We start from the raw sequence: 72089 nt of genomic DNA, 5'->3' as shown, positions 1-72089 counted from the left end.
TGCGCGCACGTGCTTGCAAGAGCGCGCACGTGCAACACGTTAAATGGCCAGTATAATCTATATTGCCTTAACTTTTCAATTTTTTGATGAAATGCTTTGAAACTGATAATATAAGGATAGATCCTAGTAGTATAGACAGGATGACATGGTCAAAATAGCAAGATCTCACGCGCATGCACGTGCGCTTTGCTCTGATTGGCTGAAACAAACTCGAGCAACCCTTTTTTCTCGCTTTTTGAGGAAATCCTTTGAAATTTTGAACATAGCCATGCATTAAGATATCCTACAATAAGATGTATAGCAATTATCATAAAAACACGTGCATGCACGTGTGCTGCAATCTGATTGGCTGAAACTTTAAATAGCTGTAACTCCCTTGATTTTCAACCAAACAGGATGGGATTTGGAACATAGATATATATAATGGACTTCTACAAAGAAGCTATGGTCACCATGCACATGCATGAACGTGCGCTGCAATCTGATTGGCTGAAACTTTAAACAGCTATAACTCCCTTGGTTTTCAACCAAACGGGGTGGGATTTAGAACATAGATAGATGTAATGGACTTCTACAAGAAGATATGGTCATCATGCTCATGTATGCACGTGCGTGCACGTGAAATGAGTTAAATCAAAAATAAACTTGAATGAACGTATTTTTTAATACTTTTGGATTAAATACTTTAATATTTAGTATATTAAAGTATATAGATTGTGTAGACAAGATGATATGGTCATTACACACATGCATTCACATGCGCACGCGTGCATTGCTTGAATTTGAATGAACTTGTTAAAGTCTCAAATGCATAGATTTTGTCCTATTTAATGAAGCTTACAGGGAATATGGCACCAAAAGGGAGTTGGGGAGCGTTTGGGGAACATCTGTAAAGGTCCCCGTTACAATTAGCACTAGTTTATGTATTAGCTTTAAACCATGATCATTTGGAAAATGATTGGTTTGTTTTGTGTATGTGTAAAATGGTTTCAAAATTTGCATTTTCATGTGGATGGCAAAAAGGGGCAGGAAAAAATGGCCCCTGCCTACAGTGCTGCTATCCCACAAGTTGACATGGGATGGGATTGGATAGGATTCAGGATTGAGGATTCACGATAGAAACATATAGAAGTTAATCCAATCCTATCCTATCCTATCCTATCCTATGTATCCTACAGCCAATCAGATTCGAGGAAAGGTTTATTCATATTTCAGAATAAATTACAAAAACGAAATACAATATAAAATGTTTACAAAAGAAATGTTCAAAAAATTCAATAGAGAATAAAACATTCTCTTTTCTAAAAACAGATTATTATAACTTCGAGTAATACGGCGTACGATCTAACCGTGAACGAGAACCGGAAGAATTTGAAAATGTAAACAACGAAGAGACAGGCATCGAAAGACCGTATTTCTTCAGCTTGTTTGGATGATTTAACCGATTCTAACTTGTGTAAAAGTGTAGTAGCATGTTTTTCTGTTAAATATGCTCTGTTTAATTGGATAATTCCACAGGAACCGTCGACCGCAGACTTGAATATATAATGTGCGAGAACGTGTAAGTATACTGTGCATTTTTACACATATTTCGCCCTGTAAACAATGTTCTAATGACTTAAATTATTAACATTTTATTCTGTATTATGTTAACAAAAATCGGGTGCAGAAAAATAGGAAGAAGTGGTGTAGATAGAAGGGGATGGGGGTAAATATTTACAAATACTGTGTCACATGATTCAATCAGCTAGATATGGCAAGAAATTGGTACTGCGTTTTTAGGTGATACTTTTGTACCCTAGGGTACACCCTCTATTAAATGTATGGAGAAAAGGTTACAAAAAGGGTACACTATTTATTCCTACTGAAAACGAAAGATGCTTCCAAGTGGTAGGAAGACTGTAACATCTATATAAGTTAAAATTAAAATATTGTAGCCGATGCTCAGGGTACAGTGAGTACAAAGGGTACACATGGGTACAGCAGGTTACAACACTGTAAGAAATAGATACAAGGGTTTAGAAGGCTGAAATTTTTTAAGTTAAAATTTAAAATAATGGAGCCGATGCTCAGGGTACAGTGGGTACAAAGGGTAAACATGGGTACAGCAGGTTACAACACTATAAGAAATGGATACAAGGGTTTAAAAGGCTGAAATTCTCTAAGGGGGCATAACTCAAACAAGTTATTTTCAAAAATAACTCAAATGAGTTATTTTACATTATTTCACACACACATTTTCTTTTTGAAAAATAACTTAAATAAGTTATTTTTATATCCTACTTGGACATTGATTTCTTGGAAATTTCGTGTTTCCTGCCAATTTGCATTGCATTTTGGGATTCCATTATGTAACACTAGATGGAGTTCACCAACTCCAATGTAGAATTGGTGAGGAGGTGGAGATAAACAGCATTTTACTCCTTATTTTGTCGTTTTATCCACATGGTGTATATGTCCAATTTTAATCATTAAATAAAAAAAATTCCCCACTTTTCCCAAGACTTTGGACACTTTTTCTGCATTGAGCAAGGTTTATACTTATAGTCAAACATTTGTTTTCGTCTTGGTGCACGAGCAAAATCCTTTGGTGCACAGGGTGTGAAGTTAGGGAAGAATGACACAAAATAACTTAAATAAGTTATTTATTTATTGAAGCTATTTTGGAAAAATAACGTGTTTGAGTTATTAAGGCTAGGAAAAAGTAGGTCATAGCAAAGAGAAGTAACTCATTGAGACAAAAAAATAACTCATTTGAGTTATTTTTGAAAATAACTTGTTTAAGTTATGCCCCTGATGGAATTTTCTTAATATATTTACTTTAATTTATATGCAGAATGTACATAGCTATGATAAGCTCTGGAATGTTCCCACAAAACAACTTCTGTCTTACTGTTTGGCTTAATAACAAACTTTCATAAGTCCATTTTTATATTTAATGACAAAATTCCTTAATCTAAGCATCAATATTACAAAATCGTATAGCAATACGATATTTTTTGTCATTGTATTGCAATATATTGAAATAATTTAATTTTAGTTGTAACACGTCATTTGATTGGTTAAGCGGTTTTATACATTTTGTATAACATAACTTGCCTACGTCACAATGAGTTGCATCAAAAACGTATTACTCCGCTTGACATTAACTTTATAATATGCGATATTTGAAGCCTTTTCCCGAAGGAAATTAATGGAAAAATTGTCTCATTGTCTACAATGAAATTAAATTATAAGGAATGAAGCTTATTTCAACTTTTGTTATACGAAATAACATAACTTGGGGCATTTTATGCTTTTTTATAAACCGCAAATATAAACTGATTCGCGGTTTATAAAGCGTAAACTGCCCCAAGTTATTTTATATCGTATAACATAAGTTGAAATAAGCTTCATTCCTTAAATATCAATATTATTGCCCAGCCCTTTTGGTCACATCATCCAGTGATGGGGTATACTATGAGAAACCCATGTCATTAGGTGAATCGATGGGGGTCATCGGTAGAAAATACTGGTAAGTTGTAGTTAAAAATCAGCAATGTCTCCACCAATAACCCACATATCTCCTCTTCGGCAATCCATCATTAACACATCTTAAATGCCAAGATTGGCTGATGTATGGCCGATCAAGTGTCCGTTGAATCTGATGTCAATGGGGGTTGAGTGGTGGGCAACAGACCTCAGCCGATCATTGGTCCATGTTCAAACAAACATTGGCCCATAGATGACAGACTAACCAATGTATGAGCAGTGTAATATACATTGACAGGTTACCCTAAAGCATCATTTTAAGATTAGCAATTCAACGCTGTGCTTTTGTAAGTCCAGCCGGCAACCACACCATTTTTATCAAAAAACGCATCGGTTGCCCATAGTATACCCCATCGCTGGATAATGTGACTGATACTTTAAGGTCTAATAGGCCGATGTGGACCCATATCTTGGGGCATCGCTCACACTACAGATTACCTCCAATTACCACTACATCTACGGCCACTGGCAGGGAAATGTGAATATGATTTTGGAAACCCGTGTCAAAAAAGTCGTGCCGTATACCATATAAGGCGTCACGGGATCTGCATTTGTTTAGATCTAGGTCATGGCCTATAGAAAATCCCCAGATGTAACTGTGGATGCCAAAATGGTGACTGAAACCAAACTAACCTCACATTGCTTTACATTAATGCTTAGTTTTAGAATTTTGAAAGTTAAAAATCTTACATGAATTATGTCCATTTACTTTCTATTAAAGATTAACTTTATCAGTTAAAATTCATGCTATTTTTTAATTAAGATTTTAATGATAATGTACAATATTCAATTGTGATTTAATCTAGTAGCTAAGTTTGCACAATTGACAAAGAATTTAGTTAAAATAAAACTTTGACTAACACAGTGATGTCACAAAATATAAACTATAAAGGATTAGTGAAAGTAATTAACATGAACCTAAACTCTTTCATCATGTTCATTGTCAACACTGCAATAAAGGAAGATCATGAAAAAACTGACTTACACTTACTGCATTTAGAAAAAAGTGATGAAATTGTCCATACTGACATAAATACAATTCCAACTGACATCTATTAGTTTAATATCCTTTAACTAGAGTAAAAAAGACACATTCTTAGTTCATGATCATGAATCCCTCCAATTTCATATTCAAATAAAGGAAGTTATGATTGAGCATGCTCAGTAAAAAGCTGTGAGATATATAAAGAAATAGTTTTAAGCAAAACTCGTCTTAGTTAAAAAACCCCTCCCTGGGACACGGATTCTGTCCTCCACATACGTTTCTGTGAGTAAGGATTCCTCACTTTCAGACACAGAAGCTGTGTCCGTGTCTTGGACATGCAGAACCCGTGACTGTCTTTTTAAAATCCCGTGCGGATTCTGTGTCTTAGCCAAGCCCAAGCCGTGCCTTTTCCGCCTTTTCGTACAGAAAGTTTTGAAGAGGCTGGTTTTGCCATTTTAGCTCAGCTGAGCTGAAAGCCATTAAAAAATCATATTCTCAAGAACCAATGGGTGAAAAGCTGAAATATATGTGGAAGCATCCTGGGATAGTGTACTTAAAAATTGTTCAAACCTAGACCCCTTAGGGTAGGGCGGGTCGGGTATTGCGAAGATAGGTGGGGCCATAGCGAGTAATTGTATAACATTACATTGCAAAAACCTAAAAGCTTCTTGGGATATGAAATTACTTCAGTATAATGAAAATTAACTGATCAGAAATTTATACCCACATAATGTATAAATATGATTATTTTGACCTTTCAATTGATGTTTTCAGCCAAAATGAAGAGGAAGGCTCCTTATCTAGGCCAAAAGAGTTATGGATAAAATTTTATTAAAAAATTCAAAAGCTTCTCAAGATATTGTGTTACAGACAGACAGAGAATACAGATGTTCTGGGTGGGTGCTAACGAGTACCAGAAAGACCAAAATTATTATCCCCTCTTTCTAAAAGCAGGGACAATTAAGTGAAATATCCTCCCCACTTTGGATTTGTAAAAGATTTGAATCTACCCCGTGTTAACTTGAAAAGGATGTGAATCTTTTCGCCTAGCTCCCATTTTGACTCGATCCATGTTACTTTTTTTCATATTTGATATAGAATGTCCTACATCCTGTTTGTACATTTTTTGGTTTAAGCAAAATAGCTAGCCATATGTGTTCTATATTACATGCATAATTGTTTCCCACTAACATTGATGCTTTGGCATACTATACTAACTGTGACAGCTGTGCATGATTCCTTAACTGTAGACACTCACAGTGCATGAAAGTACTCATTCATTCATACACCATGTTCAATATGTGTCTGAAGAAGTATATCCTCCTTATTGAATATGTGCACCTGGGGCCTGTTTCACAAACATTTCCTAGATATGCCTATAACTTAGGAAGTTCCTAAGATTTGTCACAGCTGTTTCACAAAACAATCTTATCTTAAATTTTTCCTAATTAAGTCATTTCTTTAGTTATGCCTTTATAAGGATTAAATGAAATAACTTCTCTATCTACAACTCTCAGTATGTTAGTATAGGTTATATTTTTATACCCCCCGCAAACGAAGTTTAGGGGGGGTATATTGGAATCACCATGTCCGTCTGTCCGTCTGTCTGTCCGTCCGTCTGCCTGTCTGTCTGTCTGTAGACGAGATTTTGTCCGGACCATTACTCAGAAACTATTGGAAGGATTTGTCCGAAAATTTGTACAAATATTATTCACCATATGAAGTTGTGCGCCTGCTATGTTCATCTTGATTCGATTATTATTTTGAATTTTACTGGTGTTTCTCCATTTTTATTTTGTGGTTTTGTCTGGACCGTTTCTCAGAAACTATTGCAAGGATTAATCTGAAAATTTGTACACTTATTATTCACCATATGAAGGTGTGCAACTGGAATTTTCATCTCTTGTTAATTTTTTTGCATTTTACAGGTTTTTTTTTTATTTTAATTGACTTGTTCATTTTGGGCTCATGTATAAGGTTTGAGACATAGAATCTAGAACATCTTTACAAAAATACTACTGTACAGCTTAAAACTACTCATATAAACTTAAAAAAAAGAAACATCATCAAGTGTTAAAAACAGTTTTTACATTGCACAGAAGAAAATGTAATTTTATTTATCTCTTGAGAATAATGACTGGACATGCATCCAGTTAAAGATAAATTAATGAGTTTGGTGTGGGAAGTTGAACATTAAGATTATGATTTAAGAATAGAAAGGGGAAGGTATAGTAATATCGAAAGAAAAAGATAGAAAATGTGAAATATGTATGTCAGGTGAGATAGAGGACGAATTTCATTTTGTATTAAAATGCCCTCGATATGAAGAACTTAGAAATAAATATATTAAGTGTTATTATTTTAAATAAATTAGTACAGCTATTGAGTTCTACAAATACTAAAGAACTATGTAACCTGGGCAAATTCTTGTATTTTTTTTATCAATTAAGAAATGATGTTCTAAATAATAATTAAATGATATTGTTATGCAATTATTACATGTATATTGTATAGCCTGTACAAATCTTATGTATGAATATTGTATACCTATGAGATGTAATGTCTCCGGTTCAAATAAAATACAAAAATTAAGGCATCTCATTATCAACCATGTGTAATCTCCTGGGAATCAGGCACAGGATCGAATTAAAGATCTCCCTTCTCTTATTCTCTTAATTGTAATTTATTGTCTGTCAAAGCACTTTCTTATTGGATGACCAGCTCTTTATTTTCAAATGAATTTTGAATTTTGAAATATATTTTTTTTTATGCAGAAATAAACAATTTAAATAAAAAAAATAATGTTACAATGGATTTACAATGTATTAGTGTTGATGTTTCATTTGGTTGCACCTTTGTTTCATTCATTAAGAAACATGATGAGCAATTATATTTCACAGACTGCAAATTCTTGTAAGTAAATTGTGAACACCTCTAGATCCATAAAGTATTTTTGAATTGGCACCTTCTCTGAAAAACCCAGCGTGGGGTATTTGTCCCTATTGGACAGTTCTAGTTAGTTTCAAAAAGGGATCGGGTGATTATCCCCACTTTCAAAGGACTTGGACAGAAGTATGTTTTAACTTTGCAAAGTTTGCTGCTAGAAATAAGCATTCACAGACACACCCTTTCAAACCTTCTTCCCTTCCGGACACATGAGATTTGTATTTTTAAAACATTGTTCCACCTTTATACGTTTACTTTATTTTGCACAGTATATGTTATCGATCCCAGTTATTGTTTTTGTACTATACTTTTCTACTTGTCGATTATTGAATGAAATTTAAAAAATGATTCCTTCATATCGAACACATGTGATGGCAATTAAAAAATGCTTTGCCAAGGACTGCTCCACGTTAGTTGTTCGTGCTGTGTAAAAAGCTTTCTCACATATATGAAATAAGAATGTCATGCCAGAAAAAATCCCAAATTTGCGACTACAGATATGAAAATGCTAAAAGAAGAAGTTAAAAAAGGAAATTTATTGAAATCTCATGCACAGCTATACATTGTTTTAAGCGGAGAGCATAACTGGTTGTAATCTTATGACCGTGGAGGAGCATTGGGGAGGGGGCTTAATAATAATGTTATGTTTGTGTCCCTTAAATAATAACGTCCTAGAGGAAATTAGATGCAACCACGCATCTACATAAATAACACTAACAAGTGTTTCCATTTATCTATAATATATCATTTTTCAAACTCTATTTTAAAGGTACTTATATAGTCACAGATTTGAAGTTATTATTTTCTCTATAATATTACGACATATATTTTAATAGCATTTCACACAAAAATTAATTAAAAATCTTATTTCATTTAAAAGATATTAATATTTCAAATTTTATTGCGGGTTTGATTGACACATCCTTACTAGTAGTTCATTGAATTTTCTCTCCCCAAACATAATTTCTGACATAAGAAATTTTGGATATGCAGTCGCAATATTTAGTTTCTCCTACGTCATCAATTTACCTTTCCTAAAGTTACAACATATCTTAAGAATATCCTAAGATAAGACGAGGTTAGTTAAACAGATAAGTAATGAACTTAGGAAAAAGTTCCTTCCTAAGATATAATTTAGTCCTAAGTAGGCTTTGTGAAACTGGCCCCTGGCATTTTCATCCATACATGCCAACTTTCCCGATTTAGGCGGGATTCTCCCGATTTTACCCTTTCATCCCGCCTTCCCGATCGGGAAAGAAAAATTGCCCCAATTTCCCGATTTGAAAAAAATTCAGATTTTCAGTTTCCCTACCGCCGAATTTTGTCAATCGGGATAAGAATATCAGAGTTGTTTATTCAATGCACACAGACAAGTCTCATTGTTTGTAACATAGCATGCAGAGTTAATTAGCCACAGGAAATCACTTCTCGCTTGAACGCACAGGCTGCTGTCCAGGTACAGGTAGCTTATAGCCTGGAGCAGTTAGGGGACTAATCTTGTTCAGTTTGAAGGGGTATGCGAAGTGAAACACATAGATTAAGGGCTTAATTAGTAGTCATTTTATTAAAAACGAAAATTAAAGTCAATAAAATGATTATCAAACAATAAAATTGGAATCCAAAAAGATCGTTTTTTTGAAAACGAAAGTAGAAAATTTCAAAGCATATATAGCTGCTGATTTTAACTGCTAATATTAAAAATATTGTATAATTTGTCAATTTAAAAAAATATTGAAAATAATTTAGATTAAATAATACTCTCATGTTAGGTACACTGAATTTCTCCCCACCCCCATCCCCTTTCTCCCATAGATCATACTCATATTTTACATTGTATTTCTTTGTTACATATATGTCAAGGAAATACCAGAGACCCATATGGCATTACCAAGACTGCAAAAGTTCATCATGTTCATGATGTAGTCTTTACAATTTTAATTTTCTTTGGGATGGGTGGGGGGTGTGGCTTGTGTTAAAAAAATCATGATTTAATTAGGCCTATTTCTCCAAATTGTTTTGTGTGTGAGATAAAATTAATCATATGCACTGTCTATATACTTACTTTTAGGGAATAAAGTGACACTTGATTTTAAGGGTACATACCAAAAACAAAATGTAAATTGATAGAACAGAGTGACAACTATTAAGCAAAGATATTTAAATTTGGAAAAATAAAACTTTAATTATACCCTACGCAACTAGTTGCGGGAGGTATAATGTTTTTGACTGGTCCGTCAGTCAGTCAGTCAGTCCGTCAGTCAGTCCGTCAGTCAGTCCTCTTTTTTTGTCAGCGCAACTCCTCATAAACCGCTGCACAGAATTTCGTCAAACTTTGCAGGTATTTAGAACACAATGTGTAGATGTGCATATTACTAGGAAATTCCGATTCCATTATTTTTTCCGGGAATTTCCGCACTTTTTAACTTAGGCATTTGGCCATACCTTGAATATAGAGATGAACAGTTTGTCAGCACAACTCCTCATAAACCGCTGCACAGAATTTCATCAAACTTTGCAGGTATTTAGGACACAATATGTAGATGTGCATATTACCAGGAAATTCCGATTCCATTATTTTTCCGGGAATTTCCGTACTTTTAACTTAGGCATTTGGCCATACCTTGAATATAGAGATGAACAGTTTGTCAGCGCAACTCCTCATAAACCGCTGCACAGAATTTCGTCAAACTTTGCAGATATTTAGGACACAATGTGTAGATGTGCATATTACCAGGAAATTCCGATTCCATTATTTTTCCGGGAATTTCCGCACTCTTAACTTAGGCATTTGGCCATACCTTGAATATAGAGATGAACAGTTTGTCAGCGCAACTCCTCATTAACCGCTGCACAGAATTTCGTCAAACTTTGCAGGTATTTAGGACACAATATGTAGATGTGCATATTACCAGGAAATTCCGACTCCTTCATTTTTCCGGGAATTTCCACACTTTTCAACTTAGACTTTTTTTGCCATATTTTGAATAAAGAGATGAACAGTTTGTTAGCACCACTCCTCTTAAACTGTTGTACATAGTTTCGTCAACCTATGCTGATATTTAGGACATATTCCATTATTTTATCCCAAAGAGTTTTGTCTATTATTCAAGAAAATTTCTCACCTCCCCACTTCAAATTAATGTGTGGATTTGTATATTGTCAAGAAATTTTGATTCCATAATTTATCTAGAAACTTCATTCCACATTTAAATGTCCTCATATGCAAGACATTTTGATGTGAAGATTTTTTGCAATTATTGCCCTTTTTGATCTATACTATGTATTTAAAGTGCACTGTGCCTTTCATTAAATGTGTTTCACCGTCAAGTTATGTGGGAGCGTGGGGTATGTGAGCTAGCTCACTTTTTCTTTCATTTGTATTGTTTTATTTGTGCTGAATTAATAAGTGCTATCAATATTATAATTTTTAAAAAAAGTATTTCATAATCATTTATTTTCACGACAAAATGTCGCAAATTTAAAGCTTTGAAAATTGTCGTCACTCGCAAAATCCCCCATGAGAATTTTCAAAAGTTGGCATGTATGTTCATCATGATTTCAAAAGCATGCACACAGTGCCTGAACAATTATAGTAGAAATACAGTGGGGCTTGTAAATTTAGGTTTGCACCAATCCAATATGGGGATTATGTTTATTATACCCCCTGCTTCAAAAGCGGGAGGGTATATAGTAATCCAATCTAATTAAAATTAGATGTTCCGAATCCGCTATCGCTTCTCAAACGTTTGAGAAGCGATAGCGGATTCGGAACATTTAATTTCAATTAGATTGATAGTAATCGGTATTTCTGTCTGTCCGTCTACGTCCGTCCGTCTGTTACGCTTTGGGGTACCCATCTCTTATCCGCAACTCCTCTCATACCACTGAAGGAAATTCAATGAAACTTTCACAGAATCATATTGCCATTGTGCACCTCTTATTTTACTTTTTGATCTGACATATATTTTGGATTTTCCAGAGCAAAACATGGACATGCACAGCCATTTTATTCATATGGGAGGCGGGGGGTATCATTTAGGGAGCTCATTGCTCAAAGTAACTCTAGTTTTTTAGCAGGTTTTATTCATTTCTTTCTCAGTATTTTGAAACCTAGCTAAAACATTTCCTAAAACATAATCTTATCTGAGCTTGATTGAATATCTTAATAAAAAAAAAATAATTTTCCTCTCTTTCTCTCTATGTTTTGTTTGGCTATATTTGTAAGTTCTTGTTTCCTGTCGCAAAGAAAAAAGTGGAGAAGGAGACATGGAGTCACTGATATAAATATCTAATATCATGAATATTGTATAAAGTTCTAACAATATAAACCCATCAAATCCCCCCAAGATTTAATTTAGTTTTTATAGTCTTAAAAAAAATTATGATAGGGAGGAAGAAGTACCAGGGTATTTTGCAATATTTTCGTTCTGGTGCAGACAGAAATTATTTTTACTTTGATGTTTCCCCCCAAAATTTAATTTTTAGGGTTCTAAAGCCTGTAATTTTCTGAAACCTAATACTTTATGGAATTGAACAAAGATAACAGAGTTCATGCGAAAATTCTACATTTGTCAATTTTCCCCTTTGTGCGTCACTGTGCCACTTTAAACTTTCTTAATTTTCATAAAAATATCCCAGTTACTTTGTATAATACAAAGTGGATTTTTTTTATTTATGAAAAGATAGGTTTAAAACATCAAATGCCAGTGTTACATGCTGTAGTAAGGAAGGGGGTCACTTACTTTATAAATTTAACAAATGAATCTTTTAACAAAATTTTTTTTTTTTAATTTGTTATTCAAAACCTTTATTCCAAGGGGGGACATTGTGAAAAATATGTACATGCAATGTAGACAAAAATCTGGTTCAAATTTATTGTGAACCCTTAATCTCCTCCAAACATTTGTTTATTACCTCATTGCAAATTGAAAGACCCCTTCTAATTTTCACACCTTTCCTGGACATGACAAAAGAACTGTATATTTCTTGTATATTCTATGCGAGTTGGAAGGTTTTACAGTTTGACACCTGGCCAGGTGAACAATAAACAGGTGACTTCATAGGTATGTGTATACCAGGTGGATAATCACCTGATCTTCTCTGATTCCATAGATCTGATTTATACAGTACACATACAACAGCATTTCAATTGACCCCCACCCCTCCACAACATATTTCATTAATTTTCTTTTTTGCACAACTGCCTCTATATGTCATAATTTGCTGTAAATATAAAATTAGCTCATATCCTAAAGTAATCCCCAAAGAGTAGATGAACTTTATTTATAAAAGTAATCTGATTTGTTAACTTTAATTTTTTCTTTTTAAATTAATATTTATTGTCAAAATTTCTTTGTGTTCATTACCAAAAAATTATGCAGTATTTATTATGATCTAAGACTACTTGTACCGTGTATAATTATTTACCCAGGTATTAATCATCTTTTAGATGAAACAAACATTAATATAGTGTTTCAATTTCTTCGGGGGGAGGGGGGGATTTAACTAACTTTTTACTATGAGATAGATTCTTTCTATTTAATGTTTTTAAACTTGAATTTGCACACTTATTCACTTTATTTCTGTAAAAATTATTGACAATCAGAGGCCAGAGGCATATGCTTTTAAATTCAAAATACTTGTAATTGTTACCTTAAAACTTGCATTAATTGAAAATTGTTTACACTAGGGCTGTATCAATATATCGATATATCGATACGTATCGATATTCAAGAAAAATATCGTATCGAAAAGTAACTTCCAATACGTATCGGACAGACATTATTTTCTTCAAATTCTGTTTAAAAGATGGAAATTTCAATTACCAAAGATTATATAATACTTTTTTGAATTAAAACCTTCAATAATTACATAATTTCTAAGGAAAAAACACAGTTGTATAATTATTACAAAACACAAAGAGAAATTTTTTTTTGAACATGTTGATTTTACTGTCATCTAAAGTTTTAATTGAAGTGTTATTTTTAAAGACAATGAGACTAGAACTCTAAAATGGGTAATAAAACACTTCATTGTAAAGAAAAGTATGCATTAAAATGATTTAGAAGCCTTTTCTGATGGACTTGTTTCAGAATCCAATATATCGCATATCGCTTTTAAAAATATTGTATCGTACTGTATCGAAATTTTTGGCTCAATACACAGCCCTAGTTTACACCAATGTCAAAAGTTTTGCACATGCTGCTGCATATATGTACCTGTAACTGTATGCATTCTAAAATGTTTCAAGTTTTCAATATCTTTTATTCCATAATTAATATATTTTATATAATATATTACTTACTAGATTTTTAAATGCAGATCATGAATTTCGTACATACTATATGTATATACATATGCATATATAATCAAAATTTTAAAAATCCCAACCAGGACCATTCTAAAGCCTTTTTTTTTTAATTTAGTAAATTTTAGTTTTAATTTATTAAACATCTATGTTTGAAAGAATTTTTTTTTCTTTTTTTTGCAATTTGGGTGAAAATTAATTTCTCTTCTTTCCATCTATTTCTACTTAATAATTATATTCTCTTCTTTTTATGATACCTATGACCTATGTAAATTGGCAGAAGAATAAAATGCATGCTATATATAAAAACTAACTAAGTTCACCGTCTCGTTACATATAGCTGCAAGACTGCAGCTCTGATCAGAAAAATTGGGATGGAAAACCTATAGAGCTACAGTGCCATGCATCCATTGAAAAAAAACTTTTAAAAGTCTGTTATTTTCTCTATTTCTTTCTCCGTTTACATGAATTTAAACTAGCTGCCACCTAAAAATTTCACTGGCTTTTCCTAGCATGCTTGATTTTGCAACTTAATTCCACTGTAAAACATTTCTCATACCCAATGTTTGAGAACAAACAAAGAACAAACATTAATTAAAAAGATAAATACAAGCGGAAAAAAGAAAAAAATCACACAAACCAAAGTATTTATATACTTGTTAGCAAGTCAACAAGATAAAATGAATTATAATGTACTTGTAAGTAAATTATGTAAAATAAGATTTAAAAAAAAAAATTATATGACTGAGGTTTCAGTATAAGATTTTATTTTCCATTATTTCTTAATGAATTACTTTTGGGAGAGAAAAAGGTGAAATAAAGCCAATTTTACATGAAAAGTGAAAGATAATCACAATCAAAAACAGTTTAAATGTGTTACAGTAATATGACAAAATTTACAATCTACATGCCTATAATTTTTTTTTTCAGGACAACCCTGCTCATTTCAACTGTACAGATTGCAGTTCATCTCATATGCTGTTAGACTAAATGATGAAAGATGTTCAAACCAGTGTCAAAGAGTCTTAAGTCTGAAATCATGGTGCTTTTGTTAAGGAGATCAGTGCATTTTTCTGTGGATTGTTGACATTTGTGGAACTGTTCAGTTTGTGACCATCTCTCTGACAATAACTCTGACATTTGAAATTCAGTTTGAGCGACGGATAAGGAAGTCAAATCATATGCATGTAAAACATTGTACAACTGTAATAAAAACATTGATAAACTTAAATTTGAACGAAGTACTTGTACATATATCTGTGATCTTGGCATTGAAACTCATGAATTCTCAACAAGGATACTTTTAATGAATTTATCTCATGGTAATGGAATATTCAATTGTTAAACATTGTTGAGGAATCACCTGAATAAAAATATCGTGAAGTTGATCAAGTATTTTTCCTCATTTAAACACTGAAAAATATAAGATCAAATGTCAAGGTCAAATACAAGGTTAACTCAAGAATGTGTTATAAATGCTGTAAATACTGTGAATTCTTATGCATTTTTTGTATGATCTAAGGAACATGTATGGAGCATTTTAATATCCCTCAATCAGACACTGATTAACTTTAAAGATCAAATGTCAAGGTCAAAACAAACTTGGCTTACTAAAGAATGAGTTATTGATACCGTAAATACTGTTAATTCTTAACTTCTTATGCATGTTTTATAAGATCTAAGGATCATGTGTGAGCTCACTACAATATTTATTGTTGTCAATCTGTCTGGGTCTGACAATGACAATTTAGGAAATATTTTCTATTAAAGTAAACATAAATTATTAAATTTTTACACAAAAAAACAGAACTGGAAATTGAAATATATTTGTACGGCACTAAACTGAGAAGAAAATGAAGTTAAATAAGACATTTTAACATTTCGAATATCATGAATTTTATTCAGCTACTATATATTTTGCATGTTTGAAAAATCTTCACATAAGAAAAAATTATGAATTTAAATTTAAAAAATCATACATTTAAAATATTATATAATAAGACAATTCCACATTCAAAATGTTAATATGTGAAAGTCAAGATATATTGGTTTATGGCCCGTGTAATCATATCTTCTTTTTTAGAACCGCATACAGAAAAACATGTTATACAGGCACAGTTAGACTATACATGAACATGCATGTTTTTTATGGTGCTCGGTTAAGAAAGAAATAAAATTTTACATGAAACATATTCTTCAACATCATTACGGTATAGGCCTATGTTTTTTAAAAATAATGAATTATAACACACCTTGTGCAAGTCGCGATCCTGTGGCCATGTCTCCCGATCATTGATAGTAGGAAAATTAAAACAAAGTCTAATTATATTTTTTCTTTAATTCTTTCTTCTTGATGCCCAGATTCTTTACATATGTTCGCAAAATCAGTACTTGCACACGTTTTATTATTTATTTTGAACATAGTAATGATAATCGTAAATTTAATTTTTGCAGCATGTCAGGAATTATGGAATGTCGATCTCGATTATTTTTCTCCATTAAAATGTATAACATTTAAATGCATTCCATAACTATAACTGATTTTTTTCTGGTCATTCCGTTTTTTTTTTTTTTCGTTTTATCAAATTAATTCCTGAATATTAAAAATCTGAGAGTTGCAGGATAGGAAAGGATAGGATTAGACTGAAATCACAGGATAGGATTGTGGATGCAAGATTCACGATAGGATAGGATAGAATTGTCAACTTATAGGATAGCAGCACTGTACAGTGGCTGGAACGTTATTGTTGACAAACCAATCGTGTAGAATCATTCGTGCATCGTGCGTGATCGTTCGTGTAACGTGCGAGATCGTGCGTGTAACAGACTCAATCGTTTGCGGTTTTAATCGTGCGTGAACGTGCGTTTAGAAACGTGTAAATTTCGTTTTGTAAGTTTTTATCGGAATGTTATCTGTAAAACAAGTATTTCGTTTATATTTTATTTTTTAATCCAAATAAAAGGTATGAGTCGCAGTTTACATAATTGAATGCGGAACGAACTAACTATCACTTGTAAACAAGCAATATAGTAAGTCGTACAATGTTATGTTCTCGTCAAATAGCGTGACTTATTGTAATAAACCGTACTAAGATGTTTTACTATATCTTTCTGAAGTTCATTCTTGTTTGCTGCTAATTGTGGTAAGATATTTTTTTTTTCAAATAATAAAAAAGAAATATTTTTACAAATAAATAAATAATTTTCAAAGCTTACATAAATTTTTAGTTGGCGAATGTACATGCACGTCACGCACTTGATTTTCGGGGTTTGCTTAACTGTGTTTATCTCTGTAGCTTACTTTTAATTAATTTTTAAAGTAAAACAATAATTTGCAATGTCGTTTTTCATGTTTTAGAGATTCATAAACATTATGAAGTAATGAAAACATATAGATATAACTTTTAAGTTAAGTCATTCCATGCTGCAATTTTTTTCCCAATGGTATCCCCCATTCTACATATTATGAAATCCAATTCAATCAAATTTTACGGTCAACCTACTACTATCTTCTGATAGAACAAAAAAAAAATCCGTTTTCTTATGTCGGAGAATTATCTAAATAATTATTTATTATCTAAAATGATAATAAAAAAGAAACCTTACATGTATTTAGTACCAGTAATACCCATTTCCGTTTTTTTTTTCAAAGTCGATGATATAATATATTTATTGATAATTCTTTGAATCTAAATTCAATATAAAGCCCTATATCCTTTTGGAAATATCGATTGCTAAATAATTTGAACTATTTTGCGTGATGAATCGTACGTTTGCGTTAGCAATCGTGTAAGATCGTGCAACGAGTAGAATCGTGAACATGAAGGATCGTTCGTGTATCAGGTTTAATCGTGCGGAATCGTGCGTGTAACGTGATCGTTCGTGTAAGTTGTCAACAATAACGTTCCAGCCACTGTAACCCAGGGGGTCATGATTTGTACAAACTAGAATCTACACCTTGAGAATTTTTCCATATTAATCATGCTCTTATTGTTCTTGAAAAGGAGAATTTTGAAGATTTGTTTCCTTTTATTCCTAAATAAAACTTTGATCCCTAATTGTGGCCTGACCTAGCCTTTAAGGTCATGATTTGAAAAACTAGAAATATGTCTATAAGACATGAATGTCCCACTGGATGTATATTACTCATGCTACAGGAAAGTGTATTAAGTTTGTTGAAAATATCTCGAACAGTTTCTTTAGAATTGAAACTAAAATCTAAATAAATTGGATATAGATTATAAATCCTCACCAAATTATGTATAAGTGCATGCTAAACATAAAAATGTCTTAAATTATTTCTTTAAAACTAAGCCAAATACAAATCAAAAAGGATGGAGGTCAAGGTCAGAGGAATGTGCAAGGTGAAGTTTTTGGTGAAGTTATCAGCATATTATGTTTGATAAAAATATCTTGAATGATTTAATGAAACTGAGCTTAACACATTTTCTAAGAAAATAGAGGTCAAAGGAAAGGTTAGGGCCAAAATGTTAATTGTTGCAGTTGAAAAGCTTACATCAGTATGAATTTACTATTAGCATATGAAGTTTGATAAAACTATGATTGATGGTTTATTTAAAACTTAGATAAACACATATTTTAAAAATTGAGGTCAAGGTCAAAGGAAAATTCAAGGTCAAAATAAGTTGATGCATTAATTGCTCTCAGCAGTATGTATCAGCATATGAAGTTTGATAAATATATTTTGAATTCTTTACTCAAAACTGATCTAGACATTAATTTTAGAAAAGTGAGGTCAAGGTCACAGGAAAGGTCAAGGTAAAAAAGAGTGAAGCATTGTAAAGCTTACATAAGTATGTATCATCATGTGAAGATTCATTACACAACTTGAATGGTTTCTTTAAAATAAAGCTAAACAGTAATTTAAGGAGGGTAGGGGTCAGCAAATTATTTTTTTTATTAACCACCAGTTATAACTTAAATTTGGGGATATGATATCTTAAGCTGTCAACTATCATTTGGGAAAGGAAAATTTCATAAATTTTAGTTTTAAAATTTGATCATTTTATTATATCTTTATATGGAGCTCTTCTTCTAAAGGAGATCAAAATAGTCTAAAAATCGCCACAACCACCCAGCCTCTTTAAAGAAAAGTTACGTGAAGGTCAAAGGAAAAGTCAAAGTCAAAAATATTGCTGCAGTTGGATATTTACATCAGTATGCATCAACATAATTATGAACTTTGATAAGAATATCTAGAAAGTTTCTTTGAGCCCGATAGAAAGACAGATGGAAGGGTGGAGGACGGACATGACAAAAACTTTACATGTATTCCTAATCATGGTGTGGCATAAAAAAAACTTGAATCTACATTATATGAGGATGTTTCCATCTATCAAGATTATACAAGCAAATTCAAAGAATTGTTTTCCTCTGCTTTCTGTGTTTCAGTGAATGGGATGCCATAATTTATGGCTGATTACAAATGTGTAAAATATGCACCCATATCATATATGAATTTTTGAAAATTAGGTCAAAGGGGAAAAATCATAGCATGCTCTGAAACATTTTGTTGTAGGTAATGTACATGTCAAATGTGAAAGTCCTATCTCTTTTGAATCAAAATTTATATATACAATTATAATATTTTTGAAAAGTAGGTTAAACTTCTAGGTCAAGGTCACAGAGTCAAAAGTCATGACATTTTTAAAAAAGTCTTTTCACAGGTAATAAACATTTATAATTTGAATGCCCGTTCTTTTCTCTTTCAAATTGATCAATTTAAAGTGTTATTTTTTGGAAAGTAGGTAAAATTTTGAGGTAAAGGTCTCACTTGGGTTAAAAAATCATAGTATATTTAGAAACTTTTGTGGTAATGTATATGTGAAATATGAAAGCACTATCTCTATTTATTCAAATGTTATGACCAAGGTTAAATTTATTGTGACAGATGCACATACTAGCTGTCAATAAAATGGACAAACTGACAGACAAATGAGATTTAACGTCCCCTCCCTTTCCCCAAAACGAGGGACAATAATGCCCTTGCTGTTCTTGAGAAAAAGATTTATGATGGAAAAAATCCCCTGCATATTTCTTAACGCAAATAAATATTGTGTTTTTATGTCATTTTGTTTGTTGTTAAACATCCCTCTCAGGTATTTTTCACTCATATGGAGACACCACCACTTGAAAAATAATGAGGACAAGTTAGATTTGAGGTCAGCATTCATTTTAGGAGTTTTCAACCATTAAGACATAAAGAAATATTAACTCGATCCTTCCCCTCACCCCTTCCCAGACCCCTGTTTGTTTATGTATGCAAACTACTACTTGTATTACATTAAAAAAAAATTATACAAATAGTTTAATGTGGTCCATTTCTAAATGATTATCTTTCCTAATTCTAGGAAGATAGGTTGACACAAATTCATGAATAAAATGTCAAGTAATCTTATCATTGATGCACTTTAATTTAATTTAATGCAGCCATATTGTGAACATTTCCAGCTCATTAGGAGAGTGGGAATGACCTCCAGGGGGTTCATAACCTTTATACCATTAAATTTGCATAACATAATAACACAAGAAACAAAATTATGGATAGTCAAATGGAAACACTTTCCAACTATACAGGGACAGGGAGTGGATTGGGAGATCGCCCTCTCAACCCCCCCCGGAATTTGCAGGACTATAATATATACTGGAGGAAATAAAAATGACTTTGGATGCCTTAAGGTACTTGTTTACTCAGAAGGAAAAAAAAATCTACTGATGATAATTAAAACTCGTCTTTTAAATCAGCAAGACACACGTATGTATTGACAAAATCCACTTTAAAACATGTAGGTCAATGACCTACTTTTTTTGCTATTAGCCAATGAAATTAGAGCATGAATTCGCCATTGTATATATGGATTTTTTAAGGTTACTTCAATCTTTTACTATAATTTTTCTTGCGGGCATGTAAGTGAAACATTCTACCATATCAATTTATAAATTAATGTGTTATCTTAAAAATAACAACAAAATTATTACAGAAATCAATCACGTTTTTATTTTCTATAACCCGAATTTCCTCTGTTTCATGACATTTTATGCATGTAAATAAGCCTGATTTCATTCAAATATTCTAAAAATTTGACTGATGATAACTCTTATTGGTTGTTTCATACATACAGAGAACATCTTATAAGAAATAAAAATTAATCACAAAGTGGGTGTCAATGATCAAAATTTTGAGATATTTTGTTACAAATAACCTGAATTTCCTCCGTTTCATGACATTTTCTGCATATAAATAAACCTTTTTCATTCAAATATTCTAAAAATTTGACTGATGGTAACTCTTATTGGATGTTGTATACAAACAGAGAACATCTTATAAGAAATAAAAATTAATCACAAAGTGGGTGTCAATGATTAAAATTTTGAGATATTTTGTTACAAATAACCTGAATTTCCTCCGTTTCATGACATTTTCTGCATATAAATAAACCTTTTTCATTCAAATATTCTAAAAATTTGACTGATGGTAACTCTTATTGGATGTTGTATACAAACAGAGAACATCTTATAAGAAATAAAAATTAATCACAAAGTGGGTGTCAATGATCAAAATTTTGAGATATTTTGTAATAAATAACCTGAATTTCCTCCGTTTCATGACATTTTATGCATATAAATATACCTGTTTTCATTCAAATATTCTAAAAATTTGACTGATGATAACTGTTATTGGTTGATTTATACATATAGAAGTACCCTATAAGATATAAAAATGAAACATAAAGTGGATGTCAATGATCAAAATTTTGAGATATTTTGTTACCAATAACCTGAATTTCCTCTGTTTCATAACATTTAATGCATAAAAAGGAACCTGATTTCATTCAAATATTCTAAGAAATTGACTGATGATAACTCTTATTGGTTGATTTATACATATAGAAAGCATTCTATAGGAAACAAAAATGAAACATAATGTGTGTGTCAATGATTAAAATTTTGAAATATTTTTTACAAATAACCTGAATTTCCTCTGTTTCATGACATTTTATGCATATAAATTTACCTACCTTCATTCAAATATTCTAAAAATTTGACTGATGATAACTGTTATTGGTTGATTTATACATATAGAAGTACCCTATAAGATATAAAAATGAAACATAAAGTGGATGTCAATGATCAAAATTTTGAGATATTTTGTTACCAATAACCTGAATTTCCTCTGTTTCATAACATTTTAATGCATAAAAATGAACCTTTTTTCATTCAAATATTCTAAAAATGTGACTGATGAAAACTCTTATCGGTTGATTTATACATATAGAAAGCATTCTATAGGAAACAAAAATGAAACATAAAGTGGATGTCAATTGATTAAAATTTTGAGATATTTTGTTACAAATAACCTGAATTTCCTCTGTTTCATAACATTTTATTATTATTAAACCTATCAGAACTTCTAGATTGTGCCTTTCTGAGACAATCAAAGTTTAGGCCACTACTGGTTACCTTCCTTGCCATTCTGACACTCGGAAGATTTTTATCAATCAAACATTGAAAGAATGGTATGTTTTATCTACAACTTTCTGGTAGTTACATGTATGGACACTCAAAGCATACTGAAATGTAAATGTACAAGATGAATGTTCATCATCACAAAAATGAACAGTGTCATATAAACTTTTCAAAGCTGAAACATCTTCTACAGTATCATGTGCATTGTAAGTACATTTTAGTAACACTTCTGATAAATATTACCGGTTCGATGAACACAAACTGGGATGGACAAGTTTGAATAGAAATCTGATAATATCTCAAAAAAAAAAAACCTTGTACACATTTGACACTTGATAAAACAGTGAACAAGAATCTAGAGTATGAAAAAGAACATGAAAATCAAAACCTTTGGTATTGTGGCCAACTAAAAATAGATTCCTTGCTTCTCCATAAAGCTTAAAAAAAGAACCAAGTGCACTTGAAATTGAAACAGGTTGACTTTCCTGTCATGGTGATTAGAGTTTTTTCTGCAGTCATGATCTTTGAGGTCTTTTCCATTTGTAGTAGCATTTTCAAAAATTGTGCAACATTTCGTTCTGATTTCTTGACTTTGCCTGTCTGAGATTCAATCATGGAGCAATGACCTAAAAATATGTTTCAAATTAACATTTATGCAGTTTGAGTTATTAAAGGAATGAATTTGTTATATTCAATTTCATATACATTTATGAACATTTGTTATGAAATATATTTATTATAAAATATATAAATATTTTATAAAGAATTGGAATTTTACTTTGTTAAACATTAAATTCCTTTTAAAAGAAACAAGACGTGCTTGTGAAACACAACACGGTGGCAACTAAGTTCCAATAAAAGTTATTATTGGCATAAAGGTCACAGTCCAGGTCACAAGGTCATTGACCTTGGTGTCGTTTGAAAGAGCATAATTAGTGAGGTATGTATACCAAATATGAAGTCTCTATCTCCTACAGCAAAAGTTTGAAAAAGCTTATAAGTCACAGTCAAGGTCACAAGGTAATTGACCTTGGTGTCATTTGAAAGCTACAGCTTAATTAGTGGAGTGTTCAAAAGTTATGGTGAGGTAAAGGTTGACAACAGACAGACAAACAAACAGACAGACGAGACAAAAAACAATATACACCCTGATTTATCGATCTGGGCGCATAAAATGCTCAACATACCAGAGAGGCTGTCAAAGGATGGCCCACTGCCTGGTTTCTGCCAACCTGCATCAACACTGACTGTTAGCTCGACTGTACCTTTAATCCTTTAAAATCATAAGGAGACTGTCAGAAACATGAAGCTAATTGGTTTTTCTTACCTTGATTGTGGTTGTTCTCTTAAAATGTACACTTTTTAAATCTGAAAATTACATGTATAGGATTTACTTCTTACATGTATGCTAAAGATGCATATATTGGAGAATACAAATACAGTAAGCGAAGTCCTGGGGACCTGTGAATTTTAAAATTTACTATATCCATTATTGGTTATATCAGTATAACGAATTTGTATAACTGTATAAAGCAATTGCAATTTACACGTTTTCCATCAAGTATTTTTATAGAATATGTACGAAGAGCTGTTGTTACAAAACATTCCTTGGATAACTATGGTTTCATTATGAATTGAATTTTATACACAAATACTTGCCAAAAATAGTCAGTTCAATATATATCAATTTTTCAAAATTCATTAAAAAAGATGTAAATTTCATTTTTTTAAAAACCTCTACAGGAATCAAATCAGTTGACTATATTAATGAATTTGTTACATCAGAATTCGTTATAACCATGTAATTTTACAAAAAAATGTTCAGAATTTTTGCTGGGGACCCCGAAAACTTCACAATATCTGTGAATTCACTATATACATATTCCTACTGAATGAATTTTACTGTACTAAAATTTTTAATGACGTCATCTATTAATTTTAATTCTGATAGAAACATTATAACTTCATTTAAATCAAATATATTTTAGTGTCCTAAATATTCAAAAAAAAAAAAAATCCTATTACAATGGACATTTGTTTTCTCTATTTACATACTTACAGTTGCCTGAATTTCATCATGAAGGCTGCTTCTGGTACTTTCTACTGCAGTTTTCCCCAGAACTGGTCCTGTTTCATGTTGTCTGTTTTGCAGAGTCCAAGAACTGATTGGGGGGATATTTAATGATGTTAAAAGTGTATTCACCTGAGAAGGCCCCATGCCTGTATGCACCATTCCTAAAAATATATAATTCGGATGCATTTATGAAATATAGAACAAATGATTTTTTATAACAGGAAATTAACCTGGTGCTTTCATAATATATGTACTGTACAGTACGTAATTAAAAAATAAATGCAAAATAAAGTATGTACCTGTCCTGTGTCAGGTAAGCTTGGTATTTGCATTCCATATCTTTCCATGGTGCTTTCCGGTAGCTATTTTATTTATGTGTTGACATGTTATATTCTGACACTGAACTTTCAGGAATAATTAAATACCAATTTAAACCAGAAGTTTATATCCCCATGGTATAAGAAAGATGGAGAGGAATGCCACAAACTCCACAACCTGAGTAGCCATCTGCTAAGACCCCTAGTTCTACCAGCTTCTCCCTTTACTCAATGCAGTGTCATATCTTAAGAAAGAAAAATGTGTTGTTATTTTAACTTAAGTTACATTGTCAAATTTATGCATTGATCACGCAATAAAATTGAACCAATCTTAAAATCCTTTTTCATAATTCCTAGAAGAATTTTTAAAAAAAATGGCAGTCAATGTAATCATTACTAGTTTACATATCATTTTTATTTAGGCATTAAAAGTGATTCAGCAGTTGCCAGTTGATGTCACTGACACTGTACATCAGATTAGCAGCTGATGGATTTGGTTTGATTCTATACCTAGGGTCTATCCCTCGATATCTTGATCAGTGTTTATCGGTTTATAAATATACAGATGTACTGCTGTGTGCAATGATATTTGTGCCGAAAGATTTATGTATATTTAAAACATAGAGAACACAAAGATTCTAGTCTAATGCATTACCTCGAATTTTCTGTAGTTCAATGACAATGTTGAAGGAGACGGGAACATCTCGACATGTAGGTTCTGGTACGTTGTCATCATGATCATGTCCAGTCTCACCCCCGGTAGATCGATTCACGTCATAGTTATGGTTTAAATTAACCCAAATTTCTACCCAACGATTCTTGACAAGTTAGAATTTTTTCTGTATTGCGATGTTTTCTTTGAAAAACCTTGTTTTTTTCTAGTTTGCCATGCTACATTGACGATGTCACTTGTCAGACGCCATTGTTCATGTTGTTTACATTTACCGCGCTGATGCGGAATATGTCGTAAACCGTATATTTTCGATAAATTATAAATATTAGAACATAAAAACCCATAAATATTAGTTTTATGTGTAATGTTTTACTCTTATATATAGTTTTAAATACAAAACTATTCATTTACACAACTTGTCAAATTTACGACATTTATAAGTACGGCGACCCGTTGTTGTCAAAATATGGTGAGTAAACAAGTACCTTAAGTGTCCCTCCACCTTAGAAAACAGACCCAAACGTAACTTCTTTTTTTTTTTTTTTTGATTCTCAGGAAATTCTGGTCTGGAAACCCCCCTCCCTCCCAGTCCCAGAAAAAAAAATCTGGATCTTGTAGGCCTAACTGAATGTAACGTTGATAACGGGGGATAACTCTTCAGAATGTCAAATTTGTCTCTAGATGCAGCATCGGATGATCTTTGATTCTTTAAACTTGAACGTAACCGTTTGCATTTCAGACTATTTTACCCAAATCTATACGAAACTTTGTACTTACCGATTGTCATTATTTATGTCCTGTAATCTTCATGAAATATAATCCAATTAAAACACAAAATGAAATAATTCCTACTGACATATATGCAATGATGTGTATACAACACTAGTAGCCTACTGCACGTGCAGTGAAATCTAAAAATGATAATGCCAATGGTAAAACTAGTACTTAAGTTGGGTACGTGACGCAAGCCCATTGTGATTCAGGTGTTCAAATACATGTATAGCGGAAGAACAAATTGAAAATTATCATTTACGAAAGATGTTTTATCTTAACATTGCCATCTAGGCATATTTCCAAAAACAGACAAATAAGGTGTGTCTGTGTGTGTGTGTTGATGGGAGAGGGGTGGGGGTTGACTACATTGATTGTGTATATGGCAGCTTTCAAGAAGTTTAGAACTGCCTAATCAAATATAAATAAACTTTGCACATTTTGAAAAATTCATCAAAAACGCTTTACACTAATTTGAATAATATTATTTGTTATTGATCTATAGATATGAGAAAATAGATTTAAAAGTTTTAATTATGTGCCAAAAATTTATACCCCCCCCCCTCCTTATCAAACCTAATTTACATCATTAATTTAATTCTGTTGTTTAATTTCAGACTGGTAATGAATTAAGAATATGAAATACCTATTAGATGGAGGCCCATGGGTCACATGGTCACCTCAGCATATTATGCTCAATTTGATAAAACATGTATTATGTAAATTATTGAATTATATTGACTTTTTCCTTGGAAAAGCCCAATATGAAGAAGTCTGCATTTAGAGGCAAACACCTTAGTGCGGGTATTACTGTCTCATGACAGCATCTAGTTTAAAATCTGCATTACTATTTGTTTAAAAGAGTTTACCAGTAGTACAAAAACCGTAATTAGTATTTAAAGAAATAATACGTTATAAAGATGACGTCATATTCCGTAATGCAGATACTAGTGTGTAGTCTTATACAGTTATAAATACAGAATTACGATACTATTTTACTATGTTAAGGAGAGGAAAAGATGTGGGGATTCAAAACTTGAATTAAGCTGGTTTCACTCTGTTTATTTGCATTTATTAGAATGGTATTCAAGACTCTCTCATTTATTTGGCAATGATCAGTTATTTTTAAAAATTTCATAATTTTAATTAAAATATGTATTTTCAAAATTTTCATACAGAGAGGGGTCGATTCACCGATTGCAATACATGTAGACATCTTCACCTGGGACGGTGTAAAACGGAAGTAAGAATTCACCAGGTCATATAATTCAAAGGGAAAATAAATTTAGATTTCAAAATACAATGTTGACACGAGTTTAATTAAAAAATGGAGGGAAAAAAATCATTGAAAATAAAAAAAAATACATCAATATGAATTTTCAATCAAAAAATCGGAATAAATGAAAAAAAATGGGAATGAAACATTTGGCCTCTTATGAATTCATCCATAAAAAAATTCAACTGAACCTTGAAAAAATGTTATCATGAGCAAAGTGAAAGTATATGAGAATATACGTGAAATATATAAAGTTTCCGTATGCCTTTGACAGGCCTGTTTCAACGGTTTTATCTAAAAGAAATCTGAAAGCCCTACCCTACCCCAAAGTCTTAAACTGTCCAAAAAGTGGGGGCACACACCGCCTAATAAAAAAAACTCTTTGCGGTCTATTGGCCTATACTTTATAAAAATACTTGTACAGGAACCTATTATGTAGTACGGATTTCTGTAGATATTGATTCCCCATGATCCACCACAAGTTTGACGAACATCTCCACGACATTGCATGTTGCATTCGCCTTCAGGCTTTTCTACTCTTGATGTAATTGTGTTTCCACAAAAACATTCGTTTGAATTCTATAAAATTAAATAAAAATGCATTGTATTTCTTTTAATGTCCTTTGGCTACCGTGAATTTGAATGTATTAGATTATGTATGTACAGGTATTAGACTAAGTCACCTCAACACCATAATATTTTGTTTTCTTTTCTGAGCAAATGTTTTTACACTCTGTTACAGTCGTCTTATCCGATGTTATAGGCCCATCTTTCAAGATTCTCGACCACTGATCTTCAAAACAACCTAGATATCCTTTAAAATAGACAGAAACAAAATATTGGACTTGATATAATAAGACTGTTTAAGATTTAAAAATAATTAAAAGATATCACGACTGAAATAAGTTAATGAATGAGGGCTTCCACGAAACAGCTTCTGCTAAGCAGCAGCTAAGTCTCAGTGTAAAGGTGTTTGTTCTAGAATCGCGGAGTAATGAATTTATCCTAACGTCGCCGTTTCAAATCCCACTGTGGGACGTAGCGACGAGTTCTTTGGATGAGACCGTATAAACCGAAGTCCTGTGTAGCAACAGATGCTGACACGAAAAATATCGCTCACTCCTCAATGTCCATGAGTGCTGAGTATAGTTCAAAATTTGCAGCTCTCTACTTGCAAGTGGTTGTGTCTCCAGTTTAATTTAAAAATTTTGAGAGGGACGTTAAACATAAAACAAACGAAACATATACAGCTTAATAATCCTAGTCTACAGTATTATTCATGAATTGTGAAGTAAATCATATATTTTTGTTTCTTAGTTTTATATAGAAGAATAAATATAAAATTAATGCATATAATTAATTTTCAACGTTTAATGCAACCATTATATTTCTCTGAAAATAAATACGAAAAGATTTGGTTTACAGACATGACAAGATAATAAAAACACAACCGAAACTTTACACTATTATGTGTTTATTGGTTATTCATAGATTTTCAAAAATCGGTAAGAAAGGGGTGCATAAAATTTCTTTATGTGAACAAAGGATACCTTTATCTTCACAGACTCCGGAATATGACTCAGAACAACCAGAAGATATGGAAAACGTTTCGACAGTACCACAGTTGATAGCAAGACAGGCTGATTTTCTATTAAATTCAGTTGATGTCAAATTTGTTGATTCTGGTGTATCTATATCTATGAATATGAACAAGAATTAACCAGTGACTATTTACAACCTCATCAAATTGCCCCCACACCTTTTTCTGATCGGATGAATCTAAACTTTGAAACACTTTAAGTGCAAAGATTATAGGGAAAAGATTGAGTTTAAAGAAAGTTTTGAAAAAAATGCAGAACTTACTTAATTCACCCATTCTCAATATAAGGGCTCAAATAATGTCGCCTCATTTTCATTTAGAAGAAATACCACTGATGTAATTTTTAAATCAACATTATAAATAGTCATTTAACAATGAATAAGAATTCATATAATTATCGATCTGAAAGGGTATTTAAGGAGTTCCAAATTCAAATATAGTAGCCTATTTGAAATGTACGTTACTGTCGCCGAGGCAAATATTATGCTGAATCCCCTCTGTGTAATATATAGTTTTGATTCTCAAGTAAAAATTTTCGGATAAGTTAAACCTTGTATCATATATATTTCTTTTCATAACAATAAATACATTTTCTTAGTGATAATAAATAATTTTTATTGTGCAATGTCCCTGTCGCTTAATTCTATTTCAACCACATTACAAACAAACACAAAGATTATACACCTGATAGTTTTGTTCTCCTTTATTTATTGATGGGCTAAATTTGAAATTTCAAAGGATTAATTACTCCTACTTAGATAATGTAACATGAAATTGAACAATTTGAGCAACTTTTATCAATATGTTTACGGAATGAAAGACATTTTCAATCGTAGAGATAAGAAAGAAATGTACGTTACCTATATTTTTCCATTAAGAATATATATTAAGTAGAAAATATGAGACGACTCTGAATAAGCAAACCCTTGTATCCTGTAAACTGGCAAAGACGTTTTGCTCAACACAATTAAAAATTATTTTTTACATGAAAAGTGATCATTTGAAATGTACGTTACTGAAATGTACGTTACCATGAAATTAGAATTAAGTGAATCTCGCACGAATTTTCATGTATTCTCATACTTTCACACACTCGAATGTGTACACAAAGGAAAGTTTCAAAGGTTGGAGGTCGGCTAAATCCCAAAATTAATGAAAAGAAACGTTTCTGTTGAGGAAAAAAATATATTAAGGTCAATTATATGTAATATAATTTTGATACCTGGAATATATTTCTGAATACGATATGAATATGAATATGATATGCAAGTTCAGATAGTATCAATATATTGCGTGTCTAACGTACGCTTGTGGAAGAGAATTGATTTTTAGTTTGAAATGTACGTTACGTATGGTAACGTACATTTTGCGTATTTCTAACTGACATATTTTTTTATTCAGTCAATGAATTGCGTTTACAGGAGCGAAACAAAATTATCGTTACAATCCATTTGCCAACTGACCACATAAATCCATCTAAATGCACCCCCAATCCTCGTAAATGTGGTAGAAAATTTATTTTTAAGTGTCTTTAATTCATCTTTGGCAACCTTTTTGCATTTTGTTTACTTTTAATATGCGACTTTTCGTCAATATTAATTGAATTGTTGTTGATAATTTAAAACAAGGTATGCATAGGCTTATATAATTGGTAAAAAAAAAAAAGAAAAAAAAAAGAAAAAAAAAAGAAACAAAACAAATAAACCCAGAACACAAGACGGTCACGTACATTTTAAATACTGAAAGGCACACAATACTCAGTTTTGTTTGAATCATTGCATTTTGGGTTATATTTTTCCAGATCTGCTGAAAAGCACGTATGTTTGTGTTTTGACAAACGATGTTGCAACATACTAAATAAAATTGTTAACAAGACTGTCGATGGATATATTCGGAATAGATTTATGTTAAGTTTCAATGGCCAAACACGAGCATTTGTTAGATCATAGCAAAATACGTCTGACTCTTATTTTTTTTTTGTCTGTACCTTTGCACACAGGTAGAAGTAACTAGGCTACGACCGGTGTCAATTTCAGCGAAACAGCACAAAAGAATGGTAATGAACTGAGGTGGAGGGGACTCCCCAATAATATGTGAAATGAGCGTTACCGAAGTGACGTGACCTTCGTGTAGTTGATGACAATAGCCTCGTTTGTTACATTATGATTTCTTATATTACTGCGTTAAAACTCTTCATTGAAATGATTTTCATGTCAATAATGGCTTTTTTTTTCAATATTTTCTTATTACTAATTTACATATCATTACAAGCTTGAAATGTACGTTACCTACTCATATTCTGAGGCAATCGTGTCTTTATAGTGGTGATTGTGACATATAACACAATGTGATTACACAGAGAATCTTTTTTGGAATAAACTGAAACAAAACGATGAATTTTTAGATGAATTTTAAGCTTTTTATTAAACAGAAATATATCTTGAAATGTACGTTACATTTACGTAGTTTTCTAAATCGGCATGGATATATGTTAAAAAAGACAGTAACTACAAAATAGAATTTTACTACATGTACATGTTAAGTTCCAGTATCTATAGAAAATGACAAGATTCCAAACTGATTGCTCATAACAAAACAGAGAGAAGAATTTAAAGCATATGTTTAAAAAATGTTTTTATACATCTGGATCAAAAAGTAACCTTTGTTTTTTGAAAGGAAAAATCAAACGCACGTTCGTATGCCGAATGTTGCTGACAGACTTGGTAGGATGTTCTGGTGTTAAGATGAGATATTCCAATTGTGATTTTAATGACTACATTTTTTTTACATATCTTTTTGGACATTGAAGAAAGAGTAACGTACATTTCAAGCTATATTTTTGAATAAAATCACCCTCTACTTTACCGTCTTGTCATTAACCCATGTTTTAATATTTGATGAAAAAAAATCTGGAAACAAAATCTTCACATACTTTCTTTCAAAGGTAATTGATAGAAAAATTGTTATCTTGAACTTCATTTTTTAAAAAATCAGAGAGGCATTTGTGCCCTTATATTGAGAATGGGTGAATTATGTTAAAACAATATTTTAAACAAATCTGAAATTATTATACAAATATAGCCCTTTTACTTCGTCAATCCATATCGACTTGACAGAAATGTATATCGATGTGCTTTTCTGTTTTGTCGATATATTATAGATTGACCCAGCGTTCTCGATTATTTCAAACTGAACTGTGGCGCAATATTAACGCGAAGTGTTATTATCATTCGATTATTTTGCGAAAAAAATCGGGAAGGAACCGCAAAATAAATTTCAAAAACACTCAACCCTAATGAAACAATTGTTAGTTATTGCACAAATGGCACTTATTATTTGCCAAATTGAATAACAAATTCATTACTAGTAATAAAAGCAATTTATCGATCTTGAACAAGCATGGTGTAAATAAAAAATAAGAATTTTTCCGAAATATATGAATACTGTAAAAAAAAATGAAGTAAAGCAAAATAGAATAAACAAATAAAAATCACACAAACGTACTACTAAGCTAAACAAAAATTGGTTCATCGAATCTGAAATAAAAGTACCAGTAACAATAAGGTTTAACCATTAAACTCTATTTGAAAAAAAAAATGTTTACAAAAGATAATAAAGGTCATAATGGACACAGAAAAATCTGGAAAGTTACACAATTACGCTAAATATCTGCAGTCAGTTGTCTGAAGAGTTATAGGGCCATATTAAAGGTACTTGGGCACAGATTTTAAGTTAATATTTTCTACATACTACACAGTAATATGACGAATTATATATTTTATTAGCATTTCACACAAAAATTAACTAAAAACCTTATTTCATTTAAAAGTTATTAAAACTTCAAATTTTTTGGCGGGTTTGATTGACACATCCTTGCACTTTCACATATTTTAATTTTATTCTTAATCCTTCAGAAAAATGGCAATCTTGTTGTGTTTTAATTAGACATATTAAAACTTTAATCCAGAAAAATAATTTTATTCGGAGTAGAAATGTTAGAAAGCAAAACGCCTTCACAAGTATCGTCATTCCGAGCTAAGTCGTGTGTGCAAATCGATCACACGTGTTATGTACACAGTTTTTGTAAACAAGGCAGGAGCTCTGTTTTTGTTGATGTTTTGATTTTAGCGGGTGCGTTCAATAGTCAAAGTCTGCTCACCACAACTGCACGGACTAAGAATATATTGTGTGTTTGTTTTGCTTTCGAACATGTCTACTCTGAATTTTCTGGATTATAGTATTAATACTTTTCATTCATACACAACAAGATTGCCACTTTTCCTAAGTATTAAGAGTAAAATTAAAATTTGTAAAAGTGCAAGGATGTGTCAATCAAACCCGCCAAAACAATTGAAATTTTAATAACTTTTAAACGAAATAAGATTTTTAATTAATTTTTGTTTGAAATGCTATTAAAATATATTATTCGTTATATTATAGAGAAAAAATTAACTTCAAATCTGTGTCCAAGTACCTTTAAAACGTTAATTTTTCAACATTGCAAAAATATTACCATAACGTACAATACACGTGCGATGTTTGACCCGCCCTTCGAAGCCAATTTTAGAGACGTTGTTCTCTGCAGAACTGCGTGAATCAATTAATACAAAAAAATCGTTTGCAATTATCTTGTCCTATGGAAAAAAAAAGGTTTGTCCCTTTTCATTCGAGTGTCCAGCGAGTTCTAAAAGATAATTGCTTGTACAAGTCAAACAAAGGGTCCTACATATAATGAATTACAAACGGCAATGCATTAGAAAATGAAAAACGGAACGTATTAGTGATGTTCAATGAGTCTATAAATTTGCAAATTTGCAAATTTATCTTACTGCCGACGATGAACTTACTGTGGCGCTAAGATTTAAACTATGGCTCTGATATATTTTAACTGTGGCGCTCAACGATTTAACTGTGACAGCACCATCGCGTTAAACGGCCCATGGAGAAACCTGATTGACCGAATAAAGGGGCTATATTTGTTATAGTATTTTAGAGAGATTGACACAATAAATATTTAAAATGATAAAAACAAACCTATGATTTGATGCACAATTTTTTTTAAAGTTACGGGTTTAATGTCGTCGTATTACCTTATATACTGATGTACCAATGAATTATTGTAGAAAAAACGGTAGCAGATATATCTCTGTATTACTAATATTTTTATTAAAAAAAATGTAAGGAGCACAACATTTATTAATCACCATATTTCAGTAATGGAATTAACCTGCAATGTATAAAGTGTAGGCGTTAGATCCACCGCATTCTGAGAATTGTATGTCACTTGTGTCTTGATTGCATGCTTCATTACAGAAGTTGGATGGAATCGTTCTAGCCAAAACTGGACTCTTAATGCACACACATTTATTTTTCTGCAAAGAATCCATAAAATATTCTCAGTTTGAAAGTATTACTGAAAAGAAATTTACGAGGGACAGGTATTAACGATACAAAATAAAGATGATATGGGATAGCAGACGTAACTTCAACCACTTCTTTATTACCCAAATCAATGGGATGATACCCTCAGAACTTTAAAACTGGGAATTTAGATTTTTCTGAAATTTTCCCATTTGGTCAACATATATGTTGAATTTTTTAAGAAAAAAAATATTTTGCCACTTACCTACCGAACTACTATTATTACCCTGAGTTGTCGGGAAAGAGCAAGCAAACATTATTTCAAAGATGGCCTCATAGAAAAAAATGGGATAATATTCTCTGTAAATACTACCTTAATTCCAAAAATGGTTGAATTTACAGTTGTACACATTTCTTGACAAAATCCAGCTGACAGATAGTGCATCTGGAATTCTTCGTGGTGTTGTACCGCGTTTAAATCATAACAGCCTACAATAAATTGTAACCTTACCTGAAATCTTTCCATATCAAATAAAAAGGGTAAATGCATACATGTATTGCATTTTGAATTTGACACTTGCAGATATTAATAAAACATCAAGCTCTTTCTCTATCTCTCAAACACAATTTACCTAGAATTTTTATCCACAATGAGTGTCGTTTGTATACACCAGACCAAAAATCCACTGTTGAATTGGAAGAGGCATTATATTCTAATGTGTCATTGTTTTTACTGCAATATCGCTGAGCCTCAAACCAATTCCAAGACATACTTATGATATCAACTAAAAATAAAAATCAACATATTTTATTTTAAATTATAATTTATGCCATCTTCTTTTTAATTTGATAAAATTACATACTCTGAGGGCTCTTTAGAAACTATTAAGACAGTGTAGTCATTCTTCTCTCTAAATTTTCTTGGTGAAATTTGGTAGATGTATTCAACAATTTCTAACAGAAACCCTTTTAACCATGGAATGGTAAATATATAAAATATACAAATGGGAAAGGGAATCCGGTTGATCAGGGATTAACACAATAACTAGCTGGGTACATGTAATCAGCAACAACTCAGAGACTTATATATTTAGTGCTAACTACACTCCATCACTATATTACAATAATGCTTATGCGTAAAATACAGTGTTTCCAAGGTACATTCAGTACAATACTTTTCACTTATTGTCCTCTTGTCGCTCTTAGAATACATGTAACATTTAATGTTTTATTTAATATATATGCGCCTCGTATTTAATTACAAATCCGCTCGACCATTAAAACTATAAAAATGCATTTTATACTACATTGTAGCGATCAAATCTTCTTATTTCACCTGTATCTGCTAAATATCCAGTACAAAAGAAGACATTTTTCAGATAATCAAATGCATATTCACGATATGTTCAATCATATCCGCCCCTTACCCTTGAACATCAGATCAGGGGGCCATAGACAATCATAAATTTGACTATCTTGCTCAGCACAACTATGCTTTACCTTTATTTGGTACATACACAAGTTCACAGATGGTTTTTAAAGACTTAACGCGTTTTGACTGTATAATCAAACACAGCCCGTACCCCAACCAGTACTTGTCACCCGTGGGCCAAAAATTTCAATTTTGGAAGAGGCACCTTGGAACATCATAGCTATGCAATGCCATGTAGTTATTTGCTTATTATAAAAAAAAATTGCTTATGACCCTTATTCCTATGGACAAAATACCAGGCTTTATACTTTAGAATCAGTTCAATACATTTTTATTCCAGTTAGAGATTTAGGAAATTTTTCCATTCCAGCCACATTCATACGGGGTACATATATCCGTGAGCGAGATTGCAACTGAACCAAAAAAAAAAAACGGTAATGATTATTTAATCAGGACCAAACAATAATAAGTTGAAACCCTTTACCTCACAATTTTGAATGTGTCTTTTCGGGACAGAGTAGCCGTACATGTATATTTGACCTCAAGGGGCAGAAATTATTAAATCTCTTGCTGTGATAATACATGTAAATAAAATGAATATTCTTAATATCTTTTTAATTGTAAATAGTTTATAGCTAAAAGTTCAATCAAATCAAAGAAGGTACTGTGAGTTTTGCAAAAAACATCAAATGATACAATTCAAAATATGTGTAAAAATATATCAGGAAATGTAACATTTTACATGTTGGTAAGAATATCAACTAAGACAACGTGTAGGTCTAATTCACACAAGTGTAAATACATGTACATATACGCTTCCGAATAATTTCCCTCATCCTAAGTATTTTAGATTTTCTTTTTTTTTTTATGTATCAGTCTCGATTCGAAAGTTACTCTCACAATTTGTTCACATTTTGTTGACATTTTCTCTAATTTAGATATGTAGCCTGCATGTTCAGTCATTATTTCTAATATATTTTACTTTCATGCAAATTACATGAATCAAATAGGTCGGGAAACATTTGTTTAGAAACATTATGACCCAAAGAGTACTAGTAATAAAACCATGCCCTCAAGAGTAGCAATACAGTCAATACTGCTTGACGACGGGTGATATTTCACAAAATATTGACTGCGTAGAACTTATGCGTTCAATGTTCACTGAAATATGTTTAATTGTAATCACAATGAAGTTTTTTTTGTATGTGTCACAAATCTTTGACACAAAATGCTTATGTTATTTTGTTAAAATGTCATGAGAACGCTCTTAAAATCATACAGAACTACTGGTTTGTAATTGACATTTCATATAAGCATTTTTTTTTACATTCCAGGAAAATTTAATTTTAAACAATTGCTTTTAAAAAGAAGTTTAATGATATGCTTCTAAAATTTGAAAAAAGGTACAAATCTATATAAAACCACGATATAGAAATAGCAGTTTGGCAAATATATCAAAGAAAAATGAACCTTTCTTTCAACCAGTGTTCAACGTTTATTGCAGTCCGGAGGACCGGGCTGCTCTATACATATAAGTTTAAGTGTTGGTGTATGGGGATTGAGGTGGGAGAAGTTATTCAAAATTAAAGGTTTTTTAAACAATGAAAAGATTGTTAATCAGACTGTTCTTTCCATTTATAAATTAAAGTACATAATATATTTACATCCATAAAGTGAGTCTGCAAAAATATGCATGTTTTTCGTATTTTTGATATATAAAATTACTTATCTTTTACTATTAAAAAAACGACAGGTCCCTTTTTTAAGAACATCAAATTTTACTTATCGCATAAAACGTACTCTACACAGTTCGTGTTTTATATTCTTAAAGTAAAATACAATTTTGATTATAGGTAATGCATGTGTCTAGTTTTAATTTATATTTTATATAGCCTACATTTACTTGAGGCATTGATAAAGTTTAAAAGGGTATCATTTTCGTTCGATTTTCATCCTACTATAAGTTTTCAAAATATTCTCGACTATCGTCTCCATCATTTAGATGCATGTTTTTTTTACACATAGCGAAGCGGTTTGATGATCAAAACTCATTTCCATTGTTTACTTTATATTTCCCGGGCGACAATTGATGGTTAATCAATGCTTTCTTGTTCAACATTGATATTTGTGGAAACAACGTTGAAGATGAACTTTACGAGATAACGCTCGTTTACTATTGTAAATGTTTGAGTTTTAAAATTAAATCCATTATGGTCTAAACATAAATATTTTGTACACACTTGACAGTGTGTCATAATAAATAAAACAAGCGTGTATCCATGAAAATGTAATAAAACTTCGATATCCATATTTTTGACATTATCATGAAATCAGTATTATGCCAAATATTTGACGTTGAAACAACGCTAAAGTTTCAACATTAATTGCTTCAATTTCTATATGTAATCAAATTTTAACGTAAATTCAAGGTTTAAGGGCAACGTTGATTCAACGTTAAATCAATGTTGATATGCCATAGCATATAGCATGAGGCGGCTATACATCTCATGATAAGATAATTCGTTTGTTACAAAGGGATACAAAATTATCTCGTTAAAATGCCTTTCGTATTAGATAATCCTCTTATGAAAAGTAGAGCTTTTTCGGATGAACGCATCTTTTCTTTTATATAAATATCCTCAAATGTACAAAATAATACTTTACTTCACATTGTTAAAAGTATACTTACCATTCAATACCAGAAGTGATAAACAGAACAGGCAATGCAGCGATGATTTACACTTTTTCATTTCTGACACATCTTTTCTAATCTAAATTTAAAAAAAATGTAAAAATAATAAAGAGTAAGTCATTGTGTTAAGGAACAAATTGTTTGTACTCGGCAATTATGAGAAAGTCGTCGAAATGTAACCACTAAGCATATATAATTTCATCCTTGTTTTATGCAAACAATCAGTACCTTCTTCTTGTTTATATTCAGAAACTTAACAACTCTTCATCCACAACACATCCGGATTGACTGTATATTTCAAATTGCCTCTTAAATATACAAACCCTAATGTTGAAAAACAGTGAATAACAAGTAAAATGTTATGTACCGCAAGTATTATATTTAAAAGCATCTTGAATATCTTCATTCTAAACTCATTTAAAATATAATCCTATAAAATTTATGTAAACTATAGTGGTTACATATTGTAAGTCTCAAGATTGTTACATATAAAAGGAACTTTAATTTGAATAAAAACTTAGTTGGAAAATACAATAAATTTATTTGTGATTTGTTGATTTAAAGGATTTATTTGATGTCATCCCGTATTATTCTTGTTTCGTAAGCTTCATTAAAGTTTTCTTGTTTTGTTTTTACAGATATAGTCTTAAAAGTGCAACAACGTAAGCAAAACAAGGTATGCAAACAAATATTCATAACGAGGTAAATTGTCAATATTTATTGGTGGGTCTGGAACCGAGATTTGAAGTTAATATTTTCCAATGATTTCACTTTAATATATTGACTGATGCGACTGTTAGAGCATTTCACTTCTAAATATAATAGAAGAGTGTTTAGAATTTTTAATGTGCATTATTAAAACTACTTATTTTGGTATGCGTTTGATTGACATATGCACTGTCACTTTATCCTTACAAACTAGGTACTTAGTAAAAGTAAAAACAAATGCACAGTGATAAGTATTTCTAAAGCACATGGCAATAAAATATATAATTGCTTATCGGTTATCAGCAATGCGTCCAGACTAATCTTATAATTCTAAATTTCAAGAAGTTTTTTTCCGTATAGATAAAATGTTTTTAAAAACAACAGAAATAAAAAAGAAAAACAACAACATTTTATTTGCCTTCAGTCTTGATCAGAAAACTACACGTACATATAAAACTTTTAAGATTTCAATTTCAATGAACAAGAAACCAGAAGTCTCTGTCGAGAGTGTAGCTCTACTGGTTTGAACTTGTAACGAAGGCAATGAAAAGTAGCAGTTGAACTTGAAACTTGCAAGAAAATATAAATATAATAAGGATCCTTGATTGTCTCTTTTTGTGGGTAAACTGCAACAAGACAACAACTGTCGGAATAGCATCTTAAATAATTGTACAGAAATTTCAATTTCAGTTACCATGGCAGCATCTTTGATTAAATTCAAAAATTATTGTTAATGATAATTTACTGTTTTTATCCATGACCACTGAATGGCAATGTAAAATTATAGTACTTCATTTCTACATAAACGTTAAAGTTTTCTTATTTCACATTTCAGAAAAGAGAATAGATCCGTCTAGAGTGAGTACTGTTAATCTTAAATTTTTGAATTTGAGAAAAAAGTTTTTCCTCGCTATATAAACACAGCAATATTATAAAAGTTTTATCAAAAAACGAATTACGACATAATATACTCACAAACTGAAAATGACATTCCCGCATATGAATAATGTAGCTCTTATACTAAAGCACTCTGTATACTGAAAGTTGACAATCTTCCAGTCTTTGAAACAGTATACTTCTGATTTCTTTGTCATAAACAGCCCTTAGTCATTTATTTTCGTAATGAATGCACCTGATCCACTTTTAAAGAAATAACCAAGACCGATGAACATAAAAGTAACTCAGCTATGTTAAGGAAGGTCAGAGTTCAAATTCGTATACTGTATAGAAAGTTAATTGTGACGTCACGGATAATTTAACAAGCCACAGATTTAATTAAAAGTATACACGCTATAACTTGCGCCAGTTAAAATACGATTGGAAATTGATATCATTTGTTTATCAATAAAAGTTACGAAAATACTGTAAATTACACCATTAAAATTAAACGCGTTACGAAGTTATCAAATTATAATTATTTATTATCCTGCAAGGAAAAAAAATAGCTATTTTTAAATAAATCCATCACGTGACGCCGTCGCTACTTTTAGATTGATAAATACACGTGGCGTACAAAGAAAACAAGGTAGGCCGTTTGAGATACTACTCACTTTTGACGTGGATGGCAAGCGTCTTTCTCTTAATGGTACTTATCTTTTAATGTATTCAGTATCAACCATCTTCTCTGTTATGACGCATATTGACCTTATATTAATAATTGTTGTCAAAATGCAACATACCTCGTTGTCTGTGATATCCCGTGGACATGTGTTTCTATATATAGGCCTACTGTTTACGCACTTCCTTCATCAATATTCATGAAAAGACTGAATTCTTAATTCCTAGATATGTTTAATTGTTTTGTTATTACAACGACATCTATAGTACAAGTTTGTGGAAAGAATTATTTTTCATTACACTTCATGTGTTTTAAATCATTAATCATTTTGTTTCACACAAAATTCGGGGTTCATACAGCGTATATGACTTTAATGATATTGTGATGCGTAAATAACATCTTAGATTTGTTCATTTTATCAATTATTTATAAAAATCTTGTAAAATTGCAATATTTGATAGCAATACATTTGAGTAATAGAAGAAAGCCACTCGTCAAATATGACGTCATCAGCCTTGAAATAACGCAGTACAGGTGATCAAGAGGACGAGATTCACTGGTTTAAAATAACAAAAGTGCTTAAATAAATATAATATCGTCGCTAATTTTTTAATAATCATTAAAACTAAAACAAAATAATTTATTAAATACAATTTGTATAGAATATGAATTTATCTAGTAGCATTGAAGCTGCACAGGGACAAGGAATGTGGAAAATATCGCTAGCACGATAAGCGTATTCGTGATTTACACCAAAAGTGCAAGGGCATAGGCTTTTTTGTTTGAGCTGATTGAGCTTTGTCTAGTCTAAATAAACGTAACACTACACAAACTGAACAATTACCCCCAATCTCAATATCGGGAGCCATAAATACCACTAAATATTATATTTTCATGACTAATCGATTACAGATTACCTAACCAATTACCGTTTTCCAACCGATTTAACCGGTTACAAAGTGCCATCCCTAGTTTTTATGAAAATACTGTATGCAAGGTTATTTTAGCTCAATGTTTTTTTCGCCCTTTTACACTTGCTAACAATATTGCCCCGTTTTAAATTCGCCCAATCACAGTGCTGTTTAAGAATTTAGGTTGTGTTAAAGCAGTTTTAAATGGATTGTTTTCTTTTTTTTAATTTTGACATTTAATTGTTGAAACTACAATTTTAATTTTTTTTTTAAATACATATTTTATAATCTATTCTTCAAATAAATGTTACATATTTTAAGACGACCACAACCACAAATTACATCAAGCATTCATTATGTTAAATACATTCATATTTTAGTCTTACCCGTTGATAAATTTTGATAAAAAATGCAATGCTGATAATCCTCATCTGAAAAAAAATTAAATTCTTTATCCCGGAAGAAATCGTAGTTAACATTTGCGTTGTATTTTAAACTTCCTGTTATATACATGTATGTGGTAATATTACAACTGTAATTAAAAAAAACTAGAACGTCTGCTATTGCAAGCAATAGCGTACATGTATGTCGCCCGATTGATTGATTGATTGTATATTGTTTAACGTTCCTCTTGAGAATTTTTCACTCATATGGAGACGTCACCGTATGCCGGTGAAGGGCTTCAAATTTTGACCTTTACTCGGCACTCGGGGCCATTGAGCAGTGAGGGATCTTTATCGTGCCAACACCTGCTGCTGACACGGGGCCTCGGTTTTTAAGGTCTCATCCGAAGGACCCGCAACTTTCACTTCAAAGTGCCGAGCGCATGGCGAAGGAACAGTTTCTACCCATTTTTTATCGACTTAGGTCAGTCGCGGTCGAGATGCGAACTCACGACCTCCCGTTCACGAAGCGAGCGCGCTACCGACTGAGCTACCGTGAACGGTTGTATGTCGCCCGAACTGGATAAGACTTTCATTTTTTCATCACTAAAACAATACCCATTAGCTAAGCTTGGACAACCATCAACTCGTATCAGTCCCTATGATGCTTTGATTTAAAAATTAAAGTTAAAGAATTTTCTCTTTACCCCTGTTTCCATGGCAACTATTGACAATTTGCAATTTTTTAATGCAACACGCACAATTACAGATACTAATTATTAAATCAATAAACTTTCATGACGAATGTCCAAGGGACCAGAGAGATCAACACTCTTGGACAAAATTCGTTGCTTTTTTGCAGGTTTCCATGGCAACGGTAGCCATTTTGAAACTGAATGACCACACAATACAATTACAGCCAGTGATCGTCTTTGAGGAAAGTTTCATGAAGATTGTCCAAGCCATCTCCGAGAAACAGCCCGTAGAACAAAAACATGCGTAAAATATTGATCATAATTGCTTTTATCTGTGATTAATAAAATCAATAGAGGCTTCCACTTTAAACTTTTATTTCATATTTAGATGAGTCACGTATTGTTAACTTTTAAATAATGATACTTGCAACTTTGAAGTCAAACATAAAATTTGAATATTTTATAGTTATCTATTTAAGGAATGACACTTATCCATGGCCGCATTATCAAGTATAATCTGGTTTGGGTCAGTTCACACGTAATAATCCGCAAAGCAAAGAATTAGAATAATTCCTTATGATTTAATTTTAGAATAATTAAACATCTATGGATGTAAAATTGTGTTGCTTTTTATGAGTTCAAATTTACCCCGCAATAATACAACCGTAGTAACGGTCTTTCAGGTAAGGATATTTAAAACGTTAAAGTTTTGTGGCACAATATTTGAAATACATTGTCTCAAAAACTCATTAACGGAATTTAAAAAAAAAAGTTCAACCTTTGCATGAAAGATTACGTACGTTTTTGTCTCAATTTAATGCTTAAAGTCTGGCTAAAGAATCAATAATGAGTTATTTTAATTTTTTCCTAATCTTCAAGAGGATCTTTTAAAAATGTTCTTAATAACCGAACTGCGATATACGCTATATCCACAAATATTGGAACGTGTATGCAACATGCATATCTTTATCCATTTTCTTCCCATTGTACTGAACGGGTCTGTATCTGTAATAAAGTGCTTTTAGTTATATTTGACCTCTTTTATTGAACAAAATGCTATCTATATTTTGGTAGGAGCTTTTATAAAATCAGTTTCGTACTTTTTGGATAAAGAAATGTTATCTCTGTGCTTCAGATTAAATTGATAATTAACTATGATTCTTTATGAACACCGAACCATTCATTTTCTCATGAGCTACCATAAATAAGCTGGTCTCCATTGTTACGTCATAATAAACATGCTTCACGTCAAAACTATAGTGCAAAGGATTTTGCTTTAAAAATGACAGTTAAATGGCATAATTTGTTGCAACTCACCAGAAAATCATATTAATATCACTGACAGATATGAATTTAGTTTTTGAAAATTCCTGATATACGTGAACTACTACTCTTCTCGCCAGCATATTTATCATGAAGCGTGTGGCAACGCACTTTGAAAAAAAAAAAACGCACTTTGAACAAAAAATGCAAAGTGCGTTCAGAGTGCACATAACATTTTTTACCATGGGGACACTTGACGCACTTTGAAAAAAAAAATATGCATAAAACAAATTCTAGACTTATCGATTTTAGTTATTGAGAGAATCAACTTGTGTGATTATATCTTTCGAAAAACTTTTATTTACATGTACTTATTTAACCTCACTGAGAACAAAGAAAAGACGAGTAGAAGGTCTCTCAGTCGAACTCTTTTTTTTTCTTTTACATTGTATATAGCCGTCGGTAGCAAATTGAAAGTGGATCCCCCCAGTTTCAATGCCTAAATAATGTATATCTTTGTAAAACATTTGTGTGACTACCCCCTCCCCGATAGAGATGCCTATGCTACATCCAAATATATGTATTTGCATAACTGGTATGACGTTAAAAACTTTCAATAAATTTTAGTTTACATAGAATGCATGCAAACTGAAAAAAAGAAGGACAGTGAAACATTTAAGAGGGAAAAAAATCAAAATATGGAAAAATCAAAATCACTAACTTTGACATCCTGAAGTGACCTCATCACCGAAGAGTTACATGTATCAAACAGGTTCAATTATTTGACATCCCAAGATTTATAACAATATTGAACAAGCCACACACATTTTTTCAAAGTGCGTTCATATGATTGACATTAATTAACGCACTTTGAAAAGAAATTTTGCAAAGTGCGTTAAATTTGGGACCAAATCAAAACACTTTGAAAAATCTTTTCACAGTGTGTAATTTTTTTTAAGTGCGTTTTAACAAAGAGCATACGCTCTTCATAAAATATGGCAGCATGAAGCGTCATAGTTCATGTCCTGATGAACTTTCAAAAACTAAAATTAATTTATTTCTGTATTATGAATGGAACTTTTGAGTGCAGGTTCATGGTTGGAAAAAACAGAAAGTATGCAAATATAATGGTATGGTTAAAAGGAGATGGGTGAATATGACGAGAGATAAGCCCATAACGCGAGAAACATGAATGTGAAAAATTAAATCTCAATTATATCAAAATTTTCCTCAATATTCCATCTAACATTAAAGTATACTTTATGTAAAATCTCTACAACTTGCACCAATCTCATAAAGATTGAAGTTATTTGCCTATGAAGTATTATACACACACAAAAAAGGACAAAACGAGTCATTTTTTCACAGTATAACACTATTAATCGATATGAGTGGGTCTTCTCTCCATTTTTTTGAAAGTTAATCCCCAAAGTTTGCATACAAACATACATATTTTAGTTTCCAAAGTTATGGAGCAAAGACCCACTATACCTTAAAAATATAATTTTATGACCCTCAAGTCAATGGTCATATCACAAACATCATTAAAATGCTACACTTCATCAGGACTTGTGTAGCGTATTGATTAGCGTGCTGGGGCCTGTTTCACAAACGTTTCCTAAGATATGTCGTAAGACATAACTTAAGATATGCCTAAGTTAAAACTTAGGAAGTTCTTATGATTTGTCACAGCTGTTTCACAAAACAATCTTATCTTAAAATTTTCCTAAGTCATTTCCTAAGTTGTGCCTCTATATTGACTAATGAAATAATTTCGCCGCCCTATCTTCAACTCTCAGTGTTTTATATTTTTTGCTTCAAAAAGGGAGGGGCGGGAGGATTGGGAATTGCGTACTTTCAAAGGACTTGGACAGAAGTTTTAACTTAGCAAAGTTTGCTCCTAGAACTAAGCATTCACATACTAACCCTTTCAAGCCCTCTTCCCTTCCGGGCACATATTTTTATTTTTTTCAAAAATTGTTCTACGTGTTATACGTTTACTTTTTAAAATTTGATCTTTATAAGGTATCGATCTCAGGTATTGTTTTTTACTATGCTTTTCTACTTGTCAATAAGTAAATGAAATTAATTCAAAAATGATTGATTCGCATAGTGTACATACGAAAGCCGGATAGGCTCATTTCTGAAAAAAAAAAATTAGCTCGACATAACGAGTTAATTATCTCATAATAACGAGTTAGTATTTCGTTATAACGAGTTAGTATCTCGTTATAACGAGTTAATTATCTCGTTAGTATAATTAATGGCTTAGTTTTATCTCGTTATTACGAATTACTTATCTCGTTATAACGAGTTAATATCTCGTTATATAACGAGTTAGTATCTCGTTATAACGATCAATCAATCATTTATTTTGAATTTCTTCACCATTTTACAATAGCGTACAGAGACTACAAAAAACACATAGATGATGTTATATACAACAATAGGTCGTGAAAGGCATGCGTGAATAAGAAACTAAACAAAAACAAAGAAAAAAAAATGTAGCTTACTATAAATGTGAAGTATGGGAATTTAGGCCGGGGAGCATATTTTATTTATTTTCTTTACAAAGGAGCACAATTTTCTTAGAAAGCAGTGTTTATTGTTATTCATAATGTTTTTGAAACTAATTATATTCTGGAATTTTATGTGTTTTTCTGTTAAGCATAGTTTTCTTTCTGTTTGTAGCGAGTTGCACTTTAATATGTAATGAAACTCGTCTCCGAGTTCTTTTAAATTACAATGGGGACAAATTCTATCTTGTTTTGGTATATTAAACCAACGTCCACTTTCAATTGGTAAATGATGGTTACACGTTCGGAATCTACAGAATGTTATTAAGTCCTTTTTTGATAAAATATTAAAATAGTTTTCAAATTTTAGTTCGTCTTTGTATATTCTATAATTTAAAGCTTTGGTGAGGTTTGAAGGATTGATTGCCAACTTTGTTTGAATTGATCTATTAATGCGAGTTTAACTTTCGCCTTTAACCATTTAATATTAATTGGGTTTTGTTCAAGCCATACATTTGAGAGTCCACAGTTATTTAAGATATTTTTAATATTTTCAAGCCAAACAATTTTCCCTCCTATTTCTTGATTTATAATGAAGCCTAATTTATAACATAAATTTGCAATTTTAATTTCCTTTCCAGTGATTAATTTTGACCAATAAGATATCATGCGCGTTTTTATTTGGATTTCCATGGGGTGTCGGCCAAGTACGCCATATATCATGAAATCGGGGGTTGAATATTTTAAATGGAGTAGAAGTTTACAAAATTTTAGGTGAACCCTTTCTATTATTGCATTACTTGAAAATCCCCAAACTTCACATCCATATAACAAAATAGGTTGCACAATTTTATCAAATAGATCTAGTTGACACTGTATTGATAGGTTATGTTAGTTTTCTCGTAATAACGAGTTAATTAATAACGAGTTAATTAACTCGTTATAACGAGATAAATAATTCGTTATAACGAGTTAGTTAATTCGTTATAACGAGTTAATTATCTCGTTATAACGAGTTAGTTATCTCGTTATAACGAAATGATAAGTTTCCCCTTTATTTCTAAATTTATTAGCAATATAGGAATTAAAAATGGCTGTAGTTTTAATGCCATTGAAGTCAAGTTGATAATTATCAGTCGTACCTAACTTTAAAATTGATATAAAGTTGCAAATTTAATTTGCGATATGGTTTAAATAATATTAATTCTGAACTATCTGGCTGTCAATAATCACATTTTGCTAAGTATAGCAGTCTTTATTTGAACACATTTACACATTTATACGTGAACGTTTATTAATATAAAAATATATATATATATATTATAATAACGTCCTAAAGGAGATTAGATCCAACAATTGTTGGGAGAAACATGTACATGTACTGATATATATCCGGAGCTTGGTTGGGGTTCATCAAGAATCACGTACTTCTCGAAAGTGAACAACTGTTTTCATTAATGTAAAATTTCGTTTTTTCAAATTCTTGTTTAATATCGATTAAAAAATTTCATTCAGTTGTATGAGAGGAGTTGCGGTTAAGAGATGGGTACCCCAAAGCGTAACTGACGGACGGACGGACGAACGTACATACCGATTACTATATACTTTAATAAATATACATGTACCTGTAGATATAAACGTAATGTATGCATGCATGTATAATAATGGATCAAATCATGCATGTTCTTTTTTTGTTTACAAAGGCGTGCTCTTCAAATGATGGGGAATTACTCCAGCATGTGTGCCATTTAATTCGCCAGCTCTAGTGCCCCAAAATGAACGGACATTTTTATATATCTTGGACTAATTTTGACACATTAAAAATTATTAATTAAATCCTAGTAATTCCATGCAAAGTAAAGCAGTTTTAAACTGGAGAGAACACAATCATCCATATACGAGTAGTCCATTGGATTTCTCTACCCAAACACATTCTCTTTCTCCATAAGAAATCTTGGATATGCAGCCGCAATGTTTAGTTTCTTCCTAAGTCATCGATTTACCTGTACTAAAGTTACGACATAACTTAGGAATATCCTAAGATAAGACGAGGTGAGTGAAACGGATAAGTAATGAACTTAGGAAAAAGTTCTTTCCTAAGATATAACTTAGTCCTAATTTAGAGAATGCAACTCAGGATTTTTATTGCCAGGGTTCGAACCTAATGGATACCACATTATTTTTTTTATATAAAAGCATAAATTTTAACGAAAAATTTTCCTCAAAACTTTCAAGATTTCATAAAACTCAGTGATTAGAACTTTACTCTAAATACTAAATTCACAATTTGAATATGATTTTTATATATCTGAAGCTATTGGGCTTTCTGCACGCTAAGTTCATCCATCTCCTTTGGATTTATTAGAGATGACAAATGGTTATAAAAAAAACACATTTTACTTTTAAGATGACATGTATTACACCAATTAAACATATATTAATTCATTGGCTATGGAAGCTGCCTTGTTATTATTCACATTGTGTTAACAATTGAAATTATTCATGTCATAAACATTTACATAATTATATAAATTTAAAGAATGGTGAACCTGATAATATACAACATTATCTGTACAATGCAATTAATGTGACAAAAATATAAAAGGTAGACAATAAATTATCAATATTTATGTAATACTCAAAACATTCAGAAAGTATATTCTTAATTTCATAATTTCTTTATACAATGCATATAACTTTTATGGATGTATCACTTAAGTTATCCTAACAAACATGTAATTTTTCTATGCTTTAAAAATTTGATTTTCTGGTCAAAACAACACAACTTTATTAAATATTTATATTTCTACAAAAAGTCAAATAAGAGGCACATGGGCCACATTGTTCTCTTCAGCACTTTGGCTACGAAAAAGCAGATATCAATTCAGTATTGAAAAGTTTAAATATAAAAATAAATGTCTTTGCTGTTCTTGAGAAGAAGATTTTTAAAGATTTTTCTATGTATTCTATGTATGTAAAGCTTTGACTGCCCATTGTGGCCCTACCCTACCCCTGGGTGTCATGATTTGAAGAAACTTGAATTTACACTACTTGAGAATGCTTCCATATCAATATGACCAATCATAGCTTTGCTTTTCTTGAGAAGATTTTTAAAGATTTTCCCTTTGTATTCCTGTATTAAACATTGCTTGCCCACTGTGCCCCCCCCCCCCCCCCCCAAACCGCCAGGGGTCATGATTTGTACAAAATTGAATCTACGTTACCTGAGGATGCTTCCAAATAAATATGACTAATCATGGCTTTGCTGTTCTTGAGAAGATTTTCCTTATGTATTCCTATGTAAAACTTTGATCACCCATTGTGGCCCCATCCAACCCCAGGGGGTCATGAATTGAACAAACTTGAATCCACACTGCCTGAGGATGATTCCACGTAAGTTTCATATTTTCTAGCACAGTTGTTTTTGAGAAGAAGGTTCTTAAATGATGCCATTAATTTTTCACTTATTCATAATTATCTTTCCTTGGAAGAAGGGCATGGCCCTTCATTTGTATAAAATTGAATACCCTTTACCCAGGGATACTTTGTGCAACTTTGGTTGAAATTGGCTCGGTGGTTCTTGAGATGAAAATGGGTTGTTGCAAATCAATGGTTCTGTTGTAGTTTTTCATCAGATTTCATTTTTTTATTATCCCTTTCTGTGGAATTTTTAGTCAGAGACATTTCCCCCCTTAAAATCAGCCCTATTTTGTGATCCAAGCCTACACCCGAGGACTATGATTTGAACAATTTACAATCTTATATTATATAAGAAACATATCATATAAAAGTTCTAACAATTCGGGTCAGGAAATTAATACAAATTACTTCAGATACAGGTGGTATCTGAAATATCTAAATACAACCAAAAAATTTCAAACATAGGTCACCCAGACCTACTCTTTGGTTGAAATACTCCAAAAAATACCTCTTGTCTATTTCAATACAGCATTAATGATGGTGATTTGTCAAAATCTTTTTTTAGACAGGATGTTAGTTGTCCCCTTAGTTTTTCTCTGCCCTGCTACTTTTTCATGAACAAAATGCATTAATTTTATATGGAGAATAACCTTAAACAATTCTTGTCTATCCGATTTTTTCAAAAAGTCATATTGTCGACTGTAGTGAAGAACCGGTTTCTCCACATGCTTAAGTGGTCCCTTTCTGGTGGTATTTTGAATTTTTTCCCAGCTGAGTTCAGTTAACTCTAGATGTGTAACTGTCACCTGCAAAGAAAATTTAATTTTTTTTTTTCAACGAGAGTGATAATTATAAGAGGTGTAATTAATAGCAATTCTCTGTAACCACTTAAACTTCGTTGCCACGCATGGTCACCGATTTTGATGAAACTTCACCCATGCTTAGTACTTGACACCAGAAACAAATATCAAACAAAATTTCATTACTAAGTGTCTCGGTTGCTATGGCAACAGCCGGAAAAGTTTGAAAAATCGAGATTTTCAGCCACTTTAAATCCTGACTGTGGCTTAATAAAACTAGAAAAAGCAAACAAACCACTGTCACAAAAACATGACACCTTGATGTCGCTTATCCTGTAAAGAAACTGTTTAGAATATATCTCTAAGTAAGCGGTAACCAAGGGTGCATTTGGAATACATTTAAAATACTGAAATATGCTGAAAAACACTCCGTATTCACTAATGGTAGGTGTTACATGCTTAAACTCAATCAACGACTTAAGAAAAACAATGAAAATGTGACCTTTAGTATATAAGTATAAGCAATATTATTCTATAAATAACTTTTATGGTTGCCATGGTAACACAGTGTAACCATGTAAAACTAGTAACTAAGATTGGGATAATGCTACTGTCTTGAGGAAAAACATGAAAATTCAAGACTGGCAAATATGCATCCTTAGGTCCTTGCAACACCAAAATCATAAGAAAATTGGGTATAATTGCTACTTTACAGTGTTACCATAGGAAAAAAGTACCAGTGCTTAAAAGTGAATTATTTTTTGCTGCATTAAGAATTAAATTGCCATATAATCAAGAAACAAATTAAAGGACTCAGCTTGAATACACTGTAGTACTTATCTGTTAGAACTGAAGTTGAATATCATATATTGATAAAATTTGATAAAGAAAACAACACTGTTGCTATGGTTACCAAGAAAGTAAAATGTTCTATTTTGTGAACTTTATATCAAAATTAAACCCTGTGTGCCAACTTCTTCCATCCACTTAGAGATTGGATGATTGTCAAAATTAAAAGTCCGGATAACTGTTAATAAATATCAATCATAAAAGTTTTGGGAATCTACATTTAAGGGTACATATCCAAGAAACGAAAATATTTTTCAGGTTTTTAAGCATATATTTTCTGCTTATTTCCATAGCAACGCTCTATTTAAAGAATCTAATCTGAATTTTTTAATCTAATCTGAATTTTTTCAAATGGAAAAACTAGGAGCATACCAACATCTTTAAAAATTGATCATTAGTTATGAGGAAATGTGCTTTTTTAAAAGATAGGATAAGATTTAAACATACAGAGTGTTACTTTGAAGGCTCTCTGTGGTATAAAAACCTTTGCAACCATTGCCAACCAAAATGAAATATCATATTTTGTTCTTGGTAAATGTTTCAAGGCTCTTTTTTCTATTATTTGGTCACATTTCATCCTATAATTGCTTTTTATTTTTACGTGTATGACTTTATAAAATTCAATGAATATGTTTTTTTCTACTTTTGAATACTTTGTTACCATAGTAACGTATGTAATAGTTGATTTACCAGACATGTTTATCATGCATTTGAGACATCTGACCTTCAACTTTTTATCATGCATTTGAGACATCTGACCTTCAACTTTTGGAAACAGTCATTGCCAATTGTTTGCTTTGCCGCAAATGTTAACTATGGGTCTCTAAACATGTTAAAAAATGCCATTTTTCGAACTTTAAGACATGTTGCCATGGTAACTATCAAACATAGCAACCAATTTTTGCCTGATTTCAGTTTAAGGTATCAATGACTTTTACCATAGAGAGTTTGGAGAAATTCTGAGACTATGAGTGCCACAGCTCCTATACAAAATTTCAAATCATTACAGAGAATGGCTCTTAACAAGAGGCCCAAGGGCCTTAATGGTCACCTGAGAATAAAATAACAATCCATAGAAGATCCATAGAAAATGCGAGTAAAATAAAGTGATAAAATAAGCTTATGTAAATCTTTCATTATCCATCGTGAACCATCCAACCCCTGGGGATGATGATTTTACTTAACTTGAATCTACACTACCTGAAGATGTTTAAACATTTCATCCTTCTTAGCCCAGTGGTTCTGGAGAAGAAGATTTTTCCAATATATCCCTATATAAAACTTTGATCATCCATTGTGGCTCTGCCCTACCCCAGGGGTCATGATCTGAACAAACCTGAATCTATACTACCTGAAGATGCTTCAATACAAATATGACTCATCATGGCTTTACTATTCTTGAGAAGAAGATTTTTAAATATCTTGCCCATAGGGCTGTCACGGGTACCCGAAATGACCCGGAACCGCGGAACAATTCATTCGGTTCGGGTACGGTTCTGTTTTTCCGGAATTCGGTTCGGTTCGGATTTGTATAGTAGTGTAGGTTTTACTATAAAAATGGCATCAAAAACGAGAGATTTCTTAATACATTGCAATTATAAGGTGATTTAAATAATATGGTACAATTGTTGTCTAGTCAGGAAGCTACTTAAAACTAGTTAAAATGTTGCTATTTCGAAGATTAAATGAAAATATTCTTTTTGTTGTTGAAAATAATACATATCATTAGCTTTTATTCCATTAATTACCCGAACCGAAATACCCGAAACCGAACCTAAAAAAATCAGAACCGACCCGACCCGAAAAATTTTGGAACCGTGACAGCCCTACTTGCCCATATAATTCTCAGTGATTTTTCACTAATTCTGTATCATCTCCCCTTGGAAGAAGACATTAGCCCTTCATTTGAATAAGTTTAAATCATCTTCGTCCAAAGATACTTTGTGGAAAGTTTGGTGGAAATTGGCCTAGTAGTTCTTGAGAAGAAGTAGAAAGTATGAAATGTTTACAAACACCCACATGACCAAGGACAAAAACAGATAGCAATAGGTCACCTGAGTGACTCAGGTGACCTCATAAAATATTACATGTTTTCAATACAATTTTTATGATGCATAACTCGATAAAATTTTCAAGCTTACTATGATAGCTTTTAATGTGTTAATGTACAATTTTACACAAAATCAGCAGAAAACAACTCGCCACTCTGGATTTATGATGCCCTATTTTTCAAAATTTAACTTGCAGCCAAGCATGGTGCATATTTGTATGTACCATTAACTCAAGCTTATCTAATCATATAATAATAAGTCAAATGACTTCATATTAAAGGTTTGATAAAAAATATATTCTTTGATTTATTTTAAATTGAGATATTTACTTATTTAAGAAAAGTGAGGTCAAGATCAAAAATGTTGAAGCAATTGAAAAGCCCTCATCAATATATATCAGCATACGAAGCTTGATGAAAATACCTTGAATAGTTTCATTGAAATTTCGCCAAACAAAAAGAGTGATAGGACAAAAGAAGGATGTTAGGGAAGATGGATGGAAGCTAGACATAATAAACACTATATGCCCTGGCCATATTCAAATTTGCTATATCTGTAAATTTGCTATACATCTGTGTTTGTACTCATTGAGTTTTAATGTATTTTACTGCAAATATTACATATGCTGAAAGGTAAAACTTCTAAAAGTGGGAATTCTTCCTTCAAAAAATCCACTAAGGTCATCTTTGTGGATCTGAAAATTTATCACCTTCTTTTATTTTTCCTGGTTTCAACTATTTTTAAAGTTATAGAGAAAATTAGGTTGTAAAAAATATTATCTTAATATAGAGTATTATTCAAATTAACATACTTGTGTTTTTTCAACCGTAAATCCAAGAATATCTCTACCAACACTTCCACAAAGATCCATATGTGTCACTGATTTGTCAAGATAGGCCAACAGTTCTCCTATATGTTGAGCAAGAAGGGCATCTGGTAGGCAGGGATCTACTTCTGAAGATGCATGGCATGTTTTCTTGATTACAGGACTGCCATTTGTATCTTCTTCACCTTTTATGTTCTTTTTAACCTGAAAATATAAAAAAAATTACTGTGGAAAATAAAACCAACAAAGCAGAGAGAATAATACAAGCTGACAGAGCACATTTTTATCCCCAACTTCACTATGTCAAGGTTTTGTGACATCATGCCTCTTCACAAATCCTAGCAAAAAATATATCCATAGGATATGATTGCCAGGCCCATTGGCACATTCAGATTACAACAAATGCACCATCTCTTTTTTTTTGTCTGAAATATATTAAATTTTTAAATTATGATGAAAGACGGAAATTTCTAATATCTTTTGTACACTGAACTCATCTCTTTAGTTCAGTTATTGTTTCTTTATACATGTAGTAAATTATGTGTTGAGTTATCCCATCCATCATCCAACAACTCATTGTATCAAGTTTATTCCTTCATATTTAATGATATTAAATTCTAAAGTATGAAAATTTACAATGTACATGATGTACAGTTAAACTGCTCTTAGACTATCAGTCAGGGACATAATGCAAACGAGTTATTGTCAAAAATAACTCAAGTAAGTTATTTTTTGTCACAATGAGTTACCTCTCTTTGCTTCTGACCTACTTTTCCTAGCATTAATAACTCAAACACGTTATATCTCTAAAAGAGTTTCAACATAACGATAACTTGTATAAGTTATTTTGTGTCATTTCTCCCTAACTTCACACCGTGCACCAGTACAAAGCTTTCTGCACAAAGACAAAAACAAATGTTTGATTAAATTATATGTTTTCTTATCTGGATCATGTGGATAACTTATCTAATATATTTTTGAAAATCTAAAAATTATGTCTGCCTTTATCATGTTTATAAGGCTCATCTGGGTAACCATGGCCCTACTGTAGAACTAGTGTAAACAAAGTGTCCTGCCACAGCTTGATATGTCCGTCAAATATTGTTCAATTAACAAAAACAGTTAAGAGTGCAAGAAAATCCTGTCAATCTTCATACAAAGACTTCAATAAGTTTTCCATTTCTTATAATGTTTCATGTACATACACCTCCTGTCGTGTAACTATACAGTGTATATTTTAATTTATAACACTTAAACAGATAATACATCATATGATACAACTTGTCTTAACAATAGGGCACATAACAAGAATGATGTGCCATTACCTAATACTGATCTGTCTTGGTCAGAATTTTGCATTCTAACTAGAATGTTCCAAGGAATCCATGTGTCACCTGCTTTCTAGCTTCATTCAAAATGTAAATAAATCTAAGACCAAAGTGTTTTTCTTTTGGATAGAATTCAACCGACCCTAAATTTTACAAATCCTGAAAATAAAAATGTCTTTCTTCCAACATATTACTCCAGATTTTTCTCAGCTGAACTGGTGGGTTTTAAATTTTAGAATGCATCTTAGTCAAATAAGTGCTTATTAATATACGAGACCTTTACAAACATTTAGTTGACCATAAATAAACATGTGCAAACAAATTATGGTTGTTCTGTCATACAACAAGAAAGCAATGATACAAACTTAAAGAACTTTTTCTGAATGGAAAAGTGAATAAAATCTTGGATGCATGATACTCTTTCTCCAACTGCAATGTCTCAATTGGCTAAACTTAACTGTAATATTGGAGACTCTGAGAGTGCATGCCCAACCATGATACACCTATAATACACCTATAGATGAATAGTTTGGCCAATTTTGCTGTTGAGAGATGTATCTTTGTTCAAGTAACACTGACTGGCCGGAAAGCAATATACAGATCACTTGAATCTTTAAGATGGAAATAGCTACAAGATAAAATGTTTTTACCTCTACAACACATAAAACTTTCCCCTCCAAACCATAGCATACTATATCTGGTGCTGAAGAAACAATTTCACCTTTGACCTTCATCTTTTTTATAGCAATATCAGGTTGGTGCCTAAAAATAAGTGGAAGAGCCATGTAAACATGAATAAATAAAATACACTTCTTCATTAGTACTGATCTCTTTGTATCTATAAATGAAATTCTACACAAAAAAATTAAAGTCTATACCAGATGTCTCAGAAAAACAAAATGTGTCATTCATGAAGCATTGTTACAACACACTTTGAAAAATTACGCACTTTGAAAAAATTTTTCAAAGTGCGTTAAATTTTGGGACCAAGTCAACACACTTTGAAAAAATAAAATTTCTTTTCAAAGTGCGTTAATATGGACCATATTAACGCACTTTGAAAAACTGTGTATGGATTTGTCAATATTCCTGCAAATCTTAGGTATGATAAATAATTGAACCTGTTTGATAATTCTTCTGTGAAGAAGTCACTTCAGGATGTGAAAGTGAGAGATTTTGATTTTTCCATACTTTGAAAATTCTTTCTCGCTTAAATGCTTTACTGTACTTATTTTTTTCAAGTTTGCATGCATTTTATGTAAACTTAAATCTATTGAAAGTTTTCGACGTCATACCAGTTATGTAAACACATATATTTGGGTGTAGCATAGGCATCAGTACCGGAAAGGGTGGTTACATGTAGGCATATAAATATTTTGCAAAGATATACATAATATGTACATGTATGCATTAAAAATTGGGGCTTTCCTGTGGGGTCAACTTTCAATTTGCTACCGACAGCTATGTACAATGTTTAAGAAAAAAAAGAGTTGGGATGAGAGACCTTCTACTCGTCTTCTCCTTGTTCTCAATGAAATTAAATGAGTTCATGTAAATTTTAAAAAGTTTTTCGAAAGATATAATTATTACAATTTGATTTCCTCTATTACTAAAATCTAAGTCTAGAATTTTTATTTTCATACATATCTTTTTTTTCAAAGTGCGTTAAATGCCTCCATGGTAAAAAATGTTTATGTGCATTCTTAACGCACTTTGAAAAAATTTTTCAAAGTGCGTTGAGTGTGTCCAAAATGAACAATTTAACGCACTTTGAAAAAATTTATGCACTTTGAAAAATTTTTTCAAAAAGCGTTGCCACAAAGCATCATATACTTGGCAAAAAAAAAATAATAGTCATGTTTCCTGCTACCCAACCAATCCTATTTTTGCACTTGACTCTACATTTTTTTTTTTATTTTGAAGGAAAAAAATCGGGAATTTCTGGAATTTCATCATTCTGCCATCTGTTTCCATGTTAACACAAAACAAGCATTTCATGTAATTCATTTTTTTTGGAGAATGTTTATTTTTTCACCTACATCCTCCTTAACATTTTAAAATCTTTTAGTAATTGGTCCTACACTACCGTCATGATTTGAGCAAACTTATATACATGTGCACTACCTGGGAATTTGAACAAATTTCTATAAAAATTTTTCAACTTAATATTTCAAAACCTTGACTTAAGTGAACTAAATATAGTAAAAAAAATGCATATTTACCTGGTGATTATGCCACATATTTTGAGAAAGTCCTCAAATAAAGTTTGAAAGTTGGATTCTGAGACAGAATCGTTCACTTCAATTTCCTCTCTTAAAACAAGTTCCAATTTTTGTTGAAACTCCTCAAAGCGGGATGAACATCTGTTATTATCAAACAAAAATATTAAACATTTGCACTTAACATTTGCACTTATATGGGCAAGCTTAAGAATTCGTTAATAGAATTTTTGGTGTCAAGGTGATTTATCCAGTAAAAAAAAAGGTACCCTAATTTTATTAAATAAGTATCCAGAGAAGTGGCATATAACACACACAGGAAACCACTGGTCTAATGAAACTACCATGCTTGAATATGTTGACAAAATCTTAGTTCCTTATATAGAGTGAATTCGTGAAGACCTGCCATTAAATAGATTTAATGCTCATGCTCTGTGCATATTCGATGTGTTCAAAGCACATCAATGTGAATCATTCTTGAATAAACTGTCCCAGAATGACATAAGTTAGATTCGTACCAGCCTCATGCACTGGGGAATTACAGCCTTTAGATCTCACAGGTAATGACACATTCAAAAATCTGTTAAAAGTGCATTTCAGACCTAGCTGGTATGCTGACGAAATTGACAAGAACTTGACAGAGGGTAAAACAATTGACAAACTTGACGTAGACCTGAGCTTTTCAAAATTAAAGCCTTTACATGTGGGATGGCTTGTGCCTGCTTATCAGAAAATAACAACAGACATGATTAAAACAGGCTGCAAAAAAGCTGGAATATTGGACATTGTGTCATAACTGTTGCAGGATTCGCATACCTGTCAGCATGATCAAAGTAAAATAAAAACTCATGTGAAAAAAGTTTACTTTTATATTTCTTTTGTAATTTATTTTTTGTTAATTTGTATACAATATTTAATTAATAAAGAGTTAAACATATTCATACTTGGGTATTCATTTCACAAATACAAGTAATTGCTACATTAATTTTTTTTACATCTTATTCTAGATTTACGGATGGCATTTAGCGATGTACTTGATTTAGCCGACTCTGCATTCCGCCAAAGGCGCTAAATAGAATACACCACCAAATGTAATACGTTTACAGTATATCCTGTTTGGGAGATTGGTCCAAACCTGTTTATCCCACTTGGGTGAGTGACCCAAACCTAGTAAAATATCAGCATAGATATCCCCAGTTCACACAAAATTTTCATTTCTCATCATATTTTGTATATGAATGACAATCTTATATATTAAGGGCAATACTTACAATCCAATACCATTGGGCATCTTTTCTGTTGGAATGAATTCATTACATATCGCGGGATTTCCAATAAACTTTCTCTGTAATTCTTCAAACGATGTGAAATCTGCTTCAATTGAATTACACACATATAAAATTTCCTCCAAAGTATTCAATTCTTCTGAAACGACATCCTTTCTAAACATTTTATATAGCCCCCATTCATATACAACGTCCATCGCACAAGCCCTGTACAAGAGTTTTATTCCCAATTTGTCTACATCAGATCGCCTCCATTTGGAAGTGCTATTTGGAAAAAATGAATCATTTTTGCTCGAAGGTTCAGATGATGATGTAGTTGTTGAACTCTCTAATGTAGTTGTTGACTTTTCAGTGTCACTGTCGTGTGGCGTTGGACTATTCACACTTTCACCTGCATCAGAGTGTGCCCTTTTCCTGCCTTCCATCTTGCAAAGAGGATGAGGCTACCGGTGAATTTGGTTCCTGACTAATTCTTACCCGGTCAGTCTATGTAAAAACTACACAAAGTCTGTAATAAATATTTTATTTCAATGCAGGGCCATGTAAATCTTGAAAATGAAACTTTTAACTAATGGTAAAGCATAATGTCTAATCATGGTAGGCCTAATTCCTAATCACTTACTTTTCTTTCTTTAAGATTGAGTTTCTTTAAAATCACTGCCAATTTTATTTTCATTAAATACTCGATTCTCATTACATTGCGGGTTCCATTGTATCACTGTTTATTACATTTTTACCAGTGAGATACAGTGAAGTCGCCAATTCCGGGTCACGTCAGGGTGTTTCGTTGATATTTTGTAAATCTGTTCAATTTATATTTTATGCAATATATGTATTGAAAGAACAAATAGACAGTCATCCAAACACCTTTTCGTTTTCAAAGTAGCTACACGGGAACAATATTTACAGGGGTATTTCAGCTTCCCCATTTACGAATCATTTTCTCCATTTCCGGGTCATGTGACTTCACGGTCGTGTAATTTTCATGGAACGTTTCGGAACACGATTTTTATGATGTTGAAACATAAAACAATTCATGCAGCTCGGGAAAAAAGTAAAACAACCACAGAAATATGTTTAAATTATTTTTAAAACAATTACAACAAAACAATTTGCAGTATGCAGAATGAAAAAAATGTATTAGGATTTAAAATAATACAATTAAATTCTTTTATTTGAAAAATGCATTTGAAGGGTTAATTGGATTTTAATTTTTAGAAAAAATATTTTCCTGTTAGAATACTTTTGATAATCAAGGTAAATACATGGTTGTCGATTGGTTTTGTACATAGAATTTTGACATGTTCATGCCACGAGATTGCGTGACCCGCAATTGGAGAAACTACTACAGTTTGATTTGATGATCATTATAATTTTATTTGAGTAGGGATCATTATGATTGATTTCTGAGTTAAAACTAAATGCATTTGCCATACATTTGAGCTCTTATTATTTATCTTGAACTTTTATATCAGCCTTTCTGCGGCGAACAAAAACAAATGTAGCCCGTCACCGCAGCATAAACATCCAAGTCTTTAATGCGTGCGTTTCATAATTTCGATTGTCGGATGCTTTCTTAAAGTTGATATTTGAAATTCTGTAATTAATTACAGACAGAAAGACCAATTCTTCATGATCAGCGTATTCATTAAGTTTTTTGCGCTTAAATTTTAACACTAAGCATAAAATACACAATAAAATCAAATTTCTTAGTGATTTTTCTTCAGAGAATTTAGCATGTTTAGAATGATTACATTTTTTGCGACGGTTGTCCGTTGTTATGATGATTTTTATGAGACACTGTTGGCTATATAAATTCTTAGTGTGTCCTTAGAATTATCATAATGTTTTTTAAGTCTTACGATATAGTAAAGATAAAGAAATTCTTCTGTGCATAATATTACCATGATTTCGTTGACTGCTTACTGGAAATGGCTTTTAGACACTAATTGTAGAACCGGTGTGGTATAAAATATGGATCTCCGGATAAGTTGCTACATGTACCTGTACACTTTCTATTAAAAACCTTATGAATAAGACGTCTAGATTAGATTAAAAATCATAGATTAATTAAGACTTTTATAGATGTTTTATTTAAGGAATAACTGTCTTATTTTTCGATTTCATGATGTGATCAATCGATTGGCTTGCGTGATACATGTAATTTGCATACAAGCCGAAGGCGTTCATGCATAAAATTATCACGCAAGCCAATCGATTGATCATCATCATGAAATTAAACAAATAAGACAGCTGTTACCCAGATAGCATGACTCCGTTGGGCCAACGTTGGTTTTTGGTTGTATGGTTGGTAGAGTGTTGGCGTTGGGGAACATATGTAGGCCCAACGTTGGTCCAACGTTCATTTACGTTGGCATGAAAGCTAAACCAACGGTGTTGGCAGGCGCGTAGCCAGCATGGAAACGAAGTGTACGCAGAAAACGGTCGGGGGTCTGGGGGCCGCCCTGAGGCCCCCAGTGGGTCCAGGGCAAAGCCCTGGTTGGGGCCCAGGGGGCAAAGCCCCCGGAAGCTCCTGGATTTTACAAATTTTTCAGTCATTTTCTCGCAAAAGAAATCACAATAATATCACTTTTCTCGAGCAAACACTTAGCTATAAGATATACTGCTTCCATTGATACTTCAGGAAGAGAAGGATAATTTATCAAATTAATTTACGCATATTGTGGTATTGGAAAAAAGTTTCCAAGTGTATCAAGATAAAACAGAGTAGCAATTTCAATATCGTTATCATTGGAGTTTAAATATTTCAAAATATAAACGGGGGGTGTTGTTGTCTTTTGATTACCTTCATATTTCAGGGATTTTCCACTCACTTTTGGGAATGGGGCCCAGGCCCTTGGAATTGGGAATTTAACGACATTTTAACACTAATTGGGAAATTTTATTGTATGATGTTTTTCAAGAAATAAACACTAAAATGAATAAAATTGATGTTTTACATAGTTATTATAGAGCTATGAATCAGAGAATTGATCATTCTAATAAAATTTTACCCAAATTTCAAACCTGACCATGTTTGTATTTTGTAAAATATGATCAAGTTAACCTCTGAAGTTGTTCTGCATTCAAAAATTGAACATATGCAGTTCATTTTGGGAAAAAGGGAGAGGTTTTGCAATTGGGAATGGGGCCCATATTCGGCCCTACACGGGGTAGTGGAAAATCCCTGTATTTGATAGCTGAAACGATTCGAGAATGCTTCCAATTATAATATAATTCTTTAAATTGGTATATAACATCAGTAAAAGAAGCTATATTATTATTTATTTTGTTCACCATAATTTAAGTTGTTTAACGACATTTATTCATTACCTCTACGGAAATTAAAAATCTTGGATAGTCGTCCAAAACCTTTATAAATTTTTCTTTCGATCAAAGTCCCTTAGATCGCTTTCCTTATATCAAATATTTGTCCGGATAATCGTGATTACGCGGATTAACATTTTGGTTTAACAATTTTTTTCCTCAAGAATGTTGAAAGATGTTTTTGGAATTGATTTTATAAAGGACTAAATTTGAATGTGCAGACATGCTGAAAAAAATTGAATCCAAACAATAAGACGCAAAATAATTTGAAACATGGGTAGTGCCTCTATTTTCCCGAATAAAAATCTCTCTTTCTTTTTTCCTTCTTTTCTTTTATCCCTCTTTCTTTCTTTCTTTCTTTTTTTTTGGAAAATGATGTGTACGCACTTGCGTACTTGCGTATAGGCAGCTACGCGCCTGGTTGGGCATGTGATGTTGGCCCAACGTTGGTCCAACGTTCATTTACGTTGGCATGACAGCTACACCAACGGTGTTGGGCATGTGATGTTGGCCCAACGTTGGGCCAACGTTCATTTACGTTGGCATGAAAGCTAAACCAACGGTGTTGGGCATGTGGTGTTGGCCCAATAATGGCCCATTGTAGTAACATGTTGACAAAAACTATAGCGACTTGGTGTTGAACATTAATATCAATTCTCTGTAATTATCAAAATTGGTTGGCCACGCATACAAAAACATTTTGATTTTTTTATAATAATTTTAAACAGCTATGTCATTAATTGTAAAATCTAAAGTGGGTTTATGAAATAGAACCTTGGTTGCCATAGAAACGGGGTGCAAAATTCTCAATTTCGTTAATTTTGAAAAACGTGTACTTATCAAGAAAAACTGTGTCCAGAAATGTAAAGGGATAACTTAATATGTTTTCATTATTTAAATTTAATACTACAGATTAAAGTAATTATATCTGTAGTTTTGATTTAATCTCTCAATAGTAAATGGCCATTTTACATATTATAACATATCAGATATGTGATTGGTTTAGTGGAGTTTTTGGAGGCTTAAAACAAAAAAGGCACACTGATTACAAATTTATTAATAATTAATTATGAAAGGCTGATATTTGATTATATCAAAATATGTAAAATATTGGTGGGAGACTCAAAGATGGAAAAGGAATTCAAAGATAAAGATTACTTTTTTCTACATTTTGAAGCATTTTTTGCTTCCTAATTACTTCCCTTGAACTACTCTCTAACGTTTGGAGGTATAATGTGTATTTAGTAAACAGCAATGAATATTTTCTGGCGAAAGATCTCATCAAAGTTTTACAGTCTGGAAGAAGAAAAGAAGGCTAGACATCCTAAACAATGAAGACAGAAGGTAAATTTATGTATATACTGAGCATTACAAAAATATCAAGATTAACAAATGCATATTTTCTTAATTTTATTTGCCTTACAATACACAGTTGTTATACCACGGTAGTGGTCAGTGGTCCTTATCAAATCAAGCGAACTATACCTTTTGACAGTTTGACTTTCTGACCAATGAATTAATTATTTTTATTAATAAAAATGAATTTGAAGCATATAAACATCACTTGCTGATACAGCTGAACTCCCCCCCCCCCCGAAATATAAATGTCTGTATAGAGATTGTATAAAATCTGTGCCATTCAGTAGGTTTACTTTTTATGATGTGCTGAGAGAGACTTTTAAGTGAACATGATTTATCTTTATAATATAAATTTCCACTTCTGTCAGTTTTCATTCATTGTTTATCCTATTATTTCAATTCTTTATTGGCATTAGGCACATATTTTACAGAATTGTGTTATTAAAATATTTAACTAGAGCAAGTTTGTTTTCTATAAAAAAAGTGCATCAAACGTTTATAATATGTGAGCACAAGCACAAAGTAGCTAAGTTTTTTAAACAGTATTCTATATATCAGCAAAATATGGTCATGTGATGTTCATAAGCAGAAAATAGGAAAACAGCATGTTTGTTTTGATGTCATTGTTTTATGTAATAGCTTCTATCTTTTAAACTTTAAATTTATTATATATGTCCAAAACTGTGCTATATGTATTGACAAAATAGATCTAGGCTAAGAATGCACTGGAAATATTGAGTTATTTTTGTTTATATAGACTCTTTCATTTGTCAGTGAAGTACCGGTACTGTATAATCTATAGTTCAATTTTGTGTGAATAATAATAATCTTTTCAAAGAGCAAACAGTAAAAAATATATATGTAAAAATATATATGTACACTTGTACATATGTGTTAGTGTTAAAACAAAATTTAACTAGAGGTACTGTGAGCAATGAGCTCACTAAATGATACCCCCTTCCTCCCATATGGTTATAACTGATGACAAATCCATGTTTTACTGTGGCCGGGAAACCCAAAATATGTGTCGAATCAAAAAGTAAAATAGGAGGTGCACAATGGCAATATGTAATAAAGATTCTGTGAAAGGTTCATTAAATTTCACTCATTGCAGTTGTATAAGAGGAGGTGCGGATAATAAGAGATGGGTACCCTAAAGCGTAACAGACAGACGGACGTACAGACAGATGGACGTACAGCTAGACGGACATACCGATTACAGTATACCTTACCACTTTTCAAGTGGAGGGTATAATAAAACTATATACATGTACATGTAGAATATTCACCTCTGATTTATAATGATATTTGTTTTGTACACACTGACCATGTTTTATAATATTCTAAACAAATTATTTGATACTCAGGCAAATATTCACTACTGGTAAGATGATCACACACATGAACATGTCTGTGTATGAATGAAATGAATTTTCCTTTTGATCATGTTCCTAGGAAAATAATTATTTTCATAATTTTTTCATCAAAGGATTTACCATATAAGATGAATAAAGAAAAAGTAAGACCAGTAAACCAAAACAGGACCAAATAGGCCATGACTGAAGTTCAAGTGCACTCTGCAAGAAAGTGGACAGCCTAGATTTTGTTCTTTTCAAGGTAACCATTCTTTAAAATATGAAAGTAAATTAAGAACAGATGATACAAACAAAAAATGGATGCCTGGATTGGTATATATTTTTTGGCATAATTTAATTGCAAATTAATGATGCTATTAATAAATTTCTAGAATATTAAGAAATTGTAAACCTTCTGTGATGTTCAAAAGTCTGCCCTCTTGAAACTATCCCTATTAATCTATACAAATATTTTTCACTTCAAATTCCATTTTTATGCAAATATGAATTAAAAATTAAAAAGTACTTGAAGAAAGTTATTAATTTTACTGATTTAAACATGACCCCAGTTGTTATTTTCAAATTCTCATAGTTGCCAACTCACCCGATTTGTCGGGTCACATCCGATTTTTCAACCCGTAACCCGATTATTTTTTATGACCCGGCGGGTCATGCTTATCACCCGATTTTTGCCGAACAACCCGAAAATCTCCCGATTTCCGGATTTGGTTCGTAAATTAAGTTGCACTTTTAACTTCCAGTTACAACCCAAGCTTAGATCTACGTAAACAATGCCGATGGAATAATTATCTGTGCAGGTGTAAACAATTAACTGGGTTGTTTTGACAAATCAATGCTTGAAGTCAATTAAAATGGCTTCCGATAGAACTACATCGTTATCAGGGCCAACACGAACAAATTGAACCAAACACATGTCTCTGATTGAACCAAGAAAAAGAGAAAGATATTTATGTACATATCAAGGAATCTTGGGGAAAAAACTTTCATTCTAGATAAAATAAAGTGATCAAAGACAGTGTAGGCCTAACTTCAAATTTAAAACATGTTGCAGTAGTTAACTAATTAAGAGAGAGGAAAAACAACTTCAAAACTGAAATTCGTATACTTTCAAATTTAGCAGAAACTGAATTAAAAGGCTTTTTAAAAAAAAATGCACAATTACTTCAGGTCAGTACTGAAATATGAAACCTTCAATTTTCATTTTTAACATGTAAATTAAAGCAAATTATGATTTTTTTGTCATAGTAAATTAAATCCTTTTTCAATAAAAGAATTCTCAAATACTTTGTATATATGTATTTAATCATGGTAAATATATCTTGAATGTCGTTACGCGTTATGACCAGATTTTTTACTTTCCAAATCTGGTCATGACCAGATTTTTACATGCTGGAGGTTGGCAAGTATGAATTCTTTGACAAAAGTTTGTATCATCTGTCCTTAAATTGTTAAAAAATATTTCAGTTTTATATCTAAATTTAAACCTTGCTTATTTCTTTTTTTTTTTCAAACAAAATTTAATACCTGTCCAGTAACAGAAGAATTATTATACTAGAATAAAGAAAACAACTTTCTAAAGGATTACATACACATTTAATTAGCTTGAAATCAGTGTATATTGGAAAATGCAGGAATTATTTACCATTGCAGGTTGAGAAGGGATGCCATATTTTAGGTTTGAAACCAGGCAAGTGAAAGCTGAATTCCAACCTACTTCAACATACTTGTACCCACTGTCTTCAAGATATCAGTGTTTGAGATGTCAAAGTTCAAATATAATAGGAACATGTTTATCATATTATGTGATGGCATCCTCAAATCTTATGCTGTATAACAATATGTTTTAGAACTTATCAAGCTTTATCCTGTACCTTGCCAAAAAAACTCAACTCAGCATAATTCTCATTACAGTAACTAATTATCAGTGTTACTTGCGTATGTCAATGTAGGTCATTACTGGTACATGCCTGACCAACAAAAACTCTAAAATTGAAAAATCAGAGACAAGATTTTCAGAGCAGCAGAAACAGTAGAATTTGTCGTGTAAATCTTATGATGTGTACCTTAGTTGAGAATACATGTACTCTAAATGTTGCATATATAAAAAATAAAAAAAGCGAAAAGTTCTCTTGTTTTCAGAATTTATATTTGCATGTGAAAAAAAAGAAAAGGAGATTGATATAGTTGGTGTGATGAGATGTTGGCAGGAACCTAGTAAAATGAAAGGAAGAACTTCCTTAAAATGATACTTGTGGGGGACAGTGTCTCATGAGGGGGGGGGGGTGCATTGTTTCAATACAAAAGATCCATTGCAAACCTAATTATTAATTATATGCCAAACACTATGTTTAAAGTTTTCCATTGTTGGATATTTATGTTTAAATCCAAGAGATAACTTACTGAAGAGGATGTGATTTTTTTTTAAACCAATGTAATTTTTCTCAAGTTTAAAGTCTTGTTTCATAAGTTTTAAAAGAAAAAATCAGAAGGGGGGGGGGGTAAATTTTTGACTTCATTCAAAGTATCTGTGGTTTGCATTGGGGGGGGGATTGTTTCAACTGACTTTACAGAATACAAAAGATCCATTGCAAACCTAATTATTATTAAATTATATGCCAAACACTATGTTTAAAGTTTTCCATTGTTGGATATTTATGTTTAAATCCAAGATAACTTACCCAAGAGGATGTGATTTTTTTTTAAACCAATGTAATTCTTCTCAAGTTTAAAGCCGTGTTTCATAAGTTTTAAAATAAAAAATCAGAAGGGGGGGGGGGTAAATTTTTGACTTCATTCAAAGTATCTGTGGTTTGCAGTTGCCCATGAAATTAATAAATAATTATGCAAAGTAACAAGTTGAAATGAGTAAAATATTATGAATGTCCTGCTTGTTTTAGTTTCATTTCAGAATTTTTCAAGTTTGACCAAATCTTGAAAAAGTAAAAGCCACAAAGTTTTGCAATTATTTGACATAGCATTACAAAATGCATTATATTTTTGCAACATCATAAAGATGCAAATCTAAGATGCCAAAAAATTTAGTTCACATTCACATTTAACTCATTACACAGGTTTTATAAAAGAGTAAATAAGTGTAGTTTTGGGAATATTGTTTCGTTAAACGCAGCCATTTTGGTTGAAAATCTGGTATTCCTGTCTCCATGGTAACAAATCTTGCATTCCTGTTTCCATAGTAATAGAGAATGGATAGGGAAAATTTTATTTCATATTAGTTTCAATCTAAGGGGATAGTTTCAGGAAACTTGAAACATGCCCTGGTTAGTCTACATGTACTTCAAAATTGTCAATTTTACGGAAAGGGGGGGGGGGCATTTTGTGCAGGTGTTCACAGTTCTCCTATCTAAGAACATATTTACATGTATTAATGCTCTTGGAAATGGGATGTGAATATTTTTACATGACACTTCACCTAGATATGGACTAATTTTACTGTAAATGACATCAAAACAGGTAGAAAGGAACATTTCTTTTCTATATGAACTTAATGAAATGTGCATATGTTCCTTGAAATACAGAAATTTTGCAGATTTTGGGTAATTTTTCATCAGCTTTTTAAAAAAATGTTTAAGTGTCCCATAAATATTTTAATGTGTTTAAACTAACTTATATACCATCTATACAATGCACTGTTTCCTGAATTTCAAATCAGTGTGCAAAGTATTAAAAAATCGCTTTGAAAAAGGGTCTAAAATGGTAATTTTCTCAATTTGGCAAAATGCCAAAATCCCCAAAGCTAAGCGTTGTTAAGCCATTATGTAGAATTACAGTTTTTAAAAAATTATGTTGTTATACTAAAGAGGAATAATGGTAGTTTTGAAACTAAAGTAGATTTTCCCATTCTCTTGTTTCTTTTAAGCTCATTTTTATTCAGTAAAACCTACAAAATTATGTTTTTTGGTCAAATTTTAGGAAGAATTTACAGGGGAAACAATAGGTGCCGTTACCATGGCAACAAGACATTTTTTGAAATAAAAAAATATAAAACCATTAATGATGTGACAATGTGAGTACACACAAAAAGTTTCATAGAATTTGAAAATGTAGCGTGGCCAAGCATTATTGATATTGTTTGATAATTACAGAGAATTGATATTAGATGTTGGCCCAACATAGGTCCAACCGAGTAAGTGTTGACGTGGATCAAGACCATTGTGTGTTGAGTATGAAATGTTGGCCCAACGTAGGTCTAACTGAGTACATGTTGACACAAAACATTGCCACTTATTGTTGGTTATTCAATATTGGCCCAACGTTGGCCCAGCTTAATAAATATTGACAATATAATGATTCATTGCTCTGTGTTGGGCGTGCTGGACTGAACTGGAGTTGGTCCAATAGTAGGAATATTGGGATTACTAGTACATGTACAGGTAGCCTGTAATGTTTGAGATGAATGCTGCTTGACTACGTTGGCCCAATGTTGCGAAAAGTATTCATCAATTTAGATTTGTCTATTGTAAATCGATGGTAATGATATAAGCAACTCATTATAAACATGTGATCTATATCATATTGAATGGAAAATATGAGACAATCCTTATAAGTCTCTGAATTACACATAGTAATTTTGTATCTTGGTAGATTCTATATTTAGCATCATTGAATCAAATTTAAAGTGCTGTGTTTTGTGTTTTGCATGTTTTGGGCTCCAAAATAAATAGGTCACTGGTGAAATTCACTGGCTCGGCAGGTGACCGGTCTCCAAGGAAACCGTCATCTTATTCAGTTTTTTTAAACCGCGCACTAGCACTGGTTTCTTTCCCTTTGATTCCAGTCGCTGCCGCTAGGTTTTTTAGGGCGCTTGCGCCCGTGAACCAATGTCAGGGTACCAAATCTAACCGCGCACTTGATCAATGCAAAGCGTATGTTTCTGTTTAAGTGAACGCAAGAATTTTAATCCTTTCAATGTTAAAATAAAGCTTTTGTTTTTGTTATTAAAAAAATTAATAATGTGAAATGCACAAAAATTGTAATGGCCTGCATGTAGGCTTTCAAATTATTGGTAGCGGGTAGCTGATTAAACAATTTTAATTGATGACGATCTTAATTTTTATAGGAATTGGCGGGCATGAACAAAACAGATATGTCCGGATCTGTAAGTGAACGCAAGAATGTTAACCAGTGAGATGTAAGTAACTATCTTGTATTTATATTAATAATGTGAAATTCAATCTTAAGGATTGCTTTAAAAATTTGTGTGATGCTGATGAACATTTGAAAATACTATTTTAATTGATGACAATCTTAACGTTTACAGGTAATGCCGGGATGGAAAAATCCTCTTCACTCTGAGACTATTGATGTGGCATTTTTTGTATATGGAAGGGACTGATTTATATGTGTTGGAAAACATGGATTCTAAGAACAGATAAACAACAGAAAAAGTGATAAGTGAAATATGACCTTTCAGAACCCGTACAAGTAGAACTTGAAGACTCTTATATCAAAGCGATATTTAGTAGTGGACATAGTGATGTGGAATGTACTTGGAAAACCTTGAACTTTCTACCCTTCCCTCTTTTAGTTACATTCCATGGAATACTTTAATGAAAGTGAAAGTGGCAAAGAATACATTGTGATACATTTTAGGAGGAAAAAATATTTGACCAATCATGGTGAAATTAATTGTGTCATATAATCTGGGAAATAAAAATTACAGAATTGAATTAATTTTGTAAGACATTTGTATTGAGGAATAATTGTGCCAATGATATTTCAAGAAACAGCTTTGTATCAACGTTGAATCATCGCCGAACGTTATAACTATATTTTGAACTGAGGTCCAGCAGGGCCAAGTTACAAAATATTTGGTTAGCATTGGTACGTTGGAATAGCGTTGTACCAACGTTGGCGTTTCAACAAAAGGTTTGAATTTGGATGATGCCGGGGCCCGGCCCCTATTATATTTTTAAGGGTAAACCCTTGGGCCAACGTTACAAAATATTGCGTTGACGTTGGTATGTTGGAAAACGTTGTACCAACGTTGACAAATAAACAAACAGTATTGTACCAACATAGGCCCAACATGTTGGGCCAACGGCGCGCCAATGAGCAGTAGGACATTGGGCCAACGAAATTGGAAAATTTCCCCAACATAACCAACATTGTTGGGCCAACGTTGGGCCAATGTCCTCATGCTATCTGGGTATCAGTCTAGTCGAACCCTCAAACGGGGGGGAAACGGATGTTGGAAATCCGTACCCTCAAAATGGGGGGACGGCGCATGCGCAAAAACTCAAAAAGTGCCGTTTTCACGGAAAAAACGTGTGGTCCACAAAATATGCTTGTGCAAAGTGATGGATTATTTCGTAGCTCTGTATGTACTCAAATTTGATAGATTAAAGATGTTTAAAGAGATTGCGAAAAAGTATATGTTTATTGTAAAAAAGAGACTTTTTCTCTCCCAAAAAAAAATTAGGTATTCTGTGCCTTGACCTCCATGTTTGATACAACTAGATTTTTTATGCATAATTTAATAAAAACGGATGAATAAACAAACAATGTTTTGTTTAAAGTTAAACTACATATAATTCCGTTCCCCGGATTAAAATTTTTGTGTAATGAACATGTTATTAATTATTTTTCGCATTTTTCTGTGCCCGTCCAATTTCCTCTGTCCTGAAAACAAATTTTGTGCTTCAGAAATGAGGTAAAAGAAACGAAAAGTAATTTATTATTCTTTTTAAATTGAAAACAAAGGTGTAGACGAATCATTTTTGCATGTTTGTGATTTTTAAAAAA

General features: G+C 31.9%; 2 protein-coding genes, 2 long non-coding RNA genes and 1 pseudogene across 7 annotated transcripts; 2 read left to right on the top strand and 3 right to left on the bottom strand.

Annotated features, from left to right (window-relative positions):
• Positions 1 to 21967: 21967 nt before the first annotated feature.
• LOC134246812 (uncharacterized) lies at positions 21968 to 24667 on the bottom strand (annotated as a pseudogene).
• Positions 24668 to 27411: 2744 nt separating this feature from the next.
• LOC134246811 (uncharacterized) lies at positions 27412 to 42130 on the bottom strand. Of its 4 annotated transcripts, none has more exons than XM_062729163.1 (8): positions 42016 to 42130; positions 38450 to 38531; positions 34961 to 35113; positions 34702 to 34817; positions 34195 to 34339; positions 28918 to 29058; positions 28051 to 28181; positions 27412 to 27946 (listed from the first exon to the last, which is right to left on the bottom strand). In XM_062729163.1, exons 1-8 carry the CDS (start codon positions 42106 to 42108, stop codon positions 27662 to 27664), a joined length of 1146 nt encoding a protein of 381 aa, XP_062585147.1. In that variant the 5' UTR covers positions 42109 to 42130; the 3' UTR covers positions 27412 to 27661. The 4 variants fall into 4 exon arrangements, with proteins under 4 accessions (XP_062585147.1, XP_062585146.1, XP_062585148.1 ...); XM_062729162.1 differs by having other exon boundaries at positions 27417 to 27946; positions 28918 to 29064; XM_062729164.1 differs by lacking the exon at positions 42016 to 42130 and adding an exon at positions 40136 to 40282 and having other exon boundaries at positions 27417 to 27946; positions 28918 to 29064.
• Positions 38826 to 43073, top strand: LOC134246814 (uncharacterized). Its single transcript, XR_009987723.1, has 3 exons — positions 38826 to 39128; positions 39996 to 40018; positions 42875 to 43073. It is a non-coding gene; the product is annotated as an uncharacterized LOC134246814 (long non-coding RNA).
• A 6189-nt stretch (positions 43074 to 49262) lies between these two features.
• On the bottom strand, positions 49263 to 60131 carry LOC134246813 (uncharacterized). Its single transcript, XM_062729166.1, has 5 exons — positions 59251 to 60131; positions 57983 to 58123; positions 56411 to 56522; positions 54418 to 54636; positions 49263 to 50712 (listed from the first exon to the last, which is right to left on the bottom strand). Exons 1-5 carry the CDS (start codon positions 59688 to 59690, stop codon positions 50455 to 50457), a joined length of 1170 nt encoding a protein of 389 aa, XP_062585150.1. The 5' UTR covers positions 59691 to 60131; the 3' UTR covers positions 49263 to 50454.
• A 3710-nt stretch (positions 60132 to 63841) lies between these two features.
• Positions 63842 to 67202, top strand: LOC134246810 (uncharacterized). Its single transcript, XR_009987722.1, has 3 exons — positions 63842 to 63936; positions 65441 to 65568; positions 66978 to 67202. It is a non-coding gene; the product is annotated as an uncharacterized LOC134246810 (long non-coding RNA).
• Positions 67203 to 72089: the final 4887 nt, after the last annotated feature.

Source organism: Saccostrea cucullata, unplaced genomic scaffold, assembly GCF_032062105.1.
Source record: "Saccostrea cucullata isolate Sc308-1 unplaced genomic scaffold, CSIRO_AGI_Scuc_v1 ctg2115, whole genome shotgun sequence".
Lineage (NCBI taxonomy): Eukaryota > Metazoa > Mollusca > Bivalvia > Ostreida > Ostreidae > Saccostrea > Saccostrea cuccullata.
The sequence above is the reverse complement of the archived record's forward strand: the minus strand, read 5'-3'. Positions and strand labels throughout refer to the sequence as shown.

Excerpts from the sequence above, each read along its gene's own strand:
- LOC134246811 (XM_062729162.1), bottom strand. The coding sequence starts at position 42,108 with ATGTTAACTACGATTTCTTCCGGGATAAAGAATTTAATTTTTTTTCAG. Across the intron at positions 35,114-38,449 it reads ATCACTTCTGGTATTGAATG|TTGATATCATAAGTATGTCT; the intron begins GTAAGTATACTT and ends TTTTATTTTTAG. Across the intron at positions 29,065-34,194 it reads CTACACTTTATACATTGCAG|ATATAGATACACCAGAATCA; the intron begins GTTAATTCCATT and ends TCATATTCATAG.
- LOC134246813 (XM_062729166.1), bottom strand. The coding sequence starts at position 59,690 with ATGGAAGGCAGGAAAAGGGCACACTCTGATGCAGGTGAAAGTGTGAAT. Across the intron at positions 58,124-59,250 it reads ATGCCCAATGGTATTGGATT|ATGTTCATCCCGCTTTGAGG; the intron begins GTAAGTATTGCC and ends TGATAATAACAG. Across the intron at positions 56,523-57,982 it reads ATATGTGGCATAATCACCAG|GCACCAACCTGATATTGCTA; the intron begins GTAAATATGCAT and ends ACTTATTTTTAG.